Source organism: Alnus glutinosa, chromosome 13 (assembly GCF_958979055.1).
Source record: "Alnus glutinosa chromosome 13, dhAlnGlut1.1, whole genome shotgun sequence".
Classification (NCBI taxonomy): domain Eukaryota; kingdom Viridiplantae; phylum Streptophyta; class Magnoliopsida; order Fagales; family Betulaceae; genus Alnus; species Alnus glutinosa.
The window spans coordinates 20,298,043-20,370,131 of NC_084898.1; the positions used below are offsets into that span (position 1 = coordinate 20,298,043).

General features: G+C 35.0%; 5 protein-coding genes and 2 long non-coding RNA genes across 8 annotated transcripts; 4 read left to right on the forward strand and 3 right to left on the reverse strand.

The window, feature by feature from the left end:
• Nucleotides 1-639: 639 nt before the first annotated feature.
• LOC133853952 (receptor-like protein 13) lies at nt 640-2,543 on the forward strand. Its single transcript, XM_062289971.1, has 2 exons — nt 640-817; nt 880-2,543. Exons 1-2 carry the CDS (start codon nt 640-642, stop codon nt 2,541-2,543), a joined length of 1,842 nt encoding a protein of 613 aa, XP_062145955.1.
• A 1,286-nt stretch (nt 2,544-3,829) lies between these two features.
• LOC133854938 (uncharacterized) lies at nt 3,830-5,298 on the reverse strand. Its single transcript, XM_062291222.1, has 3 exons — nt 5,196-5,298; nt 4,698-4,846; nt 3,830-4,295 (listed from the first exon to the last, which is right to left on the reverse strand). The coding sequence occupies exons 1-3, from the start codon at nt 5,287-5,289 to the stop codon at nt 4,149-4,151; spliced, it is 390 nt and encodes a 129-aa protein (XP_062147206.1). The 5' UTR covers nt 5,290-5,298; the 3' UTR covers nt 3,830-4,148.
• A 15,830-nt stretch (nt 5,299-21,128) lies between these two features.
• On the forward strand, nt 21,129-23,904 carry LOC133855065 (receptor-like protein 13). Its single transcript, XM_062291359.1, has 3 exons — nt 21,129-21,496; nt 21,802-21,910; nt 22,055-23,904. Exons 1-3 carry the CDS (start codon nt 21,133-21,135, stop codon nt 23,826-23,828), a joined length of 2,247 nt encoding a protein of 748 aa, XP_062147343.1. The 5' UTR covers nt 21,129-21,132; the 3' UTR covers nt 23,829-23,904.
• Nucleotides 23,905-26,824: 2,920 nt separating this feature from the next.
• Nucleotides 26,825-29,830, reverse strand: LOC133855066 (uncharacterized). 2 transcript variants are annotated; one of them, XR_009896925.1, is made up of 5 exons: nt 29,659-29,830; nt 28,527-28,599; nt 28,153-28,285; nt 27,971-28,048; nt 26,825-26,865 (listed from the first exon to the last, which is right to left on the reverse strand). It is a non-coding gene; the product is annotated as an uncharacterized LOC133855066 (long non-coding RNA). The 2 variants fall into 2 exon arrangements; XR_009896924.1 differs by lacking the exon at nt 26,825-26,865 and having other exon boundaries at nt 27,881-28,048.
• Nucleotides 29,831-37,377: 7,547 nt separating this feature from the next.
• LOC133853953 (receptor-like protein 13) lies at nt 37,378-40,071 on the forward strand. The gene is made up of 3 exons (XM_062289972.1): nt 37,378-37,748; nt 38,054-38,162; nt 38,307-40,071. Exons 1-3 carry the CDS (start codon nt 37,385-37,387, stop codon nt 40,069-40,071), a joined length of 2,238 nt encoding a protein of 745 aa, XP_062145956.1. The 5' UTR covers nt 37,378-37,384.
• A 22,423-nt stretch (nt 40,072-62,494) lies between these two features.
• LOC133853954 (receptor-like protein 14) lies at nt 62,495-66,806 on the forward strand. Its single transcript, XM_062289974.1, has 2 exons — nt 62,495-62,858; nt 63,818-66,806. Exons 1-2 carry the CDS (start codon nt 62,495-62,497, stop codon nt 66,739-66,741), a joined length of 3,288 nt encoding a protein of 1,095 aa, XP_062145958.1. The 3' UTR covers nt 66,742-66,806.
• A 1,791-nt stretch (nt 66,807-68,597) lies between these two features.
• LOC133853794 (uncharacterized) lies at nt 68,598-69,871 on the reverse strand. Its single transcript, XR_009896742.1, has 3 exons — nt 69,641-69,871; nt 69,341-69,465; nt 68,598-69,231 (listed from the first exon to the last, which is right to left on the reverse strand). It is a non-coding gene; the product is annotated as an uncharacterized LOC133853794 (long non-coding RNA).
• Between the last annotated feature and the right edge of the window lie 2,218 nt (nt 69,872-72,089).

Genomic DNA, 72,089 nt, shown 5'->3' on the forward strand with positions numbered 1-72,089 from the left:
AAGAAAATCATACACTCAATTAAAGGAGCCATGCATTAACCAATCAAATATTGTTTCGTTCGATCAACTGATATTTGAAATTAAAACCTTCATACTAAATTACTAATCCTATTTCATGCTAAGTGTGATGGGCCATAATTATTTCTCCTGGATTCACGGCATCAATCACGGGAGTCATGAAAGGAGTGTCCCCACTCCCGAGTCCCGACGACGACCATTGTTTTCAAGTCTTGAAATGATGCATGTGAGCTTTTACGTCAACGTACAGGAAGATGGATAATTGGAATTGAGAAGAAATTTGGCTTCAATTCATAGATATATAAATTTCATAGACACATACGTGCTTCTTGGTTTGGAGTATTCGATCAGTACGTCATAATTTCAAGTTTAGAAACGAAGCAGCTGCAATTTCGAAAAACAAAGAAAAATAAAAGGAAACCAAAAGTACTACGTACGTTGTTCATATATAAATGTTGTAATTTCCAAGCAATTTCCAATACACATTACTGCTCCCCACAAAATGCGCGCGTGGACTAATATTTTCAAGACTTGCCAACAATATTGCATTTTATATATATATATATATATATATAAAGGCAGTTTCCATGGTTGCATCGATCAGCTAGAATCACTTTAGAAATGGAGACTTCTTGTTTTGCTAAAAATGTCATTTTTGTTTGGGCTTTGGCTTTCATCGCTTCATCCCCTTTGGCTTGTGTTAAAGTAGCTGGATGCACCAAAGAACAGACGAGAGCTCTCTTGGAGATCAAGAACGCCACAAATGCTCATTCCCTTGCGGATTGGGACGGAAGGGATTGTTGTGAAGTGGATGGAATCAATTGTATTATTGCTGGAGGAGTTAGCGCAATATATTTGGAGGGGTTTTATCATTTTCTACTTTTGCCAATGCTTCAAGTCTCATATTACTTGATCTTTCAAGCAACTGCAATTTGGAAATTGAAACTGAATCCCCCTCATGGGTTCCAACCTTTCAGCTAAATTACCTGAACTTGGCGAATTGCAGCCTCAACAAGAAGAATGGTCACGTTCTCCCAAGCTTTATCACCACCCAAGTTACCTTGGATTTTCTAGACTTGTCTCACAACTTAATAGAGGGAAGCATACCTTGTCAGTTGCTATTCAACACGAGTATCAGAATTTTATTACTGAGAAGTAACAAAATTGATGGTTCACTTTTTCTTGGTTGCTCTGCTAATCGAACTTCATCACTTCGATTCTTCGACATGTCAGATAATAATGTCAAAGGTTCTCTTCCCAAAAATATTGGGGATCTTCTTCCAAACTTATACAAAGTTGACATGTCCTCAAATGCATTAGAGGGCTTCATTCCTTGGTCTTTTGGTAATCTGAATTTTGAAGTATTGGACCTTTCTAATAACAAGCTCTCAGGGAAAATACCGCAAAGTTTGACTAGAAATGGCACCCTACTGGTATATCTAAATCTATCAAACAATACATTGAAAGGAGAAATGCTCCCAAGGGACTCCAACATGACAAGTTTGGAGTGCTTACAACTCAGTGGCAATCAATTTCAAGGAATGATCTCACCAGCGATATCAAATAGTCCCTCTCTGGTAATCCTAGATATTCAAAACAATAACTTGTCTGGTAATATTCCAAAGTGGTTGTATGATCTTCCTTACTTAACGGTAATTCTTTTGAGTAGAAATCACTTTCAAGGTCACCTACTCCCAAGAATGTGTCAAATGAAAAGTCTGCAAGTTTTCGATATCTCTGATAATCATATTTCAGGAGGTATTCCCACCTGCCTTGACAACATTACATTATGGAAGAACAGTTCTTCAAGCTCTAATACATTAAAATATTTCATAGAAGAGAGATTGTATTACCTAGCAATTGAAATTCTAGGTTACGAAATGTTTACATTCGAAATTAAAACGTCCATGCGAACAAAACATGAGGTATGTGCTTACAAAGGTATCCCACTCTCATTGATGACTATAATTGACTTGTCATCTAACCAATTGACAGGTAACATTCCTTTTCAAATGGGAGGATTGTCGCAGCTTCGGTCTTTGAACTTGTCGAATAATTTTCTAACAGGCCCCATTCCAAATTCTTTTCAAACTTTGAAAAACATGGAGAGCTTGGATCTTTCCCACAACAAGCTGAGTGGGGGAATCCCTTTTGAATTTGTTGAAATGACTTCTCTATCAGTATTTAGTGTTGCCTATAACAATCTTTCTGGAAGAGTCCCATTTGAGCGACAGTTCTCAACATTTGGGACGCAATGCTATGATGGAAATCCGGATCTATGTGGAAACCCTCTGAAGAGAAACTGCTCAACTGCAAACCAGCTTGAACCTGGACATGAAGATGAAAAGGAAGAGACTAGAATAATCGATAGGCCTTTATTCTTCTATGCATTTGTTGCTGTCTCTTATGCATTTGGATTTTGGGTTTTCTTTGGGATCCTAATCATTAACAAGAATTGGAGGCATATCTATTTTAGAGCTGTTGACAGAATTATTGAATCATGTTTTGAAATGCTCTATCGGTGATTCATAACCATGTATATATATGTACTTCAAATTAATGCTTATCTTCAATAAAGATGTTGTATTGCAAAGTGCTTCTAGCTTACACTTGGAAGTAGTTGCGTACAAGTTGCAAGCGTTCTAGAATTTCATTCTTGCCTGAAATTCCATTTTTATGGGAATTGTTGCACCTTAAAGAATTTGAAATCAATTTATCTTAGTTTTGATTTTGGTAGGAATTGTTGTCGATGGAAGAATTATGGTAAATGCTTTGCTACATATTTCCAAGCATGACATCCAAAGTTCGCCATGACCTCAACTACACTTTTTAAGAGGCAAACCAAAATTATCTTTACAAAAAAAAGCTATTGAAGACCACATTATAAAAACAAAATTATTATATTCAAAATAGTTAAGAGAAAAAGTAATTATTCTCATAGGTCACATTATAAAAACAAAAGTAGTTTTCTAAGGAATAGCTAGGGCCCCAAGTTAATCATAGAAGAGAAATGATCCTGCATTATATGCTACCCACAACAAGGAAAAAGTAAATAAATAAATATTGATAACATAAATATTGTTATGAAAATGGAATTCTAAGTGGAGCAAATATTAATATTAGAATATATAATATGGTAGAATATTTTCTTTATGTTAGAATATATGTTATGATTTGATACTTACCTTATAGAATAATTATTTTTTACAGGATTGATTGTAATTGACGGTAATCAAATCAAATTTATTTTTATTTCCACCTTTACAGTTGTAATATTTTCTATTTAAGCATGATGAAATAATGAGAAGGTATGCAAAAAATTGATCTCAAACTTTATGTTTGAAAAGCTTTAGGTTCCCTTTAACGAATCTAAAAAGTATAGGTTTCGTCAAAACCTAAAAAATTATCTTATTAAGTATTTGTAAAATCATTCACGTAACAGACTCCCACTAGAAAGATTACTCACAAGATTGATGAGTTTAAGCAGGCAGAGGTTGAGGGCGTAAATTTTTAACAAGGGCAATCCTGGGCAGGGCAGCCCTTGCAGCCAAGGCTGTCAAAACGGGTTCGCGTGTCGGGTTCGAGTCAACTCGTTTGACCCGTGAACCCTTTAAGGGTCAACCGTAACACGATCCGTTTAACTAAAAAGGTCGGACTTTTTAACCCTAATACGATCCACTTAAATAACAAGTTGGCACGACACGACCCGTTTGACTCATTATATAATAAAGTCTATAAAAATAAAAATAAAAACACAAATTTAAACTAAAAAAAAAATCGTATTGTTTGAATAATCATATTATTTCAAGTTCTAACTCAATAAAAGAAATAAACTTATTTTGTCTTTTGTGAGTTTTTTTAGTTTAGTCTTTATTATTTAGATAGTGAGAGAAAGAAAGATGCAACATGGTTATTTAGATTTAATTTTTAATGTTGAAAAATAATATTTAAATATTGGGTCAAACGAGTTGACCCAATAATGACCCTTTTATTAAACAAGTCTAACGGGTCAACCCTTTTATGGCCAGAACCCTTTTAAGCTTAACCATAATCTTTTAATTTTGTATCGAGTTTGCGGGTTGTGTCAAAAATTTATAGCCCTACTTGCAGCAACTACTGCTGGAGGGCATCTAAACTTCATACCAGGTGGTGGCTGAAGAACTGTTGCCACAAGAAGGAGGACACAGCTCACTGCTATGCAGGTCTTGCCAATTGGGCAGTTTCCTGTTTCTAACCCACCATTTCCCAGTGCCTCGTGTTTTGGTACATTTCCTTTTCTGCATGGTTGATCAGAAACAAAAAGAAGTCTCAGTCAGGTTTGCAACAAGTAATTAATTATTTATTTGAAATTGAGAGCATAGGGCATGATTCATTAAGCATTTTTACATATTCTTCTGTGAGTTGCCGGATTGGACCGTTGCCTGTCAAATTATTTCCTCTACATTGATGCTCGTCACAATTTTCAAGTGAGGTTTATAGAATGACACTAATGCAATATCTCAAACAATTAAGATGAAATTATGAATTAATTTCCTAAACTGGATATTCGAAATCCCATAACAGATTTTATTATCCCACAGCACCAATGCATTGGTTAACAAACCCTTGTGCAATTTTTCCCAAAATCACTTCCTTTTTCAAAATAAAATGTTAGCCTAGGCAAAAGGATGTAAATCTACCTCAGAAGAGGGTTCCCTCTTGCTGGACGGCTCAGACTTCTTCTGCTTCTTCCACTTCTCAGAGAAGTTAACAAAGCCAAATGGCCCTCCCAGTCCAAATGCTGACAAACTTATGGTGGCAGCTTTTGTTGCTAAAGGGTTGAACTGAGGTGTATTAGAGGATAAACCTCAGCAACAAGTTAACCACTCATCAGCATCAACAAGTCTGCAGCAACCTCACCATCTCTGCATCAACAAGTCTTCCACAATCACAAGTCACCATTGCAGATGCAAGCCATCCCTCTGGTCAAGCCATTCCTCAACCCATACCACCATGTTATTAACCTTTAATTTATCTCTTGGTACTCTAGTCTTTACCTTTTTGTTAAGTATATATATTAGACTAGTTTGTAATCAAGCATGTAAGGAAATCAGTAAAGATGTAGTTCTTTGTTTACCTTCGTGTTCTCTCCCTCTTCCATTACAGACATCCATCTCCTTCTACTTATTTCTAACAAGGTGAAGGCTCAGGTTCTGGAATGTCACTATGAAAATTAGATCTCCCTGAGAGTGGAACAACCCCATCCTTCCCATGAAAGAGGCTAAACGCCATGTCAAAATTGGGCCTAAAGAAAATAAAACACAGTCAATCTCAATATCAAAGCATATTGATAAATCATCATCTATTAATAAAGATTAAGAAGAAACTAAACAAATGGTAAAGCGAAATAAAGGAGAAAAGAAATAGAACTTACAGGAATGAGGAAATTCGCTGAAGAGAAGGAAAAGCAAGTGGGTTTGTTGATGTTCCTAAAAAATGGACATCTCTGAATGTCCTTTGCATCAAAGGGGCATTCAGATGCCTCCTCTTTCATCTCCTTAAACAAAAAAGCCATCTACTCCTCTTACGAAGCAATTTACCAGCAAAGAAGATGAAGTATGACAAAAAGGATAGTAATGTAGTTAGCAATAATGGACTTCTGGGTGCTACCTAAATAGTTACAGTGAAAAATTACTTTTGAAACAACAAAAACTTTGCAGGTCAAGCACAAAATTGACACAACTAAGATATGATCTATGCTATATAAATTACAGAAGAAGACGTTACCGGTTACACTCAAATGAAAAAATAATGAAGTTAAAAATATCATTAAATACTAATTGCTATCCTCAATATGAAAGCAGTAATGTTCGATTCTTCTTCTCAAATTAGATTTGATATGATCTTTTGTTGACCAGTTCACAAAAATTCTAATTCTATTCAATTCATGGCTTTGAATTGAATTTGAATTCACCATTTTTTTCTTTCTCCAAGCACATGAATTGGGCTAAACAAATTCCATTTTAATTAATTTTGTCCAATTCATGGGTTTCCGAATGGTATGTCAATGACACAAACCACTGCAACTTCTTGTAACAGAGATTCATAAACCAGCAAACTAGGAAGCAACAAACACCTGAGTTCTGCTAGCCAGAAAAATAAAAAAATAAATAAAATTAAAAAATTAAAAATTAAAATTAAAAACCTAATTATTTGCATCATGCTGATCACAACTCAAAACTCATAATAACATGATTATTTTTCCCAGTCTACCTTCAAGCTGGACACAGCTCAAAACTCATAATAACAAGAATAACTGTTTCATAAAGTTTCCAAAAGGGAATAATGTCACCATTATGGTTATCACAATCTCAGAAACTTCTTGAAGCCCTGTATCCAATGACTTATTAATCAAACAGCTCAATGCCTCCATCAATAAATTACTATGATTTGGCAACTGCCAACTTATGTTTCAACACAGAGAACAGGGTGCAGTATACATACATAGAAAAACAGCCATATATTTGTCAAACGCAATGAGATACTAATGACATGTACATGTACGACTTAAAATAACATACATATTTTCTGGTGTCAATGATCTTTAACCCAAAAAAAATATCTTTTTCATGTAAGAACAAAGTGAACGCTGTGGTCATGGGTTCTAGACTCAATTGGGGGTGTGTGTGGATGTGATGTAGGAGATACCCATGAAAATAGATCTGTTTGTGCTAGAGATATATTTCAAAATAAAAAAGAGAGTAATAAAGATCAAAATCACTGCCCAGAGGCTGGTCTTCTAGGCTATACAGCAAGGGGAAAAGAAATAAAATAAGTTTCTCTACTGAGAATTATCAAAGCTGAGTAATAATTAGCTACAACAATTAAAGGACACTCTTCTAGCTTCGAAAATCTAAAAAAAACTACATCGTAATCCTTGAAAATAATAAAAAGTCTCAGCCAGCCAAAATAACCTAGATAAACTCAAACACACACACACACACACACACACACACACACACACACATATGAGTAATGCTATATGCAAGACTCCTATCCCCCTTTTATCCTCCCAAATGTGACATGGATCAACCCTAATTTGAGTTGCTTTTGTATACTTTTTGCAGTTGGGCTGCGTCCGTCAGCTCTTTTTTATAAAATTGTTCTACTTATCAATTTTATGTTATTTTGGATGAATTAATCATCAAGTATTCACGTTAAACACCATAAGCTTGCAAAACTGTCTAGCACGAAAGAGTGCCAATCACTTAAGTATTCACAATATCCATAAAACCTAAAACTTTTGCATCAAACAGGCCACCACAAATGCAAAATCCTCAAGTATTGACTGAAACAGAAAGGCTCTGAAGTACTGATAGTAAGAACTCGATCATTACAAGCTTGAAATAAGCGATTTTCAGGACCAAGAGAAATTTTATGTATATAATTGTTGGTACAGTTTCCGGTATGGTGTGAATCTGCACATTCCTTTGATGTTCTTCACGCTTCTCAATAACTCTGCAAAACAACAAAACCTAGGGACCCTTCCGGGGGTCCCGCTCCGATGCCTAAGTTAGCTTCTGTGGGAAAATAATGCTTTGTGCATAAAATTGAGTCTTAGTTTATACCTGGGGTATGGGCCTATTTATAGGCATAGAGGTGGAGTCAAACCTGGATTAGGACTCCTGCTCCTTGTTGATCTAGAACTGCTGTCCGAGTTCTAATTGGACTTCAATCCTTTACTAGACTTCTAATTGGATATCTTCTTAGACTTCCAATCTGATATCTTCTTAGACTTCTGATCTGACATCTTCTTAGACTTCTGATCTGATATCTTCTTAGACCTCTGATATGATCCTTATTCTTATCTTATCATTATTCTTATCTGTTGGACCTATTTGACTTTTGAATCTTCTCTTTGGATCGGGTTGAGTGGGATTTATCCCCAACAGTTACCCCCCAATTCCCTTATCCGAAGCTTGCTTGAATAATGGGAATTCCATGTCTAAGGAAACCCGATCTTTGTCTCCTTCTGAAAACCTGCTAACCTGCAAAACCCGAGGGTTAAATCTTACCCCCCAATTACCTTCTTGTTTTTCCTTAGAGTTTTCTCCCTGTATCTTGAAAAACCTGCAAAACCCAAGGGTTAAATCCGACCCCCCGAGAAGTTTCTTCTTGCTCTCGGCTAGGACTGATCCGAGATGCTCCTTTCTCTCAGCTAGGACTGATCCGAGACTCTCGGCTAGGACTGATCCGAGAGTTTTCTTCTTGGTCTCGGCTAGGATTGATCCGAGACTCTCCTTCTCGGCTAGGACTGATCTGAGAAGTTTTTTCTTGCTCTCGGCTAGGACTGATCCGAGACTCTCCTTCTCGGCTAGGACTGATCCGAGAAGTTTTTTCTTGCTCTCGGCTAGGACTGATCCGAGAGGCTCCTTCTCGGCTAGGACTGATCCGAGACTCTCGGCTAGGACTGATCCGAGACGACCCCCCTTTCTTCTTGATCTCGGCTAGGACTGATCCGAGACTCTCGGCTAGGACTGATCCGAGAGTTTTTGCCTGCAAAAGAAACAACATCAACGGGTTCCTGGTCCCTAGACCGGGAACACTCCGATGCTTAAGTCAGCTTTATTCATTTATTCTGAAAATACTTATTCCCAAAATCTGGGGAATTTTCTGTCTAGTCTGAATTAAAAATAAAAGTCTAGTTCTTTGCAAATATAAATACTAAAAAATAAAAGCAAGCCTGAAATTCCCGAGAGTCCTTTTTATGGGATCACGGGCAGATACTGCTGTTGCCTCGGCTCTCTATGCTGTGGGCTTCTGCTTCTTCGGTCCTCTCTTCTTTCTATGTCATCTCGGGGAGCATTCTCTTGATGCCTTTCGTCTAGCTGAGGACGGTCTCGGGGATAGTAATCCCGTGGCTGTTGATCTCGGGGCTGATAGTCCTGATGATTCCGAGGCCTGTTATTTCCTTGATGGTTCCGTCGCTCTCCCAAGAACCGAACCAACTTGCTATTCTTTATGAATTCTTCTGGTATCTTTTGCGGTTCCCGAAACGCCGGATCTCTCTTGATCTCCATGAGGACTTCTGATATCTCGGCATTGAGAGGTGTAAAGTTGTAATCTTTGAACTTCTTTACCTGCCTCTGCTCTTCCCAATCAGCTTTCTTGAGTTCTTTCCTTTTCTTTTCTGGGGCTGTCTCTCGGAGTAGTCTAGAACTGGCCATAGATTTCAGCGTCTCTTCCTGATTGATGAATTCTTCTACCTTATCCATGAGGCCCTGCAAGGTACTCGGTTGCTTCCGGATCAACTTCTTCATCAAAGGCTCCTCGGGTGAAATTCCCTGATAAATGGCAGCAAAAATCATATCCTCGGTCGGATCTTCGACCGTAGCCTTCTCTCGGTTGAACCGAGCCATAAACTCCTTAAGACTCTCATTGCCCTGCAGGTGCAATGATAGCAAATATCCCGAAGGCTTCTTCCTTGTCCGGAAAGCCAAGAACTCCGTTAGGAATATCTTGGACAATTCCTTGAACTGATCAACGGAATTCGGGGGCAGCTTCCTGAACCAGTCTCGGGCATTCCCCGAAAGAGTAAGAGGGAAGGCCCGACATGCTACTTCATCGGGTGTCCCGTGAAGGTCTAGATGAGCTTTGAAATTCTCTAGGTGATCCAAGGGATCTCTGTCTCCTGCATAACTTAGAATTTGGGGTACCTTAAACTTATCGGGAAGCTGATAGTCTGCCACCCGTCTGGTGAAGGGTGAGTCTGTACCCATTAGGAGCTTGTCCACCATTACGGATCTGCCTTTGTCCTTTCTTTCCATCTCCATGTACGTGCACCTTCTCTCCAGCTCGGCAATAATTCTGCTCAGATCTCCTTGGCGGTCATCCTCCCTCCGAGGATTAATGTTGCTATTGTGATCTTCTTCCTCACGCTCATCCCTGTTCATCTCGGGATTGGGCTGTCTCTGCCTCATGCGTAACAATTCTGCATTTAAGTCGTCAATCTGGGCTTCCAACGCTGCTATGCGATCTTGATCTCCACCCCCCGGGGGAGGGTTCGGTGGAGGCTGCAAATTATTCTGAATAGCCGGTTCCTGTGGGGCCACGGGCTGTCGATTGGTCTGGCTTCCGGAACGTGTGTTCATCACCATGCTGGATCTTTTTTTTTTCTTTTATGAGGAACGAATAATCGTTTCCCACAGACGGCGCCAAACTGTTGGTACAGTTTCCGGTATGGTGTGAATCTGCACGTTCCTTTGATGTTCTTCACGCTTCTCAATAACTCTGCAAAACAACAAAACCTAGGGACCCTTCCGGGGGTCCCGCTCCGATGCCTAAGTTAGCTTCTGTGGGGAAATAATGCTTTGTGCATAAAATTGAGTCTTAGTTTATACCTGGGGTATGGGCCTATTTATAGGCATAGAGGTGGAGTCAAACCTGGATTAGGACTCCTGCTCCTTGTTGATCTAGAACTGCTGTCCGAGTTCTAATTGGACTTCAATCCTTTACTAGACTTCTAATTGGATATCTTCTTAGACATTCAATCTGATATCTTCTTAGACTTCTGATTTGACATCTTCTTAGACTTCTGATCTGATATCTTCTTAGACCTCTGATATGATCCTTATTCTTATCTTATCATTATTCTTATCTGTTGGACCTATTTGACTTTTGAATCTTCTCTTTGGATCGGGTTGAGTGGGATTTATCCCCAACAATAATAATCTGAATTATGTAGAAAAAACATCGAAAGAATTATTAACTCAACACCAATTTAGACTGTGACTGTGAGATACAGAACATCAATAGGATAAAAACTAAAGAAAATGAACGACAAAGTTGGAAATCAAAAGCTCATGCAGATACATAACAAACCAATTCATACAAATTCAAGCAAAAATCAAGCATCTTAGAGAATTCACACGAAAAAATCATCGTCAATATAATGCCACGACAAAAAGAAAAAAGACTATGAAACAATTCCCAAACGTCGGCAATTATGGGAGTGTGAAGAATCAAATCAACAGCAAACTCGAAAACACATTTCTTGAAAAGGGAATTAAAGATGGAAATGAGGGAATTTAAGGGAGAAAAATGAATAGAAAACGAAAAATGGAGGTGTTTGGTGCGAGAGAAAATTACCCGAAAGTCGACCAGAGAGAATCCCAACGAGAAAGGTAGATTCTGGAAAGTCGTGTGGAGGCCACAGACGCGTGCGCATTTGACATCCTGCATGATCGGGATGTCAACCATGTCAACCAGGCCCTCCGAGCCAGACTTATGCCACTGGTCTAACCTGCACCACTTTGATTTCACCAATTGGGCTGCCCCGCATAATGGGCTCAGCTGAAACCCGGCCCATTGTCCCCGGGCCTTTTAAGAAACCAAGCCCCTAAAGGACTTCATTTGAATATATCAGATACATTAGGTCCTCCACTCTTTGAGGAAACAGCCTTCCCCCCAACTGCCGAGTGTTTCGGGATATATATATATATAAATGCATGACTTCCAGATTCTGCCGAAGGAGCATTAGCATGAGAATTAAGGAAATTCTCCCAGCCTCACATCCTTCCCTCGACCAGTCCATGGCCTAATCGAATGAAGCCAGGTTGAGCCCGCAACCATGAGCCAAATTGAGCATTAGATGAATCACCCGGGTGTTGGCCACCTCTTCTAACACTGCATGTCGAATTATTCCGAAATGGAAACAAAACTTGGGCAATTAGTATTCGCCTCCTTCATTTTTAAGAATCGGTCTCTTGCTAAAGGCTTTGTGATACCAAGAGAAATCCTCACCCGAATATATTCTCCCCAACCGATCCCATCATCCTCTTCTGCTCCAACATCTCTTCAACGACTCCCATCGAATTACCCAACTGCACTCCCATGCATCTTCTCACACATGAAAGAAAGAGGTAGGTAGATTAAACATCCTAACCCAAAATGAAGCTTTTTCAAACAACACTTGAGTTGGTGGGACGTTACCATCAAAATCTTCCACTAAGAACAAACTCCCTTCCTTCAACAACCCTAGTTATTGTAAAGGTGCTAATTTTAATTTTTTTTATAATAATTTTTCTATTATTTTTGTCTGTCTATCTTTTATCTCGATTTTTTTTTTTTGTCCAGAAGTTGATCTAAGATATGGATGAATTTAATTGATTTTTGGTTTTTATTTTTTATTTTTTATTTTTTTATTTTTTTATTTCCATACTCATTTCTTTAATTTAAGATATGATTAATTTTCACCTTTTTGTATAGGATTTTTTTTTTTTTTTTTTTTTTAAATCTTAAAATAGTTTTTCTTTTTTAAGATAGTAAACAATTTCTCGAATTTGAAATTTCCATTCTTGCATGTACTCTTTTTTGCAGTTCATTCTCTACAGGCACCGAATTTTGCCATAATCTGCTACCGATATCCACCGGAATTCATCGTTGGTTGCCAATCACCACCACCGGAGATTGCCGAAATTTGCGTGGTGTTCGCTAAAAGTCGCCAACCGCTTTTTGCAGCTACCAATTTTCCGTACGAGCCAACCGATAAAACATTTTTTGCGCCAAAACAAATTAAGGCTTTAAATGCATTTAGTTTCATTGCCTAGCTTTCTTCAAGGATTGCTTGACTAGCACCATAAAGAGTTTAGTAGAAAAACAAATCCACCTATCGTTAATGCTTCTGCCACTTAGACCAAGTTAATTAGCATGATTTTCAAGCTTTGCTAGGCACCACTTTCCCGTTATGATCTCTAACAACAGCTGCAATATTATCGACTTTTTTTTCTTTTTTTCTTTTTGAAGAATCAAAGGCTACAAGGGTAATGCTGCCACGGATGAGTTGAGAGGACTCACCTAATGCCTCAAGTTAATTAATTAACAATTAATTTAAAGTGTTACTACCAATTTTTATTTTTATTTTTTTTGAGATGAATGTTACTACTATATATATCTTAAACACGAGTTTATGCAGCAAAAATTTGGGTTATGTATTTTTTTTTTTGAAAAAAAAAAATAATAATCTAACCACATATGTCATCATAATCCGATCATCTACTTATAACCATTACATTTTTTATTTCTTTTTTCTAATTGAATGATGAAATGGTTATAAGGGCGGATCCTTTCCACATTTGATCCTAAAGGAAGAAGAAGTGGACAATCGTTTTAATGAAACATGAGTGGACTCTCCAACAGTAGACCCAAACCAAACTAGAACATCACTAAAATATTTACAAATAGTAGGAAATGGGTCAAACAAATGACCCGATCCTTTCAAAGGGCCGCACAATGTGGTTTTAAAATTGAAAAGAAAACAGATTAGAACAAGCTCATCTGCATCCCCACATGAAGACTGCAGGAAAGAGAGATACCAACACAATTTCAAATACAACAGTTTCTCATAAATGAAAGCAATAACCTAAGTAACATAAAAAAATAACAACACAGATCTGGTTGAAGGGAGGGACTGGCAGTCGCTAGTGACGGCGTGTGAAGACCACACGCCACTACTAGAAGACCTCTCTCCAGCTGTGATCGCAAGGGGCTGCCGTGAATAGCCAACTATAGGGCCGAGGTAAAGTTGGAGGGAGAAGCGTGACCGTCATTCCCCAGAAAGAGAGACAAACTCTAGCTCATGCATGTCACGCTTTGATGTGTGGAAGTCGGGAGAAAATGCGGGGAGTGTCAGTGGAAGCGGAAGACACCGGAGAACCCAATGGAGAGGCACGTGTCATGCAAAAATTGATGGGGAAACATAAATTTAAATCCAAAAATTTCGACCCAAGAATTGAGCCAAAAATCGCAATAGACACAATGGAGGAAAGGCATGTTCGGTGATAACTGTGTTGATGGGAAGGAAAGCATATTAAATACCTCGAAGGAGGTGAATTGGGCTAGAGCAAGCTCCAAAAAGATAAAGGCCTCAGCCGAGGCATTAACAGAGGGAAGAAAGGGGAGGAGAGGAGAAAAGGGAGAGGATGGGGAGGGAAGCACAGAGTTTCTTCCTCCCATGGTCACTACAAAAAAAATTTGCATTTAGTGATGTGTCTACAATAATCAACTTTTGGCATGTCACTAATTAGTGACGTGCACTAAACAACCCCCCCCCCCCCCCCCCCCCCCCCTTCCCCCCCAAAAAAAAATAGTGAAAAAAAATTTAGTGACGTTTACAGTTATCCAATTTTTGCCACGTTATTAAATAATGACATGTCAAAAAGTAGCACGTCATTAAAAATATTTAGTGAAGTTGGCATGTCATTAATTACTGACATGCCAAATTCAACACATCACTAATTAGTGACGTGTCAAAGATTGACACGTTGCAAAATTTGTGTGTGTGTGTGTGTATACCAATTTAGTGATGTGCTAATTCGCAATATTGGGGATTTAAAATGTCTAATCTCGTGCAATTTTCAGGTTTTTGGTTCTTTTTGGCTAAATTTGTAAGTCTTTTTAAAAATTAAAAAATTAAAAAATTAAAAAAAAAACCATAAAATATAAAGTTTTTCACGTGTCAAAAATTGCACATCACTAAATCCCCATTTGGTGACGCGGTGATTAGTGACGTTGGACACACGCCACTAATGACAAGTCACTAAAATTTAGTGACATCTCAGACCATCTGACACGTTACTAAAACCCTATTATTAATTTAATTTAATTTTTTAAAATTTTTATTTTAAGTTTTTGTGGGTGTGGTAGGTTTTTTTTCAGAGAAAGCTAGAGTTTAGAGAGGAGGATAGAAGTTTCCAAAAAAAAATATAACCATTTCAAAATATAAAAGTGAGCTATACCCAACTCTCTTTGAAATTGAAAATGCATGGTCTATGTACTTTGAAAAGAAAATCTAATATTAATGTTTCTACTATCATACAAAAGCCTATTTAAAAGAATATGTGTTGGCATTATAACTCATACTTTTGGTCTACTTTACATGCTTCTTGGTTTGGACAAAATGGAGACTTAATTGCCAGTTGTTGTAACGCCCAGTAATTTCAAGCTCTTAAGAAATCAGTAATAATGTTGAGGAGACAATATCTACCAGTTTTTATAAGCAAACCTAAAGTTGTTTTGAAAACTTAAAAGATCAAAATGTAAAAACTCTTAAAAACCTAAAAGTAACATTTAAGCTTTAAATTTTAATTGAACCAAAAACATGTCAAACAGACTCAGATTTAGTTGATTCAAAGACTGTTGTATTCACAATAGAAATATCTATCACATGGTAAAATTTTGTGAAAAGTCAACAGGTTGACTTTTTGGATTTGTAGTTGACTATTTAGGTGCCAAGTGACACTTTTAGTTGAACTTTGACCTCTAAATTTAGGCTTGATAAATATGTTTTTATGGCTTATAATTACTCGATATATATATAGTTTATACTTGAATCCTGTGAAGTCAGAATTCAATTTAGTAACAATTGACTTTTTTATCCAAAATCGGTGCTTAAATGACCCAACTGTCGAATTAAACGAAAAACTGTCAAAGAAAAATATCTCCATGCTTCTAGAAACATTTATGTATAAAAAACAAGAAGTATTAATGAAGGAAAAATATCACAAAGAGTAATCATGACAAGAAAGAAAAATCAATAAAGCAAGTGTGAACGTAGAAAGTGGTTTAAAGATATTTTGGCTTATAAGACAGAAACTTTGACTAGACTATAACAGAGTTAAAACGAACTCAAGATGAGTCGAACCAAAAAGAGAAAGTGTTTGTCTTAAAGTCCTCTATCTACCCTTTAAATTTCACGTCAATCGGAGTAGGTTTGACCATCGAAAAATTTCTCGGAGTAGGCTGCCCTCTAGTTGAATGAAAATTCTAAAATTCAAATAAATAATAAAGTAAGGACTAGTTTGCAAGATATTATCCAATAAGCTCATTCTTTTATTACATTTTGTACATTAATACCCCTATTTTTCTCCTATAAATAAGCATGCAAGGGTCTTAGATTTCTACACAAATCATAGACAACTTTTAAGAAAGCTTTTGCTTTGGTTTTCTCTCCATTTTTCTCTCCTTCTACCACACAACCACTTTGGTGTTCTTGAAGTTTATTTTTTCTCTTCAAATCAGATTGGTAAGTAATCTTGATACATAGAGTGACTTCTTAGATATTTCTAAGAAAGCGTTTAATTCACTTCCGCTATATCGAGTCCAAAAACTCAAAAGATATAGTTTGAAGTGAAACATTCAAATGAATATCTTATGAATCACTTAACACCTCTTCCTTACTATTTGATTTCATTACTTGTGTATTTATGATACCGGATTGAAATGGAGGAACAGGAAAATCAAGAAATGAACAAGAAATTAAGGATAGGAGTTCACCACCCAAGAGATTCACCAAGGGGATATAGATTATCACCACCCCAAGGATTAAATCAGGGGATACAGAACTATAGGAAGTTCACCACTCAAAGGTTAACACCCAAGAGATACAGAATTTACAAGAATGAGGATTCACTCTTGTCACCTACCAAACTGATTTTCACACTCCAAAAACGTTCCCCTTCAGCTTACAACCACAAGTATTAAAAGAGCTTGGAACAACCCTCCAAGCATAGGACAAACAAGACAACCATGCTGCAATTCTTACACAAAAAAAAGACATGGCAAACAGGTCAGGAAATTCAGGAGATAGACAGGGGACAAGATCCAAAAAACAGGCAAGGAGACAAGGGATTTTCAAAAGTAAGAAAACAACATCCCGGATTTTTCGGGTGGACCCAACGACTAATTTCAAAACGGTCGTATCTTTTTGCCTGTTTCTCCAAATAGACTGAAACTTCTTGGGCTGGAAAGATAACGTCTTGAACTTTAATTTGGACCTAAGAAACTCTCAAAAAGGACATCTTTTGGTCCCATTATGATGGGCCTAAACCCAGTAGTAGACTGCTGCATCCGAATCTTCTTTCATTTTGGGGTTTGGGCCTTGCTTACCTTACTTTTGAAAATCCCTTAATTTCTTTATAAATTTAAACGTACTGTTGTAGTAAAAATTGAATTCTTTAATTGATTTTTGCATATATATAGTTGTGCCTTCTTAATTAATATCATCCATAAGAAATTGATTTGTACTTGTTGGCCTATAGTGAGACTCACAATATAAAGAAGGAAACAATAAAACAACAAATTCAGTGAGTAAGATCCAAAACATTCAAATTCCCAACATTTTCCTTACAATTATATGAAATCGACTTTGATACTTAAATTAAAACCCGGTTATACAATCACTTGCAAAACATATTAACCTCAAAGATTAATTACAATGTTGTCTCAAATGTTGAAAATTATATGCGTTTAGTTTCCATATCAATACCCTCCTAGTACATTTAGACTTCTAATTATCTCACGAGTTTAACACCTCCATTTAATATAACAACGTGAATAGAGATTGGACCAGAGAAGCACATGACAAGTTAGAATAAAGAGTTGAATAGAAAGCATATACATATGCTTCCATGGCCATGCAGATTGGACCAGATCGAGCAAGAGGGAACTTTCCAAGAAACTACCAGAAAAAAGACTTCAAGTTTCGTCTTTAGAACGTGGTTGCACTTGCATTACAAATACAGAAAAGCACAAGACAAACAAGCCACAACACGTAGAGATAGGAACGACACGAAGTGGAAAAAAAGTCATCCAAACACTGACATTGTGTCCCCACCCAGTCACTACATTGTCTCATTTAATAGATTAAATATACTGCTACCATATTAAGGCCCACAAATATCAATCCAAATAAATTATGAGAGCTACGCAATTTTCTGTGGGCTCTGTCCCGTAGACTTTGAAAAATCAAACACAATCAAATGTTAGAGGATGGAGTTAAAAAGGGATTAGAATTTGCCCAAAAAATAAGATAATTTTATCCCTAACAAGCTAAAACAAAACCCTGAAGTTCAAGTTATGGAATGGGATAACCCCATCAAGTGGGTTGCACATACAAAGGATCGAATGATGCTCTTCTTTAAATTCATTTATCACACCTATATCGGTTGAAGTGATATATTTTAAGTTTTTTTTTTTTTTTTTCATTAGCTAAGGATTAATTATGAAAAAAAAAAGGACCATAAAGGATTAGGCCTAGGAGAAAAAGAAAAAGGCCATGAAGAAAACTGCGTACTTTTCTATTTTCATTAACAATCGAAAATAATGTGTCCCTCTTATCACTTAATTTTTTATCCAATATATGTTATTGATTTACAAATTATTATTTTTTCGTTATTACACATAGAATTTACTCTAATGCTCTATCTTTAAATGGAAAAACATAAAATTCGTTTTCAAAGAACAAATTTAAAATTTCTGGTGTTTCATGCACAAGATTGAAAAATCTTTTGGTTGTACATCATATTAAATATAATACATTTTTCATCGTCCAACATGCAAGAAGCAGATCAACCAAAATCAATTGGCCCTAATAGCCTAGGAGATGCGGATTTCGACTATAAGTATTTTGAACATGTTAGTTTAATTAATATAACATTGTTTATCTTGAAAAAATATTTTATAAATATATGTTAAATTTAATTTCAAAATTTAAACAAAGAAGAATCTAAATTAAGTTTTGGGAATTTTTGAAATAGCCGAAAGTAACAATTTTGATTGCTGCAATATTAATTATTACTAATATATGTATCTTATATCTATACATATGTATGTATACAAACATGATACATGTCAAAATGGCACGTCAAAAATTGGTGACGTGCCAAATTAGAATGGAGTAATGATTCAACACCACCCAAACATACAACTTTTCATCACCTTATCTATGTGGTAAGGTGGTCCTTCACCTTAATTTATTTTTAAAAAATAAAAAAATTCAAAAAGTAATTGGGGGTCATCTTGCCACATAGACAAAGTGGTGAAAAGTTGTATGTTTGGGTGGTGTTGAATCATTACTCGTTGGAATGTCACTAATTCTTGACATGCCATTTTTTGACACGTTATTAATTTAGTGACGTGCTAATTTGCGATATTGGAGATTTTTTTTTTTTTTTTTTTTTTTTTTTTTTTTTTTTTTTTTTTTTTTTTTTTTTTTTTTTTTTTTTTGTAGTGGCTAGTGAGTGTATGGACGGTAGGTTTTTTCATAGAAAATGAGGGTTTAGGGAGGAGGAGAGAAGTTTCCAAGTCTTGCAATGATGTGAGCTTTTACGTCAACGTACAGGAAGATGGATAATGGGAATTGAGAAGAAATTTGCCTTCATACACGTGTACCTCTATACCTTTGATCAATTGGAGGTGATAGATATATAAATTTAGAAATTAAACAAGTTTGCCAATATATCTGGGAGCTCTAAACCAATTTGTGTCAGTTCCTCTCTAATTTGACAACTCAAAAGCGAAGTCTCCGTTTTGAACTACTTTTACGTGCTTCTTGGTTTGGAGTCTTTGGAGCCTACGGCCTTGAATTAAAAAATAACATCTATCACTTTTAACTTTCATTATCAATTTTCCTTCCATTACCAAACAAAGCCGTAGTAATTTCCAAGCAATTTTCAATACATAGTGTTCAAGACTTGCCGGTAGCCATTCGTACCCAGTGTTCCAACCTCTAGCTACTCATCATTTATTGATACTACGACAGTCAAACCGTCATCTTCTCATGAGTTAATAAATATTTTTAAAATTTTTTTTTTCAAATCGCACATTTAAAAATTATTTATTCAAATCGCACATTTAAAAATTATTATTTTAAATTTTACTTTTTAAAATCACAAACCTAAACAGACTATAATTATTACTAGTACAGTAGTGCTTCCCCCACCTAGGCATTTAAATATACAAGTTTTTGCTAAAGCTTTTACGTGCTTCTTGGTTTGAGGTCTTGGGTGATAATTTGAAATTTTGAAGTTTAAAAAGAAAGAAAAAGAAAAGGAAACCAAAAGTAGTTGTAATTTTGAAGCTATTTCCAATACACACTGCTCGATCTCCAGAAAATGAGCGCTTCTGCGCTTGGATTATTCAAGACTTTGCCAACAATATCTTTTCCATAAAGAAAATCATACACTCAATTAAAGGAGCCATTAACCAATCAAATATTGTTCCGTATGATCAACTAATATTTGATAAGTAAACACCCAAACCGCAACCCATCTTACACTGGTTAGCCGCGGCCACCCCTCTGAAGGCCATTCTGGAAGTGGGTGCGGCCACTCACTAGTTTTGAATTTATTTATTTTATTTTTTTTCATGAATGATTTGGCACTTGCCACTTGCTAACATGGCATTGCATTATGAGGGTTAACATGGATGCTAGCGTGTTAAATAAGATATATGTGACACGTTAACTTTGACGATAAAGTAACATAATGACCTATTTTAAATTTTGGCAAAACTTAAGGACTTTATTCTTGAAATTATAAACTCAATGACTAAATCCAAATCAGATGAAAACCTAGGGACTAGATATAATTTTTTCCTTTTTTAAATAGCCGAAAGTAACAATTTGGATTGCTGCAATACTAAGGATGCGTTTGGGAACTACGTTTTTAAAAATTACGATCAGAAAATACAGAAAATCTGCTTTTTCAAATCACAGGTAAGATGATGCTTTTTTAAAAACGCGAAATTTTAAATGCTAAACTGCGATTTTGCCAAACGCTTAACTGCGTTTTTAAAAATCACTTTTTTAAATCGCACATTTTAAAAATTATTATTTTAAATTACACTTTTTAAAATTACAAACCCAAAGAGACTCTAATTATTACAATTAACGTGTTTATTTGAATTTTCCACGCTCAAATTCAATGCAACGTGAAGACGGAATAGGTGTAACTAACTAACCAATCTGTCTCGATCAGTTCCCCCACCTGCATCGACATTTAAAGCTTTTACGTGCTTCTTGGTTTGGAGTATTCGATCGGTACGTCATAATTTCAAGTTTAGAAACGAAGCAACTGCAATTTCGAAAAACAAAGAAAAATAAAAGGAAACCAAAACTACTACGTACGTTGTTCATAAATGTTGTAATTTCCAAGCAATTTCCAATACACATTACTGCTCCCCACAAAATGCGCGCGTGGACTAATATTTTCAAGACTTGCCAACAATATTGCATTTTATATATATATATATAAAGGCAGTTTCCATAGTTGCATCGATCAGAATAGAATCACTTTAGAAATGGAGACTTCTTGTTTTGCTAAAAATGTCATTTTTGTTTGGGCTTTGGCTTTCATCGCTTCATCCCCTTTGGCTTGTGTTAAAGCAGCTGGATGCACCAAAGAACAGACGAGAGTTCTCTTGGAGATCAAGAACGCCACAAATGCTTCTTTCCTTGCGGATTGGGACGGAAGGAATTGTTGTGAAGCAAACGAAATCTATTGTGATGGTATTGCTGGAGGAGTTAGCAGAATATCTTGGGACTGTGAGTACAACGACGCTTCATCAAGAAGTACATGGTATCCAAATGTAACCTTGTTCACCTTATTTGATGAACTCGAAGACTTACAACTTCGTTACATGCAAATTGGAGGAAGGCTTGAAGGTACGTGAGAACTCTTACTTTCCTCTTTTTTCTTTTCTAATCCCATAATAATTTGTTCAGCTTCATTTAATTTTATTTGCTCAATTCATTTTAGCTAATTCCTGAAATTCTAAATGACTCTCAATTCATACCTTGAGATCTTGTAGAAAATCCTATCTTCATAGAATTTCACATAATTCATAATATATCAGTCATAATATTTTCTAACCTCAATATTAGGTTGTTCATTATTTTGATGCCTTCTAAGCATATACATAATATCCTACATTGGAACTCATTCTTCACACTCGATCACTTTGATGCAGCTTTTTGCGAACTGACGCGATTAAAATATCTAAATTCTTTGGATCTTACGGATAATAGACTGGAAGGCGTTATTCCCTCTTGTCTTGGGATGATTGGAAACCTTGAAGTACTTCGTCTATCAAATAATCGTCTTTATGGTAATCTACCTCCGTCAATATTCTCCAACCAAAGCAAGATTATAGATTTTAGAGCTTCGAACAATCAATTAGATGGCTCATTTTCTACTTTTGCCAATGCTTCAAGTCTCCAATCTCTTGATCTTTCGGGTAATCACTTTCATGGTAATATACCTCCATCAATATTCTCCAATCAAAGCAATATTAGAGCGTTTGCTGTTTCGGCCAATCAATTAGATGGGGTTTTATCATTTTCTACTTTTGCCAATGCTTCAAGTCTCCTACACCTTGATCTTTCAAGCAACTGCAATTTGGAAATTGAAACCGAATCCCCCTCATGGGTTCCAACCTTTCAGCTACATTATCTGAACTTGACGAATTGCAGCCTCAACAAGAAGAATGGTCACGTTTTCCCAAGCTTTATCACCGCCCAAGTTGCCTTGGAATGGCTAGACTTGTCTCACAACTTAATACAGGGAAGCATACCTTGTCAGTTGCTATTCAACATGAGTATCACAGGTTTATCGTTGAGAAGTAACAAAATTGATGGTTCACTTTTTCTTGGTTGCTTTGCTAATCGAACTTCATCACTTCAATTCTTCGACATGTCAGATAAAAATGTCAAAGGTTCTCTTCCCGAAAATATTGGACATCTTCTTCCAGACTTATCCCATGTTGACATGTCCTTAAATGCATTAGAGGGCATCATTCCTTGGTCTTTTGGTAATCTATCTTTTGAAGCATTAGACCTTTCTAATAACAAGCTCTCAGGGACTATACCGCAAAGTTTGACTAGAAATGGCACCCTACTAGTATATCTAAATCTATCAAACAATACATTGGAAGGAGAAATGCTCCCAAGGGACGCCAACATGACAAGCTTGGCGTGCTTGCAACTCAGCAGCAATCAATTTCAAGGAATGATCTCACCCGCAATATCAAACAGCCCCTCTCTGGTAATCCTAGATATTCGAAACAATAACTTGTCTGGTAATATTCCAAAGTGGTTGTATGATCATCCTCGCTTGGTGCAAGTTCTTTTAAGTGGAAATCGCTTTGAAGGTCACCTACTCCAAAGAATGTGTCAAATGGAAAGTTTGCAAGTTTTCGATATCTCTGATAATCATATTTCGGGAGGTATTCCCTCCTGCCTTGATAACATTATATTCTGGAAGAAGAGTTCTCCAAGCTCTAATGGCTCAAAATATCTCATAGACCATGATCGACTGTATTACTTGCCACGAAATACATATATAGATCGAGCAATGCTTACATTCGAAATTATATTGCCCTTGCGAATAAAACATGAGGTACAAGCTTACAAAGGTATCCCACTCTTATTGATGACTGAAATTGACATGTCATCTAACCAATTAACAGGTAATATTCCTTTTCAAATGGGAGAATTGACGCAGCTTCTATCCTTGAACTTGTCGAATAATTTTCTAACAGGCCCCATTCCAAATTCTTTTCAAAATTTGAAAAAAATGGAGAGCTTAGATCTTTCCCACAACAAGCTGAGTGGGGGAATCCCTTTTGAATTTATTGAAATGACTTCTCTATCAATATTTAGTGTTGCCTATAACAATCTTTCCGGAAGAGTCCCATTTGAGCGACAGTTCTCAACTTTCGGTACGCAATGCTATGATGGAAATCCGAATCTATGTGGAAATACTTTGAAGAGAAACTGCTCAACTGCAAACCAGCTTGAACTTGGACATGAAGATGAAAAGGAAGAGGCTAGAATAATTGATAGCCCTTTATTCTTCTATGCATTTGTTGCTGTCTCTTATGCATTCGGATTTTGGGTTTTCTTTGGGATCCTAACCATTAACAAGAATTGGAGGCATATCTATTTTAGAGCTGTTGACAGAATTATTAAGTCATGTTTTGAAATGCTCTATCGGTAATTCATAACCATATATATATATATATATATGTACTTCAAATTAATGCTTATCTTCAATAAAGATGTTATATTGCAAAGTGCTTCTAGCTTACACTTGGAAGTAGTTGTGTACAAGTTGCAAGGGTTCTAGAATTTCATTCTAGCCTGAAATTTCATTTTCATGAGAATTGTTGCACCTTAAAGAATTTGAAATCAATTTAGCTTAGTTTTGATTTTGGTAGGAATTGTTGTCGATTGAAGAATTATGGTTAATATTTTGCTACATATTTCCAAGCAATACATCCAAAGTTCACCATAACCTCAACTACACATTTTTTAAGAAGCAAACCAAAATTTTCTTTAAAAAAAAAAAAGCTATTGAAGACCACACATTTTTTGTTTTTGTTTATCAAGGAGAATTTTTATGAGACACTTACACATGCCTCTCTATCAATGCACAAAGTCTATTTTGACTTGGTATTGCAGCCACAGAACTTGCTTTGGCCTCACTATATGAAGATCCCAAATCACAAGTACTACTTGAATTAGAGTCCCAAATCACAAGCACCTTGTTCATCTGATCAATCAACAGTGCCTTACATCTATACCAACTGCTAAAGTTTCACAATGATTTATACCAAAGAAGGCACTGCCACTGGTGAATTTGGAGTTCTCAAACCATCTTCTTCCAAATTATCACTTATCCTAGACAGAATGCTATAGGCCAAGTTCCCAAGAATACAGGAATATGCTTTCAAAATTTAATGCCCAACATCCTATAAGAATTGAGAAAGGAAGATTAATTAAGAATCTTTTAAATGGGAGAGTTTAATTACCATGGGATGAGCATCTTGGATAATGGCCAGCACAAGCATTTCAAGCAAAACATTTTCATTGATTGATTTGGCAGCCTTGAACACTTGATGTACCACTCTTCCTTGGTGAAGCAATTTCTTTATGGATTTATTTAGCAAAACAGGGTCTGGCCATTTGCACCATTTTGCTTAGCAGAAACTAACTCAACCATATAGTTGGTCGGGGAGAGTAACCAGTCCATTTCTCTTTGCCATTTGCTCTTCCTTTCTTCAGGCAGTGGTTCTAATTTTCACAACTCCCCAACCAATTATTATATTCTTAACAGTTAAGAGAAAAAGTAATTATTCTCATAGGTCACATTATAAAAGCAAAAGTAGTTTTCTAAGGAATAGCTAGGGCCCCAAGTTAATAATAGAAGGGAAATAATCCTGCATTATATGCTACCCACAAGAAGGAAAAAGTAAATAAATAAATATTGATAACAAAAATATTGTTATGAAAATGAAATTTTACGCGGAGCAAATATTAATATTAGAATATATAATATGGTAGGATATTTTCTTTATGTTAGAATACATGTTATGATATTATACTTAAGTTACAGAATAATTATTATTTAAAGAATTGATTGTAATTGACGGTAATCCATACTTATTTTGATTTCCACATTTACAGTTATAATATTTTCTATTTAAGCATGATGAAATAATGATAAGATATGCAAAAAATTAATTTCAAACTTTGTATTTGAAAATGTTTAGGTTTTCTTTAACAAATCTAAAGAGTTTAGGTTTCCTCAAAACCTAACAAATCATCTCATTACGTATTTGTGAAATCATTCAAGTAACTGACTCCATCTTGAAAGATTATTCACAAGATTGATGAGTTTTAACAGGTAGAGGCTGAGGGCATAAGTTTTTAACAAGGACAGTCTTGGGCCAAGCAACCCTTGTAGCTAGGGCTGTCAAAATAGGTTCGCGTGTCGGGTTCTGGTCATCCTGTTTGACCCATGAACTCGTTAATGGTCAATCCTGACACGATTCGTTTAGCTAAAAGGGTCAGACTCTTTAACCCCAACACAACCCACGTAAATAACAAGTTGACACGACATGACTCGTTTGACCTAATTATATAATAAAATCTATAAAAATAAAAATAAAAACACAAATTTAAACAAAAAAAGAAAAATCATATTGTTTGAATAATCATATTATTTCACAGTTGAAATATGAAGCATTGAGTTGTTTTATTGTTTACTTGTTTTGGTTCAACTTCAAGTTCGAAAACTGGAAAAAAAAAAAAAAAAAAAAAAAAAAAAAAAAGAACTCAGTCGTCTTTTTTGTTCAAGTTCTAACTCAATAAAAGAAATAGACTTCACTACAAAAAATTTGTTTATTAGCGGCCAGCCAATTTGGCCCCTAATAATATTATTTTGGTCGCTAAAGAGTGGCCGCTAATAGTCTGAAGCTAAAGACTATTAGCGGCCACACTTTTGACTCGCCACTAATAATTGTTTTATAGCAGCGAACTTGGTGGCCGCTAATACAAGACTACATGTGGCCGCTAATAGTTAAAATAATCTAGTAATTTTAACTACTATTAGTGGCCACAAATGTGGCCGCTAATAGTTATAATAGTCTAGTATTAGTGGCCACATATGTGTGGCCGCTAATAGTATTAAAAAATGAAAAAAAAAAAAAATTAATAAATTTAAATCCACCCATCATCATTGCATTATTAAATCTCTACATGCAAAAATTTAACCAACCATGATTTGTATAGGCTCCAAGTCTTAAATCTAGATTTGTCGGTGCTTTCAATTGATTCTGCATTTGTAAATTTCAATAAGTTAGAAATTCTCCAAAAAAACAAAATCCTTACAAAGAAGACTAAAGAAAAACATTAACATTTAATTTCTTGACAAATAATTCATATTATTAAAACACAAATTTAATTCTACAAAACTCTGGATGTGGGATGCTAAATACCTGTGCTCACGGTGAGCTATCAAGTCCTCAATAGGGCCTGAAGCAAGAACTTCATGTTGGCTTGTACATGAATGTGATAAGCTTTAAGATCATAATAGTATAGTACAAAAAAGAAAGAAAAATAAAAGCCAGAACAAAAAGGAAAAAGGAAAATTAAGAAAAAATCTAAAAAAATCTCAGCTCTTCTTTTTTTCATTTCGAAACCCAAAAAAGAAGAGTGAGGCTTCTTCCATCACTCTTCACAAAATTATTATGCTAAAAAACGCACCAGAGACAAAACATTTGTAGGTTTAAATAAACTGGATCCGGAATAAATGGGCACAAAGCAAGATTAAATTCTTCAAATCACTACTAAAGTCATCATCTGAATCAGATTCTTGAACACTAACAAAAAACCTATCAGGCATTCCAGCAATAAAATCACTGATTAAGTAAATTGTAAAAGAAAAGAATAAAAGCAATAAAGAAAAACACAAGAAAAGAAAAAAATAAAATAAAATCCATGTTCTTCAATCTAGCCCAAATATTAGGGCTTAGAAGGAAATGTCCCACCCTCCAGCCCATCATCAACATGGCAGTAGTTTAAAGGGGCTAAACTTTTGAAGGAGAGTGCTGTGATTTTTGCCTAGCAAAACCACCATTTATAATATGTGTAGTAATAACCAAATCCTCCCACATTAAATCACAATAATGGCAATAAGGGTATGATATTAAGATAATTGATGTTATATTATGAACAACTATACTTATTACCAGCAAGACAACACTTGAAAAATGCAAATGCAATAGAAGTAGCCGGTCAAGAAAAAAGATCCACAGATAGAGATTATATAAGATCAACCAACATATCCAAAAAATCTACCAACAATACAATAAAAAGCTATTAACAATACATTAAAACTTTGTCAATACAATATGATTCTGCAATGATGCTTGACAATCATTATCCTTGGACTCACCCCTTACTCTTCCAATACTCAAATCCCTGAAACTCTCCCAAGTGATTTGCATGCATTCTTCCTAAAGTTTAAAAATCATTGGACAGATAGCTACTTATGGAAAATTTGCACAACAATCCCAACGATAAACCCTATGGAAAGAAATATAACCAACACCAAACACGGTAAAAGCTAACTATTAAATTTCAAAACATCACAAGACCACCTAGCAACCCCAAAATCTAAACAATCATCAACTAAAATTACAAGATCAAAACACATATGTTATGAAATAACCATATGGACTAGAATATATATTTCCTTGGGTATGGACTAGAATATACAATATGATACATTTCTTCAGCACAAGATTATTATTTACAAATACAAATCACTTTTACAACCAGCAATTGGTAATTTACGTGTATCACAGTAACACCACCTGACAATATCGCAATCCTTTCATTTAATTTTTCCTTCTCATAGTCTTGCTCTGCAGCCTGCATGAGCATACCACTTTCATTAGCCTAAAAATGATCAAAATGAACCAAGTACTCACTAGTGTATGCACGAGTGGGTCAAAGAGAGGATGAGAGATGTATACCTCAATTAGATTTCTAATTAATCTGTGCAACTCTATTGTTTACTGCTTCCTGTGTACTTCCACCACCAACACTCATAGTAGTATCCTTGGTAAGCACCACCTTAGAAGCATGACCGAGTACCTCCTTGCCAAACTTTAGAAGACATAAATTCACACAACCAAAGAAGGATAAAAATACAAGAAACTGAAATTTGAACACATAAGTTCACTCTAGTCATGGATAAGTTCACCTCGCTGTTTCAAGCATTTTCAATATATTTGGGACATCATTTCTAGGAATTTTGACTCCATGCAGCATACAGACAGATATATTTCCAAATTTTCCACAGATAACTGTAAACAACCTTTTTACAGACACAAACAAAGACATGTACCTTGTCCTGACCCCTAGCACCCCAAACAGTGAAGCTGATGTTTTTATATATTCCACCGTCTCCACATTAAATCCTGCATAGAGCAACTCCAATTATTTAATAAATAAATTCATTGAGAAAACCTTCATTTGAATCACAATAGGGATAAAGGATAATTCATCACAACTAATTAACGAACACTTAGGAAATATACAAGTATTTCAAGGAACCAAGACAAGATTCCCAAGCGACAATAACTAATTAGCAAATATTCAATCAGAAGACCTGATTATCTTTTCCAATTCTGATATTTTTATTCCTACATATAATTTCTGCGTGAATATAGAAAATATGCTTGAAGATTCCATCACAACAGACCTTCCCTACAAACGTACATTATCATGATAGTCACACAGCTTCCATATACCCAAAAAAAAAAAACTAACAAATCAAAACTAACCAAACCAGCACCAACACTCAAAGATGGGAACTTTATCCCCAAACCCACCCAGCCAATGATTAATTCCCAAATTAGCGACCAAATCCAAAACTGAAATCAAAAGCCCTCGCTAATCAACTTTAATCCACGAATAGAAACTCAAATTCCAAAAAGCCAGCAAACAAAAGAAAAACTTCACCCAACATCAAATTTTCACAATCAACACCTATACACCCAGGAAAAAAAAAACCGAAAAAACTGAATTCTTACAGATGCGAATGCTTGGGCATGAAGAGTTTGAACAAAAAAAATTCTTTTTTATAAGATAGAGTTCAAAAAAGAATTTCAAAAAATATGCAATGAGATTCAGACAACTATCAGATGCAATATTCTAAAAGCTTCTTTGGATGCCATCTTTAGTTTAAGGAAAAACTCCCAAAAAAGTGTTGCACAAAGCTTTCAAATGTATTGCACATCGAAACACCCCAGATTCCCCAACAGTTAGCATTCAAATTGTAGTACTACAAATCCCAATTAACTTAATCAACCGTCCTCAAGCTATCAACTTTAATCCATCAATAGAAGAAACTAAACAGATTCCATGTTTCCTTCCACTCAAAATTATCCAAATCCCCCAATAATCAGCTTCCAATTCCATATATTGAAACCAAAACAAATACACAATTAGCAAAAACATTGACTAAACCCCCAAACCTTGTGCCCGACGACCCGGACGGACCGGATCAGATCCCGCATGGTGTGCTTGACGATCTGCCCCTCCAGCACGTACCAGTCCAGACTGAAGAGAGGGTTCGTGTGAGCCTAAGGGAGTGTGAATCGTGGGGAGTAGGGTGCAGAGAAATACAAAACACGAGAGAGAGAGAGAGAGACGAGAGACGAGAGACGAGAGACGAGAGAGAGACGAGAGAGAGGGGCTTCAATGCAAAATTTTCAATCAAAACGGTGCGAAATTTTCATTTTTCAGAGAAATTTGAGTCTCCCGCTTTAATTTCAGCTTGCCGCTTTTTTCTTTTCTTTTCTTTTCTTTTACAAAAAAACAAACAAGTTTTTCTCAGCGAATAGCGGCGACTTTTTTATGTCTGACGCTATTGATCATGAATAAAATAAAATAGTCTAATTGTATCACGATCGGTCGTAAAAAAATAAATATTAAATTCGTCCAATAAAATTTTAAAAAAATTTAAAACTTGTAGAAAAAAAATTAGTCCAACAAATTTTTTTTTTTTAAAAAAAAATAGTTAATTTTTTTTTGAAAAATAATACCTCCTTCACTATGTCAAGTTTGATCGATTATTTGATCGTATAACGGTCGATCGAACTAATGCTGTGACGACCCATTTTTTGTTTTTTTTTTTTTATACAAAACATTTTCATATACATTAATTTCTTAAAATAAAACGGTTCACAGTGGCACGACGACATGTCGCAAAGCCGACATATGGTACATACCCCATAATATGTACCTGGTAAATCAGAGTATAACATCTATTTACTATGCAGCGGAAAACATAAACCTAATAGTAGAAATCACAACTTAAACATCTATCATAAATTAAACATAAACAAGAGCCAACATTACATCTATCTATTTAAGTCTTTCTTCAAATTAAATACATAACATAAATAACTTTATACAATAACAAGTGACACAGGCGTCACGAGCTATAAAAAACCCACAAAATAGAGGACGCCTATGGTCCCACAATTACGATCGTCGCAGCGAGCTTCGGTCATAATATCTCAAGTACACTTCTACTATGTCATCAACTATAACCGGAGTACCTGCAGCCAAAGAAACATTATCTATACGGTTATGGGGGTTTGCCACATCCGTATAGGTGGAATTATGAGTCCACCGTCTTAGCATAAATAATTGCACTAAGACCTTAGAGGTATACTATTCACTGAGTTTTCGCAAACAACCAACTTTTCATTTTTAGTCCTACGTACACTATAACAGCTACCAATTTTTATAAACTTTTGTTTGAAAAACCCCCATAACTGATATAGTAAACACTGACTATTATAAAGCATTTAAACATACTAGGCAGCTAAGATTATACGTAGAAGATTCATATAGAAAACAATGACATTTAAATCATGCAACCATCCAATAGAAAATATACATAAGTTCTTTCCTATATAAGACTCGTATGCATATTAATACATCTAGCAAAACTACCCATAGTATAAAAACATCACTCATCAAAACCATGCTATAAATGATCATGCAATACATATCATGGGAATTACCCCAAGAACATCATGGAAATTAATCCAAGCATCATGGGAGTTACCCCAATCATCATGGAAATTAATCAAAGCATCATGGGAGTTACCCCAAGCATCATGGGTGTTACCCCAAGCATAGTTTCCCGTGGGTTATAAGACTCACTTCGATGGACGTTTAGCGTTCATATGCATATGCCTCATGCCTTAAAACAATATACATTTCATTTCATGAATCATGCCTTTAACACATATTTTCTTTATAAAACATAAACAATTCTACATGTCATTTCTTAAACAATTTGCATAACTTAAATCTTCAACTTATACTCACTCTAAAATCACATATCATATTCATACTTCAAAACATTATCATAATTTCAATATACTAAGTCCAATTCCTGGTTTCGGAATGGTATGTCAATGACACAAACCAGTGCAACTTCTTGTAACAGAGATTCATAAACCAACAAACTAGGAAGCAACAAACACTTGAGTTCTGCTAGCAAGAAAAATTAAAAAATTAAAAAAATTAAAAATCTGATTATTTGCATCATGCAGGATACAGCTCAAAACTCATAATAACCTGATTATTTTTCCCAGTCTACCTTCAAGCTGGACACAGCTCAAAACTTATAATAACAAGAATAACTGTTTCATAAAGTTTCCAAAAGGGAACAATGTCACCATTATGGTTATCACAATCTCAGAAACTTCTTGAAGCCCTGTATCCAATGACTTACTAATCAAACAGCTCAATGCCTCCATCAATAAATTACTATGATTTGGCCAACTGCCAACTTATGTTTCAACACAGAGAACAGGGTGCAGTATACATACATAGGAAAACAGTCAAATATTTGTCAAACGCAATGAGATACTAATGACATGTAGATGTACAACTTAAAATAACATACATATTTTCTGTTGTCAATGAGCTTTAACCCAAATAACATCTCTTTTTCATGTAAGAATAAGGTGAACGCTGAGGTCATGGATTCTAGACTCAATAGGGGTGTGTGTGGATGTGATGTAGGAGAAACCCATGAAAATAGATCTGTTTGTGCTAGAGATATTTCAAGATAAAAAAGAGAGTAATAAAGATCAAAATCACTGCCAAGAGACTGGTCTTCTAGGCAATACAGCAAGAGGAAAAGAAAGAAAATAAGTTTCTCTACTGAAAATTATCAAAGCTGAGTAATAATTAGCTACAACAATTAAAGCACATTCTTCTAGCCTCGAAAATCTAACGAAAACTACATCCTAATCCTTGAAAATAATAAAAGTCTCAGCCAGCCAAAATAACTTAGATAAACTCAAACACACACACACACATGAATAATGCTATATGCAAGACTTCTACTCCCCTCTTGTCCTCCCAAATGTGACATGACTTTTAAAGTCACAATTGGATTAATCCTAATTTGAGTTGCTCTTGTATACTTTTTGTAGTTGGACTGCGTCCCTTAGTTCTTTTTTTCAAGACCAAGAGAAAATTTTCGTGCATATAATAATTTGAATTATGGAGAAAAAACATCGAAAGAATTATTGGCCTTGTTTGGAAAGGCTTGGGACGGAACAACGTAGTGGACAGGAGTCATGAAAAGGGATTAGACGACTATGCAATTTTAATATGAACTACTTTGGACAAATTTTCTAATTGGATTTGGTGAGTGTTAGTGCTTCCCCCACCTGGACAAATATATATATATATATATATATGAACTACTTTTGAATAATGCCTTAAGTGCTTCTTGATTTGCACAAAATGGAGACTTTTGTCTCCTTAAGGTAGGTCAATCGGCTAGAGTTCACGGCTCATGTAGTGGAGGTCATTAGTTCGAATTTTCCTTCCCCCTCTTATGTGGACATGTTAAAAATAAAAAATAAAAAAATAATTGCCAATTGTGAAATTGGGCCTTGAGGCATAATTTCAAGTTTAAAAAGCAATTACAATTTCCAAAAAAGAAAAAAAAAAAAGAAAAGAAAAGAAAAGAAAAATGCTCAAATTATGTATAGCTGACTAAAGTTAATGCAAATAATAGAATCCAATGGAAGCTAATCGTATCACCTTTTTCATTTGAGCACTCACAATTAAGTAAGCCTCCATTTTATTTTATTTTTTTCAAACCATGAAGCACGCCCAAGCTTAATTAATTTGCCCAAAATTCAGAAAATTTGTCTTTTCAAATCGCAAGTAAGATGATGTTTTTTAAAAACGCAGAATTTTAAAGACTATAATTTGCGATTTTAAAGGTTAAACTATAATTTTGTCAAATGCTTAACTGGGTTTTTAAAAATCATTTTTTCAAATTGCACATTTTAAAATCGTTATTTTAAATCGCACTTTTTAAAATCGTAAATTCAAACATACCCTAATTATTACTAGTACAATAGTGCTTCCCCCACCTAAACATTTAAACATACTAGTTTTGGCTAAAACTTTTACGTGCTTCTTGGTTTGGGGTCTTGGGTCATAATTTGAAGTTTAAAAAGAAAGAAAAAGAAAAGGAAACCAAAAGTAGTTGTATTTTTGAAGCTATTTCCAATGCAAACTACTCTCTCCAGAAAATGAGCGTTTCTGCGCCACTCAAAGGAGCCATGCATTAACCAATCAAATATTGTTCCGTTCAACTGATATTTGATAAAACCGGAATTGGCCCACTACTCCCGAGTCCCGACGACGACCCTTGCTTTCAAGTCTTGAAATGATGCATGTGAGCTTTTACATCAATGTCCAGGAAGATGGATAATGGGAATTGAGAAGAAATTTGCCTATCGTAGACACGTACCTCTATACCGCTAAGTGTGATGGGCCACAATTATTTCTCATGGATTCACGGCATAAATCACAGGAGTCATGAAAAGAGTGTCCCCAGTATCCGAGTCCGGACGACGACCATTGCTTTCAAGTCTTGAAATGATGTGAGCTTTTACGTCAACGTACAGGAAGATGGATAATTGGAGAAGAAACTTGCGTTCATAGAGACATTCTGGCCTCTATAGCTTTGATCAATTGGATGTGATAGATATATAGATTTCATAGACACATACGTGCTTCTTGGTTTGGAGTCTTGGGTCATAATTTCAAACTTCAAAAAGCAGCCGAGTAAGATCCAAAACATTCGAATTCTCAATATTTTCCTCACAATTATATGAAATTGACTTTGATACTTAAATTAAAACCCGGTTATACAATCACTTGCAAAACATATTAACCTCAAAGATTAATTACAATGTGGTCTCAAATGTTGAAAATTATATGCGTTTAGTTTCCATATCAATACCCTCCTAGTACTACATTTAGAATTCTAATTATCTCACGAGTTTAACACCTCCATTTAATATAACAACGTGAATAGAGATTGGACCAGAGAAGCACATGACAAGTTAGAATAAAGAGTTGAATAGAAAGCATATGCTTCCATGGCCTTGCAGATTGGACCAGATCGAGCAAGAGGGAACTTTCCAAGAAACTACCAGAAAAAAGACTTCAAGTTTCGTCTTTAGAACGTGGTTGCACTTGCATTACAAATACAGAAAAGCACAAGACAAACAAGCCACAACACGTAGAGATAGGAACGACACAAAGTGGAAAATAAAGGAACGACACAAAGAAATTAGTAGAAGAAATAAATTAAGAAAAATGCTACAAATGAGGATGGAAATTGACGAGACCGTTATCAAGATATCATCCTCAAAAAAAAAAAAATCAAGATATCAATTTTTTTTTTTTTTTTTTTTAAATTATTACATTACCTAGTTACTAAAATAACATGATATAGTTAATTAATTTGTTTGGTTTAAAGTATGGGTAACGATTCATGTTTGCGAATTTGGTTCGAGTTGTATTGAAACATAAATATAAGAGTATAAGGTCAAAAGCTCATCAAACCCCTCAATTTTAACCAATTAATTTCGTTTTGGGTTTGCAGGTCGTATTGAGTTTTCAATTTCAAGAATATAATCCTTAGGTTTTGGCCAAGTTTAAAATAGGTCCCTCTATCACTTTTGTGTTAAAGTTAATAGTTTGTGACTTGTCCACACGTCAACACCCCAATGCAATGCCACATCAACAAGTACCAAGTCGTCATTCATATAAAAATAAAAATAATAAAAAAAAAAACCCCACAAAAACTAATCGATCTAACCGTGAAACTTAAAAAAGCACAAAATCTGATAACCTAAAGAGCAACCCCTGAATAACATTTTTTTTTTTATTTCATGAATGATTTGGCACTTGCCAGTTGCTAACATGGCATTACATTCGATGGTTAACATGGATACTAGTGTGTTAAATGAGATATGTGTGACATGTTAACTTTGACGATAAAGTGATAGAATGACATATTTTAAACTTTGGCAAAACTTAAAGACTTTATTATTGAAATTAAAAATTCAATGACTAAATTCAAATCAGATGAAAACCTAGGGACTTGATATAATTTTTCCCTTTTTTAAATAGCCGAAAGTAACAATTTGGATTGATGCAATACTAAGGGTGCGTTTGAGATTGCGATTTGTAGACAATAAGTGCGATTTTAAACCAAATCGCAAAATTGAATCGTTTGGAAACTACGTTTTTAAAAATTGCGATTTGAAAATACAGAAAATCTGCTTTTTCAAATCACAGGTAAGATGATGCTTTTTTGAAAACTCAAAATTTTAAAAGTTAAACTGTGATTTTGCTAAACGCTTAATTGCATTTTTAAAAATAATTTTTTCAAATCGCACATTTAAAAATTATTATTTTAAATTGTACTTTTTAAAATCGCAAATCCATACAGACTATAATTATTACTAGTACAGTAGTGCTTCCCCCACGGTCCCACCTAGGCATTTAAATATACAAGTTTTTGCTAAAGCTTTTACGTGCTTCTTGGTTTGAGGTCTTGGGTGATAATTTGAAATTTTGAAGTTTAAAAAGAAAGAAAAAGAAAAGGAAACCAAAAGTAGTTGTAATTTTGAAGCTATTTCCAATACACACTGCTCGATCTCCAGAAAATGAGCGCTTCTGCGCTTGGATTATTCAAGACTTTGCCAACAATATCTTTTCCATAAAGAAAATCATACACTCAATTAAAGGAGCCATTAACCAATCAAATATTGTTCCGTATGATCAACTAATATTTGATAAGTAAACACCCAAACCGCAACCCATCTTACACTGGTTAGCCGCGGCCACCCCTCTGAAGGCCATTCTGGAAGTGGGTGCGGCCACTCACTAGTTTTGAATTTATTTATTTTATTTTTTTTCATGAATGATTTGGCACTTGCCACTTGCTAACATGGCATTGCATTATGAGGGTTAACATGGATGCTAGCGTGTTAAATAAGATATATGTGACACGTTAACTTTGACGATAAAGTAACATAATGACCTATTTTAAATTTTGGCAAAACTTAAGGACTTTATTCTTGAAATTATAAACTCAATGACTAAATCCAAATCAGATGAAAACCTAGGGACTAGATATAATTTTTTCCTTTTTTAAATAGCCGAAAGTAACAATTTGGATTGCTGCAATACTAAGGATGCGTTTGGGAACTACGTTTTTAAAAATTACGATCAGAAAATACAGAAAATCTGCTTTTTCAAATCACAGGTAAGATGATGCTTTTTTAAAAACGCGAAATTTTAAATGCTAAACTGCGATTTTGCCAAACGCTTAACTGCGTTTTTAAAAATCACTTTTTTAAATCGCACATTTTAAAAATTATTATTTTAAATTACACTTTTTAAAATTACAAACCCAAAGAGACTCTAATTATTACAATTAACGTGTTTATTTGAATTTTCCACGCTCAAATTCAATGCAACGTGAAGACGGAATAGGTGTAACTAACTAACCAATCTGTCTCGATCAGTTCCCCCACCTGCATCGACATTTAAAGCTTTTACGTGCTTCTTGGTTTGGAGTATTCGATCGGTACGTCATAATTTCAAGTTTAGAAACGAAGCAACTGCAATTTCGAAAAACAAAGAAAAATAAAAGGAAACCAAAACTACTACGTACGTTGTTCATAAATGTTGTAATTTCCAAGCAATTTCCAATACACATTACTGCTCCCCACAAAATGCGCGCGTGGACTAATATTTTCAAGACTTGCCAACAATATTGCATTTTATATATATATATATAAAGGCAGTTTCCATAGTTGCATCGATCAGAATAGAATCACTTTAGAAATGGAGACTTCTTGTTTTGCTAAAAATGTCATTTTTGTTTGGGCTTTGGCTTTCATCGCTTCATCCCCTTTGGCTTGTGTTAAAGCAGCTGGATGCACCAAAGAACAGACGAGAGTTCTCTTGGAGATCAAGAACGCCACAAATGCTTCTTTCCTTGCGGATTGGGACGGAAGGAATTGTTGTGAAGCAAACGAAATCTATTGTGATGGTATTGCTGGAGGAGTTAGCAGAATATCTTGGGACTGTGAGTACAACGACGCTTCATCAAGAAGTACATGGTATCCAAATGTAACCTTGTTCACCTTATTTGATGAACTCGAAGACTTACAACTTCGTTACATGCAAATTGGAGGAAGGCTTGAAGGTACGTGAGAACTCTTACTTTCCTCTTTTTTCTTTTCTAATCCCATAATAATTTGTTCAGCTTCATTTAATTTTATTTGCTCAATTCATTTTAGCTAATTCCTGAAATTCTAAATGACTCTCAATTCATACCTTGAGATCTTGTAGAAAATCCTATCTTCATAGAATTTCACATAATTCATAATATATCAGTCATAATATTTTCTAACCTCAATATTAGGTTGTTCATTATTTTGATGCCTTCTAAGCATATACATAATATCCTACATTGGAACTCATTCTTCACACTCGATCACTTTGATGCAGCTTTTTGCGAACTGACGCGATTAAAATATCTAAATTCTTTGGATCTTACGGATAATAGACTGGAAGGCGTTATTCCCTCTTGTCTTGGGATGATTGGAAACCTTGAAGTACTTCGTCTATCAAATAATCGTCTTTATGGTAATCTACCTCCGTCAATATTCTCCAACCAAAGCAAGATTATAGATTTTAGAGCTTCGAACAATCAATTAGATGGCTCATTTTCTACTTTTGCCAATGCTTCAAGTCTCCAATCTCTTGATCTTTCGGGTAATCACTTTCATGGTAATATACCTCCATCAATATTCTCCAATCAAAGCAATATTAGAGCGTTTGCTGTTTCGGCCAATCAATTAGATGGGGTTTTATCATTTTCTACTTTTGCCAATGCTTCAAGTCTCCTACACCTTGATCTTTCAAGCAACTGCAATTTGGAAATTGAAACCGAATCCCCCTCATGGGTTCCAACCTTTCAGCTACATTATCTGAACTTGACGAATTGCAGCCTCAACAAGAAGAATGGTCACGTTTTCCCAAGCTTTATCACCGCCCAAGTTGCCTTGGAATGGCTAGACTTGTCTCACAACTTAATACAGGGAAGCATACCTTGTCAGTTGCTATTCAACATGAGTATCACAGGTTTATCGTTGAGAAGTAACAAAATTGATGGTTCACTTTTTCTTGGTTGCTTTGCTAATCGAACTTCATCACTTCAATTCTTCGACATGTCAGATAAAAATGTCAAAGGTTCTCTTCCCGAAAATATTGGACATCTTCTTCCAGACTTATCCCATGTTGACATGTCCTTAAATGCATTAGAGGGCATCATTCCTTGGTCTTTTGGTAATCTATCTTTTGAAGCATTAGACCTTTCTAATAACAAGCTCTCAGGGACTATACCGCAAAGTTTGACTAGAAATGGCACCCTACTAGTATATCTAAATCTATCAAACAATACATTGGAAGGAGAAATGCTCCCAAGGGACGCCAACATGACAAGCTTGGCGTGCTTGCAACTCAGCAGCAATCAATTTCAAGGAATGATCTCACCCGCAATATCAAACAGCCCCTCTCTGGTAATCCTAGATATTCGAAACAATAACTTGTCTGGTAATATTCCAAAGTGGTTGTATGATCATCCTCGCTTGGTGCAAGTTCTTTTAAGTGGAAATCGCTTTGAAGGTCACCTACTCCAAAGAATGTGTCAAATGGAAAGTTTGCAAGTTTTCGATATCTCTGATAATCATATTTCGGGAGGTATTCCCTCCTGCCTTGATAACATTATATTCTGGAAGAAGAGTTCTCCAAGCTCTAATGGCTCAAACTCTTTCATGGAAAGTGGTCCACTGTTTGACCTGACACATCAAGAACGACAAGAGCCTTACTTCGAAATTAAAACGGATTTGCGAGTCAAACATGAGGTACTTGCTTACAAAGGTATCCCACTCTCAATGATGACTATAATTGACATGTCATCAAACCTATTGACAGGTAACATTCCTTTTGAAATGGGAGAATTGTCGCAGCTTCGGTCCTTAAACTTGTCGAATAATTTTCTAACAGGCTCCATTCCAAATTCTTTTCAAAACTTGAAAAACATGGAGAGCTTGGATCTTTCCCACAACAAATTGAGTGCGAGAATCCCTTTTGAATTTGTTAAAATGACTTCTCTATCAGTATTTAGTGTTGCCTATAACAATCTTTCTGGAAGAGTCCCATTTGAGTGGCAGTTCTCAACTTTCGAGTCGCAATGCTATGATGGAAATCCAGATCTATGTGGAGACCCTCTGCCGAGAAACTGCTCAACTACAAACCAACTTGAACCTGGACATGAGGAAGAAAAGGAAGCGAGTAGAATAATCGATAGCCCTTTATTCTTCTATGCATTTGTTGCTGTCTCTTATGCATTCGGATTTTGGGTTTTCTTTGGGATCCTAATCGTTAAAAAGAATTGGAGGCATATCTATTTTAGAGCTGTTGACAGAATTATTGAGTCATGTTTTGAAATGCTCTATCGATGATTCACAACCATATATAAATATATACTTCAAATTAATACTTATCTTCAATAACGATGTTGTATTGCAAAGTGTTTCTAGCATACACTTGGAAGTAGTTGTGTACAAGTTTCAAGGGTTCTAGAATTTTATTCTAGCTTGAAATTTCATTTTCATGGGAATACCTTAAAGAATTTGAAATCAATTTAGCTTAGTTTTGATTTTGGTAGGAATTGTTGTCGATGGAAGAATTATGGTAAATGCTTTCCTACATATTTCCAAGCATGACATCCAAAGTTCGCCATGACCTCAACTACACCTTTTTTAAGAGGCAAACCAAAATTATCTTTACAAAAAGATGCTATTGAAGACTACACATTTTTTGTTTTTGTTTACAAGGTAAAATTTTAAGAAACACGGTAACACAGGCCTCTCTGTCGATGCACAAAGTCTATTACGACTTGGTATTGCAGCCACAGAACTTGCTTTGACCTCACTGTATGAAGATCCCAAATCACAAGTACTACTTGAATTAGAGTCACAATAATGCCCATGCACCTTGTTCATCTGATCAATCAACGAGTGCCTTAAATCTATACCAACTGCTAAAGTTTTGCAATGATTTATACCAAAGAAGTAAGGCATTACCACCGGTGAATTTGGAGTGCTCAAACCATCTTCTTCCAAATTATCTCTTATCCTAGACAAAATGTTATAGGCCAAGTTTCCAAGAACATGGGAATATGCTTCCAGAATTGAATGCTCAACATCCTACAAGAATTGAGAAAGGCAGATTAATTAAGAATCTTTTAAATGGGAGAGTTTAATTACCTTGGGATGACTATCTTGGATAATGGCCAACACGGGCATTTCAAGCAAGACATTTTCATTGATTGATTTGGCAGCCTTGAACACTTGATGTACCACTCTTCCTTTGTGAAGCAATTTCTTTCTAGATTGATTTAGCAAAACAGGGTCGAGCCATTTGCACCCTTTTGTTTAGCAGGAACTAACTCAACCATATAGTTGGTCGGGGAGAGTAACCAGTCCATTTCTCTTTGCCATTAACTCTTCCTTTCTTTAGGCAATGGTTCTAATTTTCACAACTCCCCAAACAATTATTATATTCTAAATAGTTAAGAGAAAAAGTAATATTCTCATAGGTCACATTATAAAAACAAAAGTAGTTTTCTAAGGAATAGCTAGGGCCCCAAGTTAATCATAGAAGAGAAATGATCATGCATTATATGCTACCCACAAGAAGGAAAAAGTAAATAAATAAATATTGATAACATAAATATTGTTATGAAAATGGAATTCTACGTGGAGGAAATATTAATATTAGAATATATAATATGGTAGAATATTTTCTTTATGTTAGAATATATGTTATGATTTGATACTTACCTTATAGAATAATTATTTTTTACAGGATTGATTGTAATTGAAGGTAATCAAATCAAATAATTTGAATACCATATTTATTTTTATTTCCACCTTTACGGTTGTAATATTTTCTATTTAAGCATGATGAAATAATGAGAAGGTATGCAAAAAATTAATCTCAAACTTTGTGTTTGAAAAGGTTTAGGTTCCCTTTAACGAATCTAAAGAGTATAGGTTTCCTCAAAACCTAACAAATTATCTCATTAAGTATTTGTAAAATCATTCACCTAACAGACTCTCACTAGAAACATTATTCACAAGACTGATGAGTTTTAGTAGGTAGAGGCTGAGGGCATAAGTTTTTAACAAGGGCAATCTTGGGCAGGGCAACCCTTGCTGTGACGATCCCGGTTTTTTTTTTTTTTTTTTTTTAATACTAAATGTAAAACATGTCCTAATAGTGGCGCGGCGATATGTCGCAAAGCCAACATATGGCACATGTCCCATAACATGTACCTGATAATCAGAGTATAACATATATCTATCTATGCAGCGGAAAACATAAATCTGAATAGCGAAAATTACAACTTATGCATCTATCACAAATTGTTTACAACAAAGAACCATTTAACTTCTATCTGTTTGAGTTTTATTAACACAATATTTACGTAACAATAATGGTTTTACAAAGAATAAGTGACATAAACGTCACAAACCATACCAAACCTATAAAATAGTGGACAACCCGTGGTCCGACAATTACAACTGTTGCGGCGAGCTTTAGTCATAATATCCCAAGTACATTGTTACCAACCCATGTACTATATCAAAGTACCTACAACCAAATAAACATCATCTACACGGTTGTGGTGGTATCTATATCCACATAGGTGAAAGAATAAGTTTATTGCCTTAGTATAAAACATACTAAGACCTCAGTGGTATAAGACTAACTGAGTTTTCACAAAGAACCAACCTTTATTTTATTTTTAGTTGTGCGAGTATTATATAAGCCACAATTTACCAATAGCTAATGCAGCAAACACCGACTATTTAGAAAACACTTAAAATATACTATATAGCTGTGAACATATGTAGAAGTTCCAATCTACCGCTTGGAAGTTTCTACATATAGACTTCTCTATAATAATACTTTTCATCGGTCGCTCAGACAGATGTGCACACGATCACTCCATCACAGATATCACGTATACACATAGGTCTTAAGCAAGGAACATGGCATCTTACTTTTCCATACTAGGATAACATCCTTCAGCAAAACACTCGCAACACCATCTCTAATCGTATTCCAGCTTCGTGCCTTGAACGTCAGTAGATCATAAGAGCACTAGAGTTAAACTCAATCATGCTAACATGTCTTTCCTGAAGAACAAGAATAGTCAACCTTCCTACTTATAGACGTGCCATTACTCGCACCTGGGTAGTCATGTATCCATGTACTTTCAAGTTCAATGTATTAACACATGACTATCCGATAGAAATATACATAAGCGCTTTTCATTTAAGACACTTATGCATACCAACACGTCTAGTAAAAGCTACTCATAACATAAAAACATCACTTATAAAACAATCCTATACATGATATGCATGACTGGGTCTACTGGGGCTTCGGTCCCCCATGATGTTTCATTTAAGACACTTATGCATACCAACACGTCTAGTAAAAGCTACTCATAACATAAAAACATCACTCATAAAACAATGTTATACATGATATGCATGACTGGGTCTACTGGGGCTTCGGTCCCCCATGATGCTAATAACTGCTGTTTAACTGTGTATACTGCTGCTTTACTGCTATACTGCTGTTGATGTATGCTCTATACTACATGCTTTGTGCTTGACCACTATATGTTTCACTACTGTATCATGTTAAAAATCATGCTATTACTAAATCAAGTTCACTTAAAACTAAATAAATCCGGCATTTCATCGAATACTTTGAAAACATTCAAATCATAGTTTCTTCATAAAATATAAATAGATTCAACATGACATTTTCTCAAACAATTTGCTTAATTTAAATTCCAACCGCAGAACATACTCAAACGCTTTAAATCAATTCAACACATTTCACTCTTACACCATTTCTTAAACATCATTGATATAGTTTAAATATAATCGAAACTAATCAAATTATCTCAAAGCATATAATTCATCATATGGTCGGTTCAGATTCATAAAACAATATACATTTTACAAATCTATAATACATAAAAATATAATTTCTCAGTGAGTAGAATACTCACCTTGGCTGCGTTGGACTCTACATTGGAGAACCCGTTGAAGTCTCCAACTATGACATGATCCTGCAAATACTTACAACGTTAGACTATGTTATTAAATTCTATACTTTATGACACATACACTACTCGCGCGCTCACACGTTGCATTACCCGCTTCTAAGTCTAGTTAAGTCTTCTAAACTATTATTAGGTTAAGCCTTAATTTTAAGTTTGTATTTATTTCACTTATTATTTTATTCGCCTACCATTATTATTACATCCAATTACTATTCTTAGTCATTTTATTTACAAACCATCCAAGTAGTTTAGATTATAGAACCTTAATCCTATTTAACATAATAATTTACTAACTCTTATAAATTCTACTCCGATGTTAACTACGCCCATTACGATATCTAAATTGTTGTTTGTGTTTATTTGACTTACTCGTTTATTGATTATTGTATTTTCTTTATATCTAGTTATTCGCTTACTTTATCCATTTCATTTTTATTTCCATTCTATTAGACACCACAATATCCTATTCTCAATCTCAGCTGTATTTGTCATTTACATAACAAGGATCTAAATACTTCAACTTTAAACCCTTTAATGTCTCTCTCTCTCTCTCTCTCTCTCTCTCTCTCTCTCTCTCTCTCTCTCTCTCTCTCTCTCTCTATTCGGCTACCATATAGAAGGGATCCTCAAAATTAACTCTAATCAAGGGTCTAGGCACCCACAAACATCAAAGGCCTAAAACTGACTCCTATGTCAATAAAACAACACTATAAAAGCCAAATTAAGGATCCAACAACATTCACACATCAAAGCCATAAAACCAACTCTAAGGGTACCAACAAAGCCCTCAAAATCAATCTACAATTAAGCTAACATCAACCCTAGAACATAAATAAACTTAATCCCTAACAAATAGTCATAAACTAACATAATAATCTCATTTACAAATATAAACCAGATTTGGGGTTTTCATCAAAATACCCATCAAAATAACTTTCCAATAAAGCACCAACAACTTCGAATAGAGCATTAATCATAGGCTAACATATTCATTAACTTACAATTCCATAACAATTCATCACAACTAAAACTTCATATCCATCAATATCAACAATAATATCCTCTAACCAATGGTCTCACAAATGAACCAACATCAACCCCAAATTTACAAATCCAAAACCACCAAAAATCATCTAACCACATACCCACAAATCCAACTCCCAATTTCTGATTTAACCAAAATACACCCATTAAAATTGCATCAAAAGCTCCCAAAGAAATTTCTACATTAATTCTGCCGAGACCCCAAAGAGGAACAACAATTCCACAAACATACTCATAGAATTCTCCCAATCGATTGCTACAAAGACCTAAAGGGGAAAACCATAAATTTTAACCTAAAAAGAACCCTAAATTCAGACCCATCCAAGAACATAGCAACCCAATCAACAAAAATCATCTTAAACTAAAATACTCGACCATCAACATACTCATAGTCGGTTAACACATAATTAGTCCACCCATAACGCAAAATTCCAGATTTAGCAACCATAAATAACCATCCAAAATATGAAGCTAACAATGAACAAATTAGCTCAAAAATTGGTAAATTACCTTGAGGATTTCCTTAGAAAAACTACCGGAAAATCACTGGAAAATCGCACCTTTGCCCACCAGCGGCACCCACCGGAAACCAACTCCAAGTCTCCCTCTCTCTCGACGTTTCCCTCCATCTCGGGCTCTCTCCCTCTCAGGTTCATAATCTCTCTCTCTCGGCGTCAATCACTCTCTCTCAATCTCTCATTTTTGATCTCTCTCACGGGCGTGTGAAGAAGAAGAGACAAGGAAGAGAGAAATGGAAAAAGAGAAGAAAAAGGGAGAGAAGCTGCGTGTGAATCAGGGGAAAAGAAAAGAAGGAAGAATTGGGGTAGGGCTGATGCGTGGGGATAAGAGAGAAAAAGGGAGGGAAAAAATTACTGAAATGCCACTCAACTATATATATATATTTTTGTTTTCTTTTACTTTTTATTTATTAAAGTTAAGGGATATCCCCTTAACCAATCCTAGCCCTCCACATGGCATTGGTGGGGTATGCTTTTTATTCTAATACCCATGCTTCCTACAAATTATAGTAGTACGCCACAACATTTTAATTCTTTTATTTGTTAATTGGTATTTAACCCTCACATTAAATCTAACTACATTTTACCCTTACAATTATTTATTATTAGTCCCATCCTTTTTAATAAACACAATTTATTAATTGCAACATTTCCTATTTAATTTTTCTTGGTCTTTACACTTGCAGCCAGGGCTGTCAAAACGGGTTCGCATGTCGGGTTCGAGTCAACTCGTTTGACCCGTAAACCCGTTAAGGGTCAACCCTAACACGATCCGTTTAACTAAAAAGGTCAGACTCTTTAACCCTAACACGATCCACTTAAATAACAAGTTGACACGACACGACCCGTTTAACCTATTATATAATAAAGTCTATAAAAATAAAATAAAAACAAAAACAAAACACAAATTTAAACTAAAAAAAATCGTATTGTTTGAATAATCATATTATTTCAAGTTCTAATTCAATAAAAGAAATATACATCTTTTGTCTTTTGTGAGTTTTTTTAGTTTAGTCTTTACTATTTAGATAGTGAGAGAAATAAAGAGGTAACATGATTATTTAGATTTAATTTTTAATGTTGAAAAAGAATGTTTAAATACACGGGTCAAACGAGTTGAACTAACAATGACCCTTTTATTAAACAAGTCTAACGGGTCAACCATTTTATGGCCCAAACCCTTTTAAGCTTAACCATAATCTTTTAATTTTGTATCGAGTTTGCGGATTGTGTCAAAAATTTATAGCCCTACTTGCAGCGACTACTGCTGGAGGGCATCTAAACTTCATACCAGGTGGTGGCTGAAGAGCTGTTGCCACAAGAGGGAGGACACAGCTCACTGCTATGTAGGTCTTGCCAATTGGGCAGTTTCCTGTTTCTAAGCCAGCATTTCCCAGTGCCTCGTGTTTTGACACATTTCCTTTCTGCATGGTTGATAAGAAACAAAAAGAAGTCTCAGTCAGGTTTGCAACAAGTAATTGATTATTTATTTGAAATTGAGAGCATAGGGCATGATTCATTAAGCATTTTTACATATTCTTCTGTGAGTTGCCGGATTGGACCGTTGCCTGTCAAATTATTTCCTCTACATTGATGCTCGTCACAATTTTCAAGTGAGGTTTATAGAATGACACTAATGCAATATCTCAAACAATTATCTGTATAAGATGAAATTATGAATTAATTTCCTAAACTGGATATTCGAAATCCCATAACAGATTTTATTATCCCACAGCACCAATGCATTGGTTAACAAACCCTTGTGCAATTTTTCCCAAAATCACTTCCTTTTTCAGAATAAAATGTTCGCCTAGGTAAAAGGATGTAAATCTACCTCCGAAGAGGGTTCCCTCTTGCTGGACGGCTCAGACTTCTTCTGCTTCTTCCACTTCTCAGAGAAGTTAACAAAGCCAAATGGCCCTCCCAATCCAAATGCTGACAAACTTATGGTGGCTGCTTTTGTTGCTAAAGAGTTGAACTGAGGTGTATTAGAGGATAAACCTCAGCAACAAGTTAACCACTCATCAGCATCAACAAAAAAGCCATCTACTCCTCTTACGAAGCAATTTACTTGCAAAGAAGATGAAATATGACAAAGAGGATAGTAATGTAGTTAGCAATAATGGACTTCTGGGTGCTACCTAAATAGTGTTGATGATATTTTTGAGCCGGTGACGTGGCATCACCAGAGACGTCCCCTCTTCTATGTGCTGGCCTGCAAAACAAGAAAGACCCACCGGGGGTTGGCCGGCGAAGCCTCCTCCGACGATCAAGTCAGTCCAGTGTCTAAAGAAGAGGGAGAAGAAGAGAGAGAGAATAATAGATCCTTCTTCTAATGATTTTTCTTTACTCCCATTTATATCCCTGCATGCTATATGTCCATTTTGCCCTTGTCACGCGCACTGTCCAATGGGGACGTCTGATATCTTCTCTGACTTGATTTGACTGGTCCCATAATTATTGAAGGCTTCCTGCGACCAAGGCTCACTTCCGGGGACTAACCCATTCCGGGGTCCGAAATCCCACTCTGGGGCAAACCTGGCCCCACTCCAAAGTGGGGATAAATATTTCACTAACAATTTATATCCCTGCATGCTATATGTCCATTTTGCCCTTGTCACGCGCACTGTCCAATGGGGACGTCTGATATCTTCTCTGACTTGATTTGACTGGTCCCATAATTATTGAAGGCTTCCTGCGACCAAGGCTCACTTCCGGGGACTAACCCATTCCGGGGTCCGAAATCCCACTCTGGGGCAAACCTGGCCCCACTCCAAAGTGGGGATAAATATTTCACTAACAAATAGTTACAGTGAAAAATTACTTTTGAAACAACAAAAACTTTGCAGGTCAAGCACAAAATTGACACAACTAAGATCTATGCTATATAAATTACAGAAGAAGACGTTACCGGTGACACTCAAATGAAAAAATAATGAAGTTAAAAATATCATTAAATACTAATTGCTATCCTCAATATGAAAGCAGTAATGTTTGATTCTTCTTCTCAAATTAGATTTGATATGATCTTTTGTTGACCAATTCACAAAAATTCTAATTCTATTCAATTCATGGCTTTGAATTGAATTTGAATTCACCATTTTTTTCTTTCTCCAAGCACATGAATTGGGCTAAACAAATTCCATTTTAATTAATTTTGTCCAATTCATGGGTTCCCAAATGGTATGTCAATGACACAAACCAGTGCAACTTCTTGTAACAGAGATTCATAAACCAGCAAACTAGGAAGCAACAAACACCTGAATTCTGCTAGCCAGAAAAATAAAAAATAAATAAATTAAAAATTAAAATTAAAAACCTAATTATTTGCATCATGCTGGACACAGCTCAAAACTCATAATAACATGATTATTTTTCCCAGTCTACCTTCAAGCTGGACACAGCTCAAAACTCATAATAACATGAATAACTGTTTCATAAAGTTTCCAAAAGGGAACAATGTCACCATTATGGTTATCACAATCTCAGAAACTTCTTGAAGCCCTGTATCCAATGAATTATTAATCAAACAGCTCAATGCCTCCATCAATAAATTACTATGATTTGGCCAACTGCCAACTTATGTTTCAACACAGAGAACAGGGTGCAGTATACATACGTAGAAAAACAGCCATATATTTGTCAAACGCAATGAGACACTAATGACATGTAGATGTACGACTTAAAATAACATACATATTTTCTGGTGTCAATGAGCTTTAACCCAAAAAACATATCTTTTTCATGCAAGAATAAAGTGAACACTGTGGTCATGGGTTCTAGACTCAATAGGGGATGTGTGTGGATGTGATGTAGGAGATACCCATGAAAATAGATCTGTTTGTGCTAGAGATATATTTCAAGATAAAAAAGAGAGTAATAAAGATCAAAATCACTGCCCAGACGCTGGTCTTCTAGGCTATACAGCAAGGGGAAAAGAAATAAAATAAGTTTCTCTACTGAGAATTATCAAAACTGAGTAATAATTAGCTACAACAATTAAAGCACACTCTTCTAGCTTCGAAAATCTAATAAAAACTACATCCTAATCCTTGAAAATAATAAAATGTCTCAGCCAGCCAAAATAACCTAGATAAACTCAAACACACACACATACACACATATGAGTAATGCTATATGCAAGACTCCTATCTCCCTCTTATCCTCCCAAATGTGACATAGCTTTAAAGTCACTATTGGATCAACCCTAATTTGAGTTACTCTTGTATACTTTTTGTAGTTGGGCTGTGTCCGTCAACGCTTTTTTATAAAATTAATGTACTTACCAATTTTATTTTATTTTGGATGAAATAATCATCAAGTATTCACGTTAAACAACATCAGCTTGCAAAACTGTCTAGCACGAAAGAGTGCCAATCACTTAAGTATTCACAATATCCATAGAACCTAAAACTTTTGCAGCAAACAGACCACCATGAATGCAAAATCCTCAAGTATTGACTGAAACAGAAAGGCTCTGAAGTACTGATAGTAAGAACTCGATCATTACAAGCTTGAAATAAGCGATTTTCAGGACCAAGAGAAATTTTTTATGCCACGACAATATAATGCCACGACAAAAAGAAAAAAGACTATGAAACAATTCCCAAACGTCGGCAATTATGGGAGTGTGAAGAATCAAATCAACATCAAACTCGAAAACCCATTTCTTGAAAAGGGAATTAAAGATGGAAATGAGGGAATTTAAGGGAGAAAAATGAATAGAAAACGAAAAATGGAGGTGTTTGGTGCGAGAGAAAATTACCCGAAAGTCGACCAGAGAGAATCCCAACGAGAAAGGTAGATTCTGGAAAGTCGTGTGGAGGCCACAGACGCATGCGCATTTGACATCCTGCATGATCGGGATGTCAACCAGGCCCTCCGAGCCAGACTTATGCCACTGGGCTAACCTGCACCACTTTGATTTCACTAATTGGGCTGTCCCGCATAATGGGCTCAGCTGAAACCTGGCCCATTGTCCCCAGGCCTTTTAAGAAACCAAGCCCCTAAAGGACTTCATTTGAATATATCAGATTCATTAGGTCCTCCACTCTTTGAGGAAACAGCCTTCCCCCCAACTGCCGAGTGTTTCGGGATATATATATATATATAAATGCATGACTTCCAGATTCTGCCGAAGGAGCATTAGCATGAGAATTAAGGAAATTCTCCCAGCCTCACATCCCTCCCTCGACCAGTCCATGGCCTGATCGAATGAAGCCAGGTTGAGCCCGCAACCATGAGCCAAATTGAGCATTAGATGAATCACCCGGGTGTTGGCCACCTCTTCTAACACTAGTATTCGCCTCCTTCATTTTTAAGAATCGGTCTCTTGCTAAAGGCTTTGTGATACCAAGAGAAATCCTCACCCGAATATATTCTCCCCAACCGATCCCATCATCCTCTTCTGCTTCAACATCTCTTCAACGACTCCCATCGAATTACCCAACTGCACTCCCATGCATCTTCTCACACATGAAAGAAAGAGGTAGGTAGATTAAACATCCTAACCCAAAATGAAGCTTTTTCAAACAACACTTGAGTTGGTGGGACGTTACCATCAAAATCTTCCACTAAGAACAAACTCCCTTCCTTCAACAACCCTAGTTATTGTAAAGGTGCTAATTTTTTTTTTTTTTTTATAATAATTTTTCTATTATTTTTGTCTGTCTATCTTTTATCTCGATTTTTTTTTTTTTTTTTTGTCCAGAAGTTGATCTAAGATATGGATGAATTTAATTGATTTTTGGTTTTTTTTTTTTTTTTTTTTTTTTTTTTTTTTTTTTAATTTCCATACTCATTTCTTTAATTTAAGATATGGATTAATTTTCGCCTTTTTGGTTGAATAGGATTTTTTTTTTTTTTTTTTTTTTTAAATCTTAAAATAGTTTTTCTTTTTTAAGATAGTAAACAATTTCTCGAATTTGAAATTTCCATTCTTGCATATACTCTTTTTTGCAGTTCATTCTCTACAGGCACCGAATTTTGCCATTATCTACTACCGATATCCACCGGAATTCATCGTTGGTTGCCAATCACCACCACCGGAGATTGCCGAAATTTGCGTGGTGTTCGCTAAAAGTCGCCAACCGCTTTTTGCAGCCACCAATTTTTCGTACGAGCCAACCGATAAAACATTTTTTGCGCCAAAATAAATTAAGGCTTTAAAATGCATTTAGTTTCATTGCCTTCTTCAAGGATTGCTTGACTAGCACCGTAAAGAGTTTAGTAGAAAAACAAATCCACCTATCGTTAATGCTTCTGCCACTTAGACCAAGTTAATTAGCATGATTTTCAAGCTTTGCTAGGCACCACTTTCCCGTTATGATCTCTAACAACAGCTGCAATATTATCGACTTTTTTTTCTTTCTTTTTTCTTTTTTTTGAAGAATCAAAGGCTACAAGGGTAATGCTGCCACGGATGAGTTGAGAGGACTCACCTAATTAATTAACAATTAATTTAAAGTGTTACTACCAATTTTTATTTTTATTTTTTTGAGATGAATGTTACTACTATATATATCTTAAACACGAGTTTAAGCAGCAAAAATTTGGGTTATGTATTTTTTTTTCAAATTAAAAAAAAAAAAAAAAAAAAAAAAAACCTAACCATATATGTCAATATGTCATCATAATCAGATCATCTACTTATAACCATTACATTTTTTATTTCTTTTTTCTTTTTTCTAATTGAATGATGAAATGGTTATAAGGGCGGATCCTTTCCACATTTGATCCCAAAGGAAGAAGAAGTGGACAATCGTTTTAATGAAACAGGAGTGGACTCTCCAACAGTAGACCCAACCCAAACTAGAACATCACTAAAATATTTACAAATGGTAAGAAATGGGTCAAACAAATGACCCGATCCTTTCAAAGGGCAGCACAATGTGGTTTTAAAAGTGAAAAGAAAACATATTAGAACAAGCTCATCTGCATCCTCACATGAAGACTGCAGGAAAGAGAGATACCAACACAATTTCAAATACAACAGTTTCTCATAAAGGAAAGCAATAACCTAAGTAACATAAAAAAAACAACAACACAGATCTGGTTGAAGGGAGGGGCTGGCAGTCGTTAGTGGCGGCACGTGAAGACCACACGCCACTACTGGAAGACCTCTCTCCAGCTGTGATCGCAAGGGGCTGCCGTGAATAGCCAATATAGGGCCGAGGTAAAGTTGGAGGGAGAAGCGTGACCGTCATTCCCCGGAAAGAGAGACAAACTCTAGCTCATGCATGTCACGCTTTGATGTGTGGAAGTCGGGAGAAAATGCGGGGAGTGTCAGTGGAAGCGGAAGACTCCAGAGAACCCAATGGAGAGGCACGTGTCATGCAAAAATTGATGGGGGAACATAAATTTAAATCCAAAAATTTCGACCCAAGAATTGAGCCAAAAATTGCAATAGACACAATGGAGGAAGGTCATGTTCGGTGATAACTGTGTTGATGGGAAGGAAAGCATATTAAATACCTCGAAGGAGGTGAATAGGGCTAGAGCAAGCTCCAAAAAGATAAAGGCCTCATCCGAGGCTTTAACAGAGGGAAGAAAGGGGAGGAGAGAAGGAGAAAAGGGAGAGAATGGGGAGGGAAGCACAGAGCTTCTTCCTCCCATGGTCACTACAAAAAAAATTTGCATTTAAAGATGTGTCTACAATAATAAACTTTTGACATGTCACTAATTAGTGACGTGCACTAAACAACCCCCCCCCCCCCCCCCCCCCCAAAAAAAAAAAAATAGTGAAAAAAAATTTAGTGATGTTTATAGTCATCCAATTTTTGCCACGTTATTAAATAGTGACATGTCAAAAAGTAGCACGTCATTAAAAATATTTAGTGAAGTTGGCATGTCATTAATTACTGACGTGCCAAATTCAACACGTCACTAATTAGTGACGTGTCAAAGATTGACACATTGCGAAATTTGAGTGTGTGTGTGTATACCAATTTAGTGATGTGCTAATTCGCAATATTGGGGATTTAAAATGTCTAATCTCGTGCAATTTTCAGGTTTTTGGTTCTTTTTGGCTAAATTTGTAAGTCTTTTTAAAAATTATAAAATTATAAAATATAAAGTTTTTCCGTGTCAAAAATTGCACATCACTAAATCCCCATTTGGTGACGCGGTGATTAGTGACGTTGGACACACGCCACTAATGACAAGTCACTAAAATTTAGTGACATCTCAGACCACCTGACACGTTACTAAAACCCTATTACTAATTTTATTTTATTTTTTAAAATTTTTATTTTAAGTTTTTGTGGGTGTACAGACGGTAGGTTTTTTTTTTTAGAGAAAGTGAGTTTGGAGAGGAGGAGAGAAGTTTCCAAAAAAAATATAACCATTTCAAAATATAAAAGTGAGCTGTACCCAACTCCCTTTGAAATTGAAAATGCATGGTCTATGTACTTTGAAAAGAAAATCTAATATTAATGTTTTTACTATCATACAAAAGCCTATTTAAAAGAATTTGTGTTGGCATTATAACTCATACTTTTGGTCTACTTTACATGCTTCTTGGTTTGGACAAAACGGAGACTTAATTGCCAGTTGTTGTAATGCCCAGTAATTTCAAGCTCTTAAGAAATCAGTGATAATGTTGAGGAGACAATATCTACAAGTTTTTATAAGCAAACCTAAAGTTGTTTTGAAAACTTAAAAGATCAAAACGTAAAAACTTTTAAAAACCTAAAAGTAACATTTAAGCTTTAAATTTTAATTGAACCGAAAACATGTCAAACAGACTCAGATTTAGTTAATTCAAAGACTGTTGTACTCACAATAGAAATATCTATCACATGGTAAAATTTTGTGAAAAGTCAACAGGTTGACTTTTTAGATTTGTAGTTGACTATTTAGGTGCCAAGTGACACTTTTAGTTGAACTTTGACCTCTAAATTTAGGCTTGATAAATATGTTTTTATGGCTTATAATTACTCAATATAGTATATATATATATATATATATAGTTTATACTTGAATCCTGTGAAGTCAAAAGTCAATTGTTAGTAACAATTGACTTTTTTATCCAAAATCGGTGCTTAAATGACCAAACTGTCGAATTAAACGAAAAACTATCAAAGAAAAATATCTCCATGCTTCTAGAAACATTTATGTATAAAAAACAAGAAGTATTAATGAATGAAAAATATCACAAAGAGTAATCATAACAAAAAAGAAAAATCAATAAAGCAAGTGTAAATGTAGAAAGTGGTTTAAAGATATTTTGGCTTATAAGACAGAAACTTTGACTGGACCAGAACAGAGTTAAAACGAACTCAATATGAGTCGAACCAAAAAGAGAAAGTGTTTGTCTTAAAGTCCTCTATCTACCCTTTAAATTTCACGTCAATCGGAGTAGGTTTGACCATCGAAAAATTTCTCGGAGTAGGCTGCCCTCTAGTTGGATGAAAATTCTAAAATTCAAATAAATAATAAAGTAAGGACTAGTTTGCAAGATATTATCCAATAAGCTAATTCTTTTATTACATTTTGCACCTTAATACCCCTATTTTCCTCCTATAAATAAGCATGCAAGGGTCTTAGATTTCTACACAAATCATAGACAACTTTTAAGAAAGCTTTTGCTTTGGTTTTCTCTCCATTTTTCTCTCCTTCTACCACACAACCACTTTGGTGTTCTTGAAGTTTATTTTTTTCTTCAAATCAGTTTGGTAAGTAATCTTGATGCATGGAGTGACTTCTTAGATATTTCTAAGAAAGCGTTTAATTCACTTCTGCTATATCGAGTCGAAAAACTCAAAAGATATAATTTGAAGTGAAACTTTCAAATGAATATCTTATGAATCACTTGACACCTCTTCCTTACAATTTGATTTCATTACTTGTGTATTTATTATATAGTTCTCTATATTAATTATTAAGATATGTATCTATTTTATCATTTATTGCTTTACTACGGAGTTGATTTGACCACCTGTATCTATTTTATCATTTATTGCTTTATTACGGAGTTGGTTTGACCACCTGTATTTATTTTATTATTTATTGCATTCCTACAAAGTGGCTATGCCGCTAATTTCCCTATACAAAGTGGCTCTGCCGCTAATATCCCTATCATTTGCATCATAATATTATCATGTTAGGATTCATGTTTAAATGTTATGTCACCAAAAGAACTATGCTGTGTTTCAGTGCTTAAACATGAATTGTTGTAGTATTTATGTTTTCATGTTATTGTCTTGTTTTACACTTACAATTCTTGTGGATAATCATAATTGCTCTAAAATATTTATTAAAAATGCTTTGACTGAAAGACTTATGTTAAACATTATGTCACCACGTGTCGGTATTTGAACATAAAACTTAAATGTCAAAAGACTTATAAGTAATTACCTTTTAATATTAATGACTAAAAAAAATGAATGAATAGATATAAAAATAAATAGTTTTAATATTGAAAAAATGACTGATGAATATATTATCTTCTTTGTATATATTTATTTATGACAGAAAATGAGCTAAGAAATTACACAAGGAGAGTAAGTATAGATGTACTTACTTAGGAATGATTTTATGTTTCATTAGGATTGTGTGATGTGTGTTTATTGCATGTGGTTGTTCTTGCATTGTATGTTGTGTCCAATTAATATAACGGCTGATGAGATAGCTATCAACAAGCTGATGTAGTAGCAAGTGAAATGAAGGCTAGTCAATGGACCCAGGGGGTTCATAGTGACCTAGGGTGAGTCCGAAGTCCTAATATATAACTAATGCTAGGATCGGTAGGATTCCAGTGCAAACATGTAAGACTTTAACTGCAAGGCAAAGGACATAAACGGGTTCGGATACCTAAGAATGAGAGGTATGAAGTAAGATGATCATAAAACACAAACTAAATGGTTACTACAATGCATATTCATATAACCATTGCATTTATATTATTTATGAACTATTATTAATCTAATGGTAACTTAGTTATGAAAATGGATGACTCACTTGTTTGTCAATGTAAATATGATGAAGTTATATTTGCATAGTTACTGATGCAGATCTGGAGAATGAAGGCATGGACCCATATGCCAGTTTTGATGGCTTTTGAAGCCATTATCGAACTATTATGTACTAGTTTAGAAATTACTAGTTGTATTTATATGTGTCTTGTTTTATGGCATGTAAATATTTAAAACGATGTCATGTTTGGTATGTTTTATGTTATATGCTTATATGCCGTCTGTGACACAAATTTTGATGCACCTAGTGTACATATGGCATGTAAAGATAAACCTAAGTAAATTTTAATAAATGTACCGAGGTATTTCAGTCAGCTCTAATATGTTATGCTATCAATTCCTAAAACTTCAGAAAAAAAAAATATATATATATATATATATATATTCCGCTACGAGAGTTTATCTCTAATGTAGTAATGTCACGTGGAAACCGAAGGTTTCTGCTTATGAATTTGCAAGCTCAAATTTGGGGCGTTACAGTTGTCAAATTGGGTGTTGAGGCATAATTTTAAGTTTATATTTATATTTGCACAATTTTTGACACAGCACGTTTTAAAGTCATGATAGCCATGAACCCATCAGAACTCCATAGTTAAGCGTGCTTTTGCGAGACTTGTATCAAGATTGGTGACCTCCTAAAAAGTCTAGTTTAGAAGAATAAAAAACGGACAATATTATATTGTTAGGGTGAGTCGTTACACAAATAAAATTTGAGAGGATCTTAATTTGTGGGTCCCCTCTATTTCCTTCGTCACACATCAACATTAGTACTTTTCCTGGATTAACAGCATAAATCACGAGAGTCATGAAAAGGGATTAGACGACTACGCAACTTCAATATAAACTATTTTTGGACAAATTTTCTAATTGAATATTTGGTAAATGTTAGTGCTTCCCCCACCTGGACATATATATATATATATATATATATGTGTGTGTGTGTCTGGATATATATATATATATATATATGTGTGTGTGTGTGTGTGTGTGTGTGTGTGTGTGTGTGTGTGTGTGTGTGTGTGTGTGTGTGTGTGTGCGTGCGTGCGTGCGTGCGTGCGTGCGTGTGTGTGTGCGCGCGCGCGCGCTTTTTGATTTGCACAAAATAGAGACTTTTGTCCCCAAGGGGTATGTCAATCGGCAAGGGACTACGCCTCATATAGCGGAGGTCACTAGTTCGAATTTTTCTTCCTCCTCTTATGTGGATATGTTAAAAAAAAAAAAAAGACTTAATTGCCGGTTATGAAATTGGGTCTTGAGGCATAATTTCAAGTTTAAAAAGCAGATACAATTTCCAAAAAAGAAGAAAAATGCTCAAATTATGTGTAGCTGACTAAAGTTAATGCAGATAGTAGAATCCAATGGAAGCTGATGGTATCACCTTTTTAATTTGAGCACTCACAATTAAGTCTCTGTTTATTTTTATTTTTATTTAAACCACGAAGCACGCCCAAGCATAATTAATTTACCCAAAACGCAGAAAATTCTATTTTCAAATTGCGAATAAGATGATGCTTTTTTGAAAACATAAAATTTTAAAGGTTAATTTGCGATTTTAACGGTTAAACTGCGATTTTGCCAAATGCTTAATTACATTTTTAAAAATCATTTTTTTTAAATCACACATTTTAAAATTGTTATTTTAAATCGCACTTTTTAAAATCGTAAACTCAAATGGACTATAATTATTATTAGTATAGTAGTTCATTTAGAATGAGTAATTCTAAATGTCATTCCCATATCTTTTTTGTGTCTTTTTAAAAATGAGGTGGCTATTAAAATCATCATTGAGCTTATAATTGATTAAAATTAAATTTTGACCAAATAATAATTTTAAAAGTCATATCATTTTTAAAACAACATCAAAAATAAATAAATATAAGAATAACATCAAGAATTACTCATTTGAAATGCTTAAATTCGACCCATCATGCCCAACCACACATTTCCTGGAGAGCAGTCTGTATTGGAAATTGCTTGGAAAATAAGGAATAGCTTTAAAAGCACTGCAATTTTCCACATGTTTTTTGGAGAGCAGTCGATTTGGATCGGAACACAATCCTCTTCAGTTCAGTTGAATTAGAAAGTATTCGTTTATTAATTATGTCAAGAGTATTTTTATTATTTCATATTTTTTTAGATAAATATACTCCTGCCTTAAAACTAACTGGAGAGATCCAAATTCCGATTTATATTGAAAATTGCTTGGAAATTAAGGAATAGCTTTAAATGCAGTGCAATTTTCCTCACTCAAATTCAATGCAACAGGAATAGCTCTAACCAATATGTGTCAATTCCTCACTAATTTGACAACTCAAAAGCGAAGTTTCCAAGCAATTTCCAATACACAGTGTTCAAGACTTGCCAGTAGCCATTAGTACCCAGTGTTCCAACCTCTAGCTACTCATCATTTATTGATACTCATATCGCGATAGAGAAGGTGGAAGTTCTTCAAGCCAAAGATGAGACAGGTCATTAATTTAATAATCACAGCTGCCACTTTGAAAACACCTAACCGACAAAATTTATGAATTATGTGACAGTATGATTATAATTTATAGTTATATCATTATAGGCTTATATATATATATATTTGAATTGTTAAATTATATTACATAAAAAAAAAAATGAGTCAATTGTTAAATTATATTACATAAAAAAAAAAAAGAGTTATTACAGTTAAAGGAATTTCAATACTTAATTTCTTTATAAATTTAAACGTACTGTTGTAGCAAAAATTGAATTCTTTAATTGATTTTTGCATATATATATAGTTGTATCTTCTTAATAAATATCATCCATAAGAAATTGGTTTGTACTTGTTGGCCTATAACGAGACTCACAATATAAAAAAGAAAACAATAAAACAACAAATTCAATTAGTAAGATCCAGAACATTCGAATTCCCAACATTTTCTTCACAATTATATGAAATCAACTTTGATACTTAAATTAAAACCCGGTTATACAATCACTTGCAAAACATATTAACCTCAAAGATTAATTACAATGTGATCTCAAATGTAGAAAATTATATGCGGTTAGTTTCCATATCAATACCCTCCTAGTACTAATTATCTCACGAGTTTAACACCTCCATTTAATATAACAACGTGAATAGAGATTGGACCAGAGAAGCACATGACAAGTTAGAATAAAGAGTTGAATAGAAAGCATATATATGCTTCAATTGCCATGCAGATTGGACCAGATCGAGCAAGAGGGAACTTTCCAAGAAACTACCAGAAAAAAGACTTCAAGTTTCGTCTTTAGAACGTGGTTGCACTTGCATTACAAATACAGAAAAGCACAAGACAAACAAGCCACAACACGTAGAGATAGGAACGACACGAAGTGGAAAAAAAGTCATCCAAACACTGACATTGTGTCCCCACCCAGTCACTACATTGTCTCATTTAATAGATTAAATATACTGCTACCATATTAAGGCCCACAAATATCAATCCAAATAAATTATGAGAGCTACGCAATTTTCTGTGGGCTCTGTCCCGTAGACTTTGAAAAATCAAACACAATCAAATGTTAGAGGATGGAGTTAAAAAGGGATTAGAATTTGCCCAAAAAATAAGATAATTTTCATCCCTAACAAGCTAAAACAAAACCCTGAAGTTCAAGTTATGGAATGGGATAACCCCATCAAGTGGGTTGCACATACAAAGGATCGAATGATGCTCTTCTTTAAATTCATTTATCACACCTATATCGGTTTTATTTTTATTTTTTAATTTTTTTTTTTTTTTTTTTTTTTTTTTTTTTTTTTTTTCATTAGCTAAGGATTAATTATGAAAAAAAAAAGGACCATAAAGGATTAGGCCTAGGAGAAAAAGAAAAAGGCCATGAAGAAAACTGCGTACTTTTCTATTTTCATTAACAATCGAAAATAATGTGTCCCTCTTATCACTTAATTTTTTATCCAATATATGTTATTGATTTACAAATTATTATTTTTTCGTTATTACACATAGAATTTACTCTAATGCTCTATCTTTAAATGGAAAAACATAAAATTCGTTTTCAAAGAATTTGCGATATTGGAGATTTTTTTTTTTTTTTTTTTTTTTTTTTTTTTTTTTTTGTAGTGGCTAGTGAGTGTATGGACGGTAGGTTTTTTCATAGAAAATGAGGGTTTAGGGAGGAGGAGAGAAGTTTCCAAGTCTTGCAATGATGTGAGCTTTTACGTCAACGTACAGGAAGATGGATAATGGGAATTGAGAAGAAATTTGCCTTCATACACGTGTACCTCTATACCTTTGATCAATTGGAGGTGATAGATATATAAATTTAGAAATTAAACAAGTTTGCCAATATATCTGGGAGCTCTAAACCAATTTGTGTCAGTTCCTCTCTAATTTGACAACTCAAAAGCGAAGTCTCCGTTTTGAACTACTTTTACGTGCTTCTTGGTTTGGAGTCTTTGGAGCCTACGGCCTTGAATTAAAAAATAACATCTATCACTTTTAACTTTCATTATCAATTTTCCTTCCATTACCAAACAAAGCCGTAGTAATTTCCAAGCAATTTTCAATACATAGTGTTCAAGACTTGCCGGTAGCCATTCGTACCCAGTGTTCCAACCTCTAGCTACTCATCATTTATTGATACTACGACAGTCAAACCGTCATCTTCTCATGAGTTAATAAATATTTTTAAAATTTTTTTTTTCAAATCGCACATTTAAAAATTATTTATTCAAATCGCACATTTAAAAATTATTATTTTAAATTTTACTTTTTAAAATCACAAACCTAAACAGACTATAATTATTACTAGTACAGTAGTGCTTCCCCCACCTAGGCATTTAAATATACAAGTTTTTGCTAAAGCTTTTACGTGCTTCTTGGTTTGAGGTCTTGGGTGATAATTTGAAATTTTGAAGTTTAAAAAGAAAGAAAAAGAAAAGGAAACCAAAAGTAGTTGTAATTTTGAAGCTATTTCCAATACACACTGCTCGATCTCCAGAAAATGAGCGCTTCTGCGCTTGGATTATTCAAGACTTTGCCAACAATATCTTTTCCATAAAGAAAATCATACACTCAATTAAAGGAGCCATTAACCAATCAAATATTGTTCCGTATGATCAACTAATATTTGATAAGTAAACACCCAAACCGCAACCCATCTTACACTGGTTAGCCGCGGCCACCCCTCTGAAGGCCATTCTGGAAGTGGTTGCGGCCACTCACTAGTTTTGAATTTATTTTTTTTTTTTTTTTTTTCATGAATGATTTGGCACTTGCCACTTGCTAACATGGCATTGCATTCGAGGGTTAACATGGATGCTAGCGTGTTAAATAAGATATATGTGACACGTTAACTTTGACGATAAAGTAACATAATGACCTATTTTAAACTTTGGCAAAACTTAAGGACTTTATTCTTGAAATTATAAACTCAATGACTAAATCCAAATCAGATGAAAACCTAGGGACTAGATATAATTTTTCCCTTTTTTAAATAGCTGAAAGTAACAATTTGGATTGCTGCAATACTAAGGATGCGTTTGAGAACTACGTTTTTAAAAATTGCGATTTAAAAATACAAAAAATCTGCCTTTTCAAATCACAGGTAAGATGATGTTTTTTTAAAAACGCGAAATTTTAAAGGCTAAACTACGATTTTGCCAAACGCTTAACTGCGTTTTTAAAAATTATTTTTTTAAATCGCACATTTAAAAATCATTATTTTAAATTCCACTTTTTAAAATTACAATTACAAAGAGACTCTAATTCAAATTCAATGCAACGTGAAGACGGAATAGGTGTAACTAACTAACCAATCTGTCTCGATCAGTTCCCCCACCTGCATCGACATTTAAAGCTTTTACGTGCTTCTTGGTTTGGGGTATTCGGTACGTCATAATTTCAAGTTTAGAAACGAAGCAGCTGCAATTTCGAAAAATTAAGAAAAATAAAAGGAAACCAAAAGTACTACGTACGTTGTTCATAAATGTAGTAATTTCCAAGCAATTTCCAATACACATTACTGCTCCCCACAAAAGTACTACGTACGTTCTTCATAAATGTTGTAATTTGCAAGCAATTTCCAATACACATTACTGCTCCCCACAAAATGCGCGCGTGGACTAATATTTTCAAGACTTGCCAACAATATTGCATTTTATATATATATATATAAAGGCAGTTTCCATAGTTGCATCGATCAGAATAGAATCACTTTAGAAATGGAGACTTCTTGTTTTGCTAAAAATGTCATTTTTGTTTGGGCTTTGGCTTTCATCGCTTCATCCCCTTTGGCTTGTGTTAAAGCAGCTGGATGCACCAAAGAACAGACGAGAGCTCTCTTGGAGATCAAGAACGCCACAAATGCTTCTTCCCTTGCGGGCTGGGACGGAAGGAATTGTTGTGAAGTGGATGGAATCATTTGTGATGGTATTGCTGGAGGAGTTGGGGCAATATATTGGGAAGGGGAGTACAACGACGCTTCATCAAGAAGTACATGGTATCCAAATGTAACCTTGTTCACCTTATTTGATGAACTCCAAGACTTACACCTTCGTTACATGCAAATTGGAGGAAGGCTTGAAGGTACGTGAGAACTCTTACTTTCCTCTTTTTTCTTTTCTAATCCCATAATAATTTGTTCAGCTTCATTTAATTTTATTTGCTCAATTCATTTTGGCTAATTCCTGAAATTCTAAATGACTCTTAATTCATACCTTGAGATCTTGCAGAGAATCCTACCTTCAAAGAGTTTCACATAATTCATAATATATCAGTCATAATATTTTCTAACCTCAATATTAGGTTGTTCATTATTTTGATGCCTTCTAAGCATATACATAATAGGGATAATTGCACCGTTGGTCCCTGTGGTATACCATAATTATTTTTCACTCCCTATGGTTTAAAAAGTTCATGGGAGGTCCTCGTGATATGCAATAATTACAAATCGATCCCTGACGTCAAATTCTGTTAAAATTTTTAACAGATTCTGTCAAATGCCACGTCAGCGCCACATGTCGTCATCTTAATGGTGACACGTGGCGCTGACATGTCTAATTTTAATAAAATAATATAAATTTATTAAAAAATAAATAAAAAATACTTATTTTTTTTTTAAAAAAAAACAAAAATGGGGAAAGGGGGTGGCCTGGCCACCCCCAAAAAGGGTGGCCAGGCCATCCCCTGCAGCTTTTTTTTTTTTTTTGAATTTTTTTTTGAATTTTTTTATAAAAAAAATAAGTATTTTTATTTATTTTTTAATAAATTTATATTTTTTTTATTACAATAGACACGTGTCGCCATCTTATTGGCGACACATGGCGCTGTCGTGGCATTTGACAGAATCTGTTAAAAATTTTAACAGAATTTGACGACAGGGTTCAATTTGTAATTATTGCATATCACGAGGACCTCCTATGAACTTTTTAAACCATAGGGAGTGAAAAATAATTATGGTATACCACAGGGACCAACGGTGCAATTATCCCTACATAATATCCTACATTGGAACTCATTTTTCACACTCGATCACTTTGATGCAGCTTTTTGCGAACTGAAGGGATTACAATATCTGAAGTATTTGAATCTTAAGGATAATATACTGGAAGGCGTTATTCCCTCTTGTCTTGGGATGATTGGAAACCTTGAAGTACTTCGTCTATCAAATAATCGTCTTTATGGTAATCTACCTTCGTCAATATTCTCCAACCAAAGCAAGATTGAGTATTTCGATGTTTCGGCCAATCAATTAGATGGGGTTTTATCATTTTCTACTTTTGCCAATGCTTCAAGTCTCCAAGAGCTTGATCTTTGGAGTAATCGCTTTCATGGTAATCTACCTCCATCACTATTCTCCAAACAAAGCAAGATTGAGAGGTTTGATGTTTCGGACAATCAATTAGATGGGGTTTTATCATTTTCTACTTTTGCCAATGCTTCAAGTCTCCAATACCTTGATCTTTCGGGAAATCGCTTTCATGGTAATCTACCTCAATCAATATTCTCCAACCAAAGCAAGATTGTGTTTTTCGATGTTTCGGACAATCAATTAGATGGGGTTTTATCATCTTCTACTTTTGCCAATGCTTCAAGTCTCCAATACATTGATCTTTCGAGTAATCGCTTTCATGGTAATCTACCTCCATCACTATTCTCCAAACAAAGCAAGATTCAGTCATTTTATGTTTCGGCCAATCAATTAGATGGGGTTTTATCATTTTCTACTTTTGCCAATGCTTCAAGTCTCCAACACCTTGATCTTTCGAGTAATCTCTTTCGTGGTAATCTACCTCCATCACTATTCTCCAAACAATGCAAGATTCAGTCATTTGATGTTTCGGCTAATCAATTAGATGGGGTTTTATCATTTTCTACTTTTGCCAATGCTTCAAGTCTCCAATACCTTGATCTTTCGAGTAATCGCTTTCATGGCAATCTGCCTTCAACAATATTCTCCAAACAAAACAATATTAAGTTGTTTGATGTTTCGGCCAATCAATTAGATGGGGTTTTATCATTTTCTACTTTTGCCAATACTTCAAGTCTCCAAGACCTTGATCTTTCGAGTAATCGCTTTCATGGCAATCTGCCTTCAACAATATTCTCCAAACAAAACAATATTAAGTTGTTTGATGTTTCGGCCAATCAATTAGATGGGGTTTTATCATTTTCTACTTTTGCCAATGCTTCAAGTCTCCAAGACCTTGATCTTTCGAGTAATCTCTTTCGTGGTAATCTACCTTCATCAATATTCTCCAAACAAAGCAAGATTCAGTCGTTTTATGTTTCGGCCAATCAATTAGATGGGGTTTTATCATTTTCTACTTTTGCCAATGCTTCAAGTCTCCGATTCCTTGATCTTTCAAGCAACTGCAATTTGGAAATTGAAACTGAATCTCCCTCATGGGTTCCAACCTTTCAGCTAAATTCTCTGAACTTGGCGAATTGTAGCCTCAACAAGAAGAATGGTCACGTTCTCCCAAGCTTTATCACCACCCAAGTTGCCTTGGACTCGCTAGACTTGTCTCACAACTTAATAAAGGGAAGCATACCTTGTCAGTTGCTATTCAACACGAGTATCACAGGTTTATCCTTGAGAAGTAACAAAATTGATGGTTCACTTTTTCTTGGTTGCTTTGCTAATCGAACTTCATCACTTCAATTATTCGACATGTCTGATAATAATGTCAAAGGTTCTCTTCCCAAAAATATTGGAGATCTTCTTCCAGACTTATCCCATGTTGACATGTCCTCAAATGCATTAGAAGGCTTCATTCCTTGGTCTTTTGGTAATCTGCATTTGGAAGCATTAGACCTTTCTAATAACATGCTCTCAGGGACAATACCGCAAAGTTTGACTAGAGATGGCACCCCACTGGTATATCTAAATCTATCAAACAATACATTGAAAGGAGAAATGCTCCCAAGGGACGCCAACATGACAAGCTTGGAGTGCTTGCAACTCGGCGGCAATCAATTTCAAGGAATGATCTCACCCGCAATATCAAACAGCCCCTCTCTACTAATCCTAGATATTCGAAACAATAACTTGTCTGGTAATATTCCAAAGTGGTTGTATGATCATCCTCGCTTGGTGCAAGTTCTTTTAAGTGGAAATCGCTTTGAAGGTCACCTACTCCGAAGAATGTGTCAAATGGAAAGTTTGCAAGTTTTCGATATCTCTGATAATCATATTTCGGGAGGTATTCCCTCCTGCCTTGATAACATTACATTCTGGAAGAAGAGTTCTCCAAGCTCTAATGGCTCAAACTCTTTCATGGAAAAGGGTCCGCTGTTTTCCCTGGCACATCCAACGGGACTAGAGCCTAAATTCGAAATTAAAACAGACTTGCGAGTAAAACACGAGGTACATGCTTACAAAGGTATCCCACTCTCAATGATGACTATAATTGACATGTCATCAAACCAATTGACAGGTAACATTCCTTTTGAAATGGGAGAATTGTCGCAGCTTCGGTCCTTGAACTTGTCGAATAATTTTCTAACTGGCCCGATTCCAAATTCTTTTCGAAACTTGAAAAACATGGAGAGCTTGGATCTTTCCCACAACAAGTTGAGTGGGAGAATCCCTTTTGAATTTGTTGAAATGACTTCTTTATCAGTATTTAGTGTTGCCTATAACAATCTTTTTGGAAGAGTCCCATTTGAGCGGCAGTTCTCAACTTTCGAGTCGCAATGCTATGATGGAAATCCAGATCTATGTGGAGACCCTTTGCCGAGAAACTGCTCAACTACAAACCAACTTGAACCTGGACATGAGGAAGAAAAGGAAGAGACTAGAATAATCGATAGCCCTTTATTCTTCTATGCATTTGTTGCTGTCTCTTATGCATTCGGATTTTGGGTTTTCTTTGGGATCCTAATCTTTAACAAGAATTGGAGGCATATTTATTTTAGAGCTGTTGACAGAATTATTGAGTCATGTTTTGAAATGCTCTATCGGTGATTCACAATATATATATATATACTTCAAATTAATGCTTATCTTCAATAAAGATGTTGTATTGCGAAGTGATTCTAGCTTACACTTAGAAGTAGTTGTGTACAAGTTGCAAGGGTTCTAGAATTTCATTATGGCCTGAAATTTCATTTTCATGGGAATTGTTGCACCTTAAAGAATTTGAAATCAATTTAGCTTAGTTTTGATTTTGTTAGGAATTGTTGTCGATGGAAGAATTATGGTAAATGCTTTGCTACATTTTTCCAAACCTGACATCCAAAGTTCGCCATGACCTCAACTACACATTTTTTAAGAGGCAAACCAAAATTATCTTTACAAAAAAAAGCTATTGAAAACCACACATTTTTTGTTTTTGTTTATCAAGGTGAATTTTTAGGAGACACGCTAACACAGGCCTCTCTGTTGATGCACAAAGCCTATTATGACTTGGTATTGCAGCCACAGAACTTGCTTTGGCCTCACTGTATGAAGATCCCAAATCACAAGTACTACTTGAATTAGAGTCACAATAATGCTCATGCACCTTGTTCATCTGATCAATCAACGAGTGCCTTAAATCTATACCAACTGCTGAAGTTTTGCAATGATTTATACCAAAGAAGTAAGGCATTACCACCGGTGAATTTGGAGTGCTCAAACCATCTTCTTCCAAATTATCTTAGACAAAATGCTATAGGCCAAGTTTTCAAAAATACGGGAATATGCTTCCAGAATTGAATGCCCAACATCCTACAAGAATTGAGAAAGGCAGATTAATTAAGAATCTTTTAAATGGGAGAGTTTAATTAGCTTGGGATGAGTATCTTGGATAATGGCCAGCACGGGCATTTCAAGTAAGACATTTTCTATGATTGATTTGGCAGCCTTGAACACTTGATGTGCCACTCTTCCTTGGTGAAGCAATTTCTTTCTAGATTGATTTAGCAAAACAGGGTCGAGCCATTTGCACCATTTTGTTTAGCAGGAACTAACTCAACCATATAGTTGGTCGGGGAGAGTAACCAGTCCATTTCTCTTTGCCATTTGCTCTTCCTTTCTTTAGGCGGTGGTTCTAATTTTCACAACTCCCCAAACAATTATTATATTCTAAATAGTTAAGAGAAAAAGTAATTATTCTCATAGGTCACATTATAAAAACAAAAGTAGTTTTCTAAGGAATAGTTAGGGCTCCAAGTTAATCATAGAAGAGAAATGATCATGCATTATATGCTACCCACAAGAAGGAAAAAGTAAATAAATAAATATTGATAACATAAATATTATTATGAAAATGGAATTCTACGTGGAGCAAATATTAATATTAGAATATAATATGGTAGAATATTTTCTTTATGTTAGAATATATGTTATGATTTGATACTTACCTTATAGAATAATTATTTTTTAGAGGATTGATTGTAATTGACGGTAATCAAATCAAATAATTTGATTACCATATTTATTTTTATTTCCACCTTTACGGTTGTAATATTTTCTATTTAAGCATGATGAAATAATGAGAAGGTATGCAAAAAATTAATCTCAAACTTTGTGTTTGAAAAGGTTTATGTTCCTTTTAACAAATCTAAAGAGTATAGGTTTCCTCAAAACCTAACAAATTATCTCATTAAGGGTGCGTTTGGAATTGCAATTTCATAGACAATAAGTGCGATTTTAAACTAAATCTCAGAATATAAATCGTTTGGGAACTGCGTTTTTAAAAATTGCGATTTGAAAACGCAGAAAATCTACTATTTCAAATCGCAGGTAAGATGATGCTTTTTTTAAAACGCAGAATTTTAAAGGCTAATTTGCGATTTTAAATGCTAAACTGCGATTTTGCCAAACACTTAACTGCGTTTTTAAAAATCACTTTTTTTAAATCGCACATTTTAAAATCGTGATTTTAAATCGCACTTTTTGAAATCGCAAACCCAAACAGACTCTAAGTATTTGTAAAATCATTCACGTTACAGACTCCCACTAGAAAGATTATTCACAAGATTGATGAGTTTTAGCAGATAGAGGCTGAGGGCATAAATTTTTAACAAGGGCAATCCTGCACAGGGCAGCCCTTGCAACTAGGGCTATCAAAATGGGTTCGCATGTCGGGTTCGAGTCAACTCGTTTGACCCGTGAACCCGTTAAGGGTCAACCCTAACACGATCCGTTTAACTAAAAAGGTTAGACTCTTTAACCCTAACACGATCCACTTAAATAACAAGTTGACACGACACGACCCGTTTGACCCATTATATAATAAAGTCTATAAAAATAAAAATAAAAACACAAATTTAAACTAAAAAAAATCTATAATAACCTACTTGCAGCAACTACAGCCGGAGGGCATCTAAACTTCATACTAGGTGGTGGCTGAGGAGCTGTTGCCACGAGAGGGAGAACACGGCTCACTGCTTTGTAGGTCTTGCCAATTGGGCAGTTTCTTGTTTCTAACCCAGCATTTCCCAGTGCCTCGTGTTTTGATACATTTCCTTTCTGCATGGTTGATCAGAAACAAAAAGAAGTCTCGGTCAGGTTTGCAACATGTAATTAATTATTTATTTGAAATTGAGAGCATAGGGCATGATTCATTAAGCATTTTTACATATTCTTCTGTGAGTTGCCGGATTGGACCGTTGCTTGTCAAATTATTTCCTCTACATTGATGCTTGTCACAACTTTCAAGTGAGGTTTATAGAATGACACTGATGCAATATCTCAAACAATTATCTGTATAAGATGAAATTATGAATTAATTTCCTAAACTGGATATTCGAATCCCATAACAGAATTTATTATCCCACAGCACCAATGCATTGGTTAACAAACCCTTGTGCAATTTTTCCCAAAATCACTTCCTTTTTCAGAATAAAATGTTGGCCTAGGCAAAGGGATGTAAATCTACCTCAGAAGAGGGTTCCCTCTTGCTGGACGGCTCAGACTTCTTCTGCTTCTTCCACTTCTCAGAGAAGTTAACAAAGCCAAATGGCTCTCCCAGTCCAAATGCTGACAAACTTATGGTGGCTGCTTTTGTTGCTAAAGGGTTGAACTGAGGTGTATTAGAGGATAAACCTCAGCAACAAGTTAACCACTCATCAGCATCAACAAAAAAGCCATCTACTCCTCTTACGAAGCAATTTACTTGCAAAGAAGATGAAATATGACAAAAAGGATAGTAATGTAGTTAGCAATAATGGACTTCTGGGTGCTACCTAAATAGTTACAGTGAAAAATTACTTTTGAAGCAACAAAAACTTTGCAGGTCAAGCACAAAATTGACACAACTAAGATCTATGCTATATAAATTACAGAAGAAGACGTTACCGGTGACACTCAAATGAAAAAATAATGAAGTTAAAAATATCATTAAATACTAATTGCTATCCTCAATATGAAAGCAGTAATGTTTGATTCTTCTTCTCAAATTAGATTTGATATGATCTTTTGTTGACCAGTTCACAAAAATTCTAATTCTATTCAATTCATGGCTTTGAATAGAATTTGAATTCACCATTTTTTTCTTTCTCCAAGCACATGAATTGGGCTAAACAAATTCCATTTCAATTAATTTTGTCCAATTCATGGGTTTCCAAATGGTATGTCAATGACACAAACCAGCAACTTCTTGTAACAGAGATTCATAAACCAGCAAACTAGGAAGCAACAAACACCTGAGTTCTGCTAGCCAGAAAAATAAAAAATAAATAAATAAATTAAAAATTAAAAATTAAAATTAAAAACCTAATTATTTGCATCATGCTGGACACAGCTCAAAACTCATAATAACATGATTATTTTTCCCAGTCTACCTTCAAGCTGGACACAGCTCAAAACTCATAATAACATGAATAACTGTTTTATAAAGTTTCCAAAAGGGAACAATGTCACCATTATGGTTATCACAATCTCAGAAACTTCTTGAAGCCCTGTATCCAATGAATTATTAATCAAACAGCTCAATGCCTCCATTAATAAATTACTATGATTTGGCCAACTGCCAACTTATGTTTCAACACAGAGAACAGGGTGCAGTATACATACATAGAAAAACAGCCATATATTTGTCAAACGCAATGAGACACTAATGACATGTAGATGTACGACTTAAAATAACATACATATTTTCTGGTGTCAATGAGCTTTAACCCAAAAAACATATCTTTTTCATGCAAGAATAAAGTGAACACTGTGGTCATGGGTTCTAGACTCAATAGGGGGTGCGTGTGGATGTGATGTAGGAGATACCCATGAAAATAGATCTGTTTGTGCTAGAGACATATTTCAAGATAAAAAAGAGAGTAAAAAAGATCAAAATCACTGCCCAGAGGCTGGTCTTCTAGGCTATACAGCAAGGGGAAAAGAAATAAAATAAGTTTCTCTACTGAGAATTATCAAAGATTAGCTACAACAATTAAAGCACACTCTTCTAGCTTCGAAAATCTAATAAAAACTACATCCTAATCCTTGAAAATAATAAAAAGTCTCAGCCAGCCAAAATAACCTAGATAAAGTCAAACACACACACACACACACATATGAGTAATGCTATATGCAAAACTCCTATGCCCCTCTTATCCTCCCAAATGTGACATGGCTTTAAAGTCACTATTGGATCAACCCTAATTTGAGTTGCTCTTGTATACTTTTTGTAGTTGGGCTGCGTCCGTCAACGCTTTTTTATAAAATTACTGTACTTACCAATTTTATTTTATTTTGGATGAATTAATCATCAAGTATTCACGTTAAACAACATCAGCTTGCAAAACTGTCTAGCACGAAAGAGTGCCAATCACTTAAGTATTCACAATATCCATACAACCTAAAACTTTTGCAGCAAACAGACCACCACGAATGCAAAATCCTCAAGTATTGACTGAAACAGAAAGGCTCTGAAGTACTGATAGTAAGAACTCGATCATTACAAGCTTGAAATAAGCGATTTTCAGGACCAAGAGAAAATTTTCATGCAAACAATAATCTGAATTATGTAAAAAAAAAAAATCGAAAGAATTATTAACTCAACACCAATTTAGACTCTGTGACTGTGAGATACAGAATATCAATAGGATAAAAAACTAAAGAAAATGAACGACAAAGTTGGAAATCAAAAGCTCATGCAGATACATAACAAACCAATTCATACAAATTCGAGCAAAAATCAAGCATCTGAGAGAATTCACATGAAAAAATCATCGTCAATATAATGCCACGACAAAAAGAAAAAAGACTATGAAACAATTCCCAAAAGTCGACAATTTTGGGAGTGTAAAGAATCAAATCAACAGCAAACTCGAAAACCCATTTCTTGAAAAGGGAATTAAAGATGGAAATGAGGGAATTTAAGGGAGAAAAAT

What these genes read in the sequence shown, in the direction of transcription:
- LOC133853952 (XM_062289971.1), top strand. Translation starts at nt 640, where the DNA reads ATGGAGACTTCTTGTTTTGCTAAAAATGTCATTTTTGTTTGGGCTTTG. An exon ending in GGATTGGGACGGAAGGGATT is followed by an intron (nt 818 to 879) that starts GTTGTGAAGTGG and finishes ATATATTTGGAG; the next exon opens with GGGTTTTATCATTTTCTACT.
- LOC133854938 (XM_062291222.1), bottom strand. Translation starts at nt 5,289, where the DNA reads ATGGCGTTTAGCCTCTTTCATGGGAAGGATGGGGTTGTTCCACTCTCA. An exon ending in TCCAGAACCTGAGCCTTCAC is followed by an intron (nt 4,847 to 5,195) that starts CTTGTTAGAAAT and finishes CCTCTAATACAC; the next exon opens with CTCAGTTCAACCCTTTAGCA. An exon ending in AGAGGGAACCCTCTTCTGAG is followed by an intron (nt 4,296 to 4,697) that starts GTAGATTTACAT and finishes TCAACCATGCAG; the next exon opens with AAAAGGAAATGTACCAAAAC.
- LOC133855065 (XM_062291359.1), top strand. Translation starts at nt 21,133, where the DNA reads ATGGAGACTTCTTGTTTTGCTAAAAATGTCATTTTTGTTTGGGCTTTG. An exon ending in AATTGGAGGAAGGCTTGAAG is followed by an intron (nt 21,497 to 21,801) that starts GTACGTGAGAAC and finishes ACTTTGATGCAG; the next exon opens with CTTTTTGCGAACTGACGCGA. An exon ending in ATGATTGGAAACCTTGAAGT is followed by an intron (nt 21,911 to 22,054) that starts ACTTCGTCTATC and finishes AAGTCTCCAATC; the next exon opens with TCTTGATCTTTCGGGTAATC.
- LOC133853953 (XM_062289972.1), top strand. Translation starts at nt 37,385, where the DNA reads ATGGAGACTTCTTGTTTTGCTAAAAATGTCATTTTTGTTTGGGCTTTG. An exon ending in AATTGGAGGAAGGCTTGAAG is followed by an intron (nt 37,749 to 38,053) that starts GTACGTGAGAAC and finishes ACTTTGATGCAG; the next exon opens with CTTTTTGCGAACTGACGCGA. An exon ending in ATGATTGGAAACCTTGAAGT is followed by an intron (nt 38,163 to 38,306) that starts ACTTCGTCTATC and finishes AAGTCTCCAATC; the next exon opens with TCTTGATCTTTCGGGTAATC.
- LOC133853954 (XM_062289974.1), top strand. Translation starts at nt 62,495, where the DNA reads ATGGAGACTTCTTGTTTTGCTAAAAATGTCATTTTTGTTTGGGCTTTG. An exon ending in AATTGGAGGAAGGCTTGAAG is followed by an intron (nt 62,859 to 63,817) that starts GTACGTGAGAAC and finishes ACTTTGATGCAG; the next exon opens with CTTTTTGCGAACTGAAGGGA.